The following is a 72,089-nucleotide window of genomic DNA, read 5'->3' as shown; positions in this document are numbered from 1 at the left end:
ATACTGTTCTTGTGGTGGTGAATGAGTCTCACAAGATCTGTTGGTTTGATAAGGGGTCTCCTCTTTGCTTGGTTCTCATTCTCTCTTGCCTGCCGCCATGTGAAATGAGCCTTTCGTCTTCTGCCATGACTATGAGGCCTTCCCAGCACATGGAACTGTGAGTTCATTAAACCTCTTTTTCTGTATAAATTATCCAGTCTCTGGTATGTCTTCATGAGCAGCAGGAGAACAGACTAAAACACCAAGAAACACCCAAAGCTGCATGACATAAGGAGAGAGACTTCTCTGGAATAGCTTTTTCCTTGTGGCTCTCAGAAGGAGCCACCTTTTCAACACCATGATTTTAGACTTCTGCCTTCCAGAACTCTGAGACAGTACACTTATGGTTAAGCCACCCACTGTGCGCTGTTTTGTTAGGGCAGTCCCAGGAAACTACTACAGATACAAATCGTAAACAGAAACAAGAGCCAGGAGAAACCAGAACCTTCAACCCTCTATGCAGTACTCTGTCCTTTCTTTCTGGAGGTTTTCAGAAGGAATTTCAAGGATTCGGCAGGGGGTTGGTAGACCATGCTGGGCCCACTGTGTCCCATTCCTGCCAGATTCCTGCGGGAACTGCACGGTTTACTAGGTTACACTTTCTTTTCTGTTTATGGCTTCTCAGGATGCACACTTGACCCTATGCCCTCTCTTAATCCTGGCAACCCCCCATACTCTGCCTAAATAAATACCAGTGGACATAACTACCGACATGCCAAAGTCCTCAACATCTCATATTCCATGGAAGAGTACATAGACGGGCTCTTTATACTGTCATAGATTATACCAGCCGGGTATCCAAGTGATGTCAACAGGGCCCCAGTGTTTTTTAGACATTTTAATAAAAATTTCTTTTTAAAAAATCAGATTTTGCTATAGAGTCAGGCTTATAATCCCTATGTTCTTTTCTTGACAGTATGTTTTTCCAAAAGAATCCTCAGCCATCCACATAAAAACAGTTTCCATATATGCGAACTGGAAATTTTTATAACTGGTAGAAACAGACTAAAAACTGGACTTTCAAAAAATATAGTTGGCCTTTCCTGTGTACGAGCTCCGCATTCACAGATTCAACCAACTATGGATAGAAAATATAGTATTCCCAGATTGGGCAGCCCAAGGATGCAGAGGGCTCAGTTTTAATTTTCCCAGGTTATACAGGACCAATGTTGGAATTTTAGCATTTCTGGATTTTGGCATCCATCAGGGTTCTAGAACTAATCTCTCACGGAGAACGTGGAACCACTGTATATACCAATGGCAAATAAGCAGTGAAAATTTGCTTAACGCCACTAGTCATTAGGAAAATGCAATTAAAACTGCAATGAGATGCTCTATACAGCTACTAGGACGGCTATAATCAAATCACAGAAGACGGAGTACTGATGAGGATATGTAGAAACATCAGTGGTATAGTTGCTTTGGATAACAATAGGGAAGTTTCTTTTAAATTTAAATATACATTTATCATATGACTCAACTGTCAATTCCTGGATGTTTACCCAAGAGAAATAAAAGCATGTTCATACAGAGACCCATTTGCTAATGTTTATAGCAACTTTATTTGCATGGCCTTAAACTAGAAATAATCCAGAGGCCCATGTATTAGTAAAGGTATAATCAAATGGAACACTAGTTTGCGATAAAAAAATACAATATAGACATATGTAACAGCATGAATAAATCTCCAACGCATTAAGTAAACTCAATAAAAAACAATCAAAGCTACATAGTATATGATTCAATTTTTGTGACATTATTTAATAGCCAAAACTGTAGCCACCCAAATCTGAGTGGGGTAGACAGGGGCTAGGTGTCAGGTTGGGGGCGAGGACTGATTACAAAGGGGCACCAGGTAACATAATACTTTAGGTTGCTGTAACAGAATATCATAGACTGGGTAGTTTATAAACAACCAAAATTTATTTTTCACAGTTTTCGTGACCAGAAGTTCAAATTCACGTTACTGACAGATTCAGTGCCTGGTAATGACTCACTTCCTGATTCAGAGGTGGCTGTCATTCTTTTGTCTCCTCACATTGTAGAAGGACGGGATATCTCCAGGGTCTCTTATAAAAAGCACTAACTCCTTTGATTAAGTCTCTGTTCTTATGATCTAATCACCTTCCAAAGCCTCCAACTCGCAATACCATTATATTGGGTATTAGATTTCAGCATAAAATTTCAGAAGAATATAAAAATTGAATCTATAGAACAAGGGAATTTTTAGGATGAAACGTCTCCATTGAAGTGGTTGTTACACTACTGTAAACATTTGTCAAAATTCATCAAAATGAACACTTAGAAAATGCTGTTATATATCATTATCGTTTGGCTGTGTCCCTCCAAAAGGCATGTGTTGGAACATAATCCAATGAACCACTGTTGGGAGGTGGGGCCCAATGGGAGGTGTTTAGGTCATGAAGGCTGAAGCCTTGTGAACAGATTCATGCTGATTTAAAATAACTTAAAGCTGGGAGTTCAATCTCTTGCTGTCTCACCTTCCACCATGAGATGACACAGAAAGAAGGTCCTCACCAGACACTTGCCTTTGCATCTTGGATTTTCCAGTTTCCAGAACCATGAAGAATCTCTACAAATTGCCCAGTCTCTTATATTCCATTATAGCAGCACAGACTGAATGTAACTATACATGTATTGCATTTGAATGAATATTAGTAAGAAATTAAACATTCACCACAATAAAGGGATCTTTGAATGAGCACTGGGTCCCTCTGAGCAAGGCCATGGACAGATGTTATGTAAGAGAAAGGACTGGATCAGAACTTTGAGAGCAGAAAGCATCAAATATTCTACAGCTTGAGCCTTCTGTAATGGTAGCAGTAGGAACTGAAGATTCCTATGTTTTTGTTATCTTAGATGGTGAATTGGACTCCACTAATGGAGGGGCTTAAGATATCAGCAGCCATTTATTTTGTATAAACAGTTGTGCAAAATGAATGTGCCAATAAACCATAACAAAATAAATTGGGAGAGCTTCAAATCTAATCCACCTTTTAGGAAGTCTATGATGGATAGACTTGACCTACAGAATCTATGCACACTTTTGATAAGCCAATAATTTCCTCTCTATATAGATACCCCTAATTCAGGCTTCAGGGGCTAAAAAGTGTTCCCAGAGTTGCAACAAAATCATCAATACTTGAACAATATAACACACACTACAAGATTCCTTACTTTGAATGTTGAATATGTGTAGATATAGATACTAACAGAAGAAATTAAAGTTTGGCAGCCTTTGAAAGTGTAGTCATTCAAATATGTAAGGCACTGTTTGATGACACAACTAAAAATAAAGTTTTCATATTTCTTTTTTCAGTATTTTACATAATCTAGGGAGATATAAACTTCTGGCTAACAAAAAAATAAATGTTTGCTTAGGAAACAAGACTCCCAGACTTAAAAATCGTTACAAAAATACATATGTGACCAGCTATGTTTGGTTTCTCCGTTGTCTTTTGTTTGCATTCTAATTTTTCCAGCTTGAAGTATCTTGTCCTTACTCATTTTTAGACATCCAATACAGAGGTAATATTTATTTATTCAGTATTTGTCACTTTGAGAGTACTATGTTTTCTCAGATGTGAATCATCAAGTTGTTCTTGAATATTATACATTTCATTTTCAGGGTAGGATAAACTTTGTACCGATTATATTTGAATTTGTTACTTGAAGTGGAAATTGTATGTGATAGCAGAAAGGCTGAGTGCTTTGAAATGAGTAATACTGGATAGTGAAATATTGGTTAAAATTCTGGATCTTCCAGTGATAGCTGCCATCAAGGACACATTTCTTATCATTTTTAGCCTTAAGTCACTCACTTTGAACATGGAAATAATAAACACATTTTACAAAGTTATACTGGTGTGATGAGATCAGCATTCAGTGAAGGGAAGCTGATACGACTGTCAGTCAACGGATTCATCTAGCTATTTACCTACCGTTCTTTTGTTTTCCTCTCTGCAGCCAAAAGATTTAAGTTCAAATTCTGGATTGACAGTTTATTACATCTGTGACTTTTAGCAAATTATGTACTTTGCAGTCTAAAATTTCACATTTATAATGTATGATATTATTATTAAAGAGTCTATAAGAATCCAGTTTAGTGCCTGAAATATAGTAGGTGCTCATTTAATGACAGCTACTATTTCAACTTTTAGACATCACTATTACTACAAAACTGGCTTTGATATTTTACCTTTCTAAAATTTATTTTTTTGCTTCCTAAAATGCAGACTGTCCTACATCCAAACTATATTGGAAATTAAATATTTTAACGGAAAATAAAAATCACACACAGGTCAAGTAAGTTATAGTGGTTTTGAACAAAAGGCATACAATTTCTTTTTAAAAAAATATAAAAAGTACTAAAGCTATGTTCAACACGAATATACTTATATGTGTATTATATACATGCTGGAAATATCAGTTTTTAAGGGACTACATAGCAGCTACATGTTTTGATAATTGACATTATTCAGCAAATTATTCTAATACAGGAAGTATGTCAAATGATGAGTTCAGTATAACATTTTTATCTGCATTGCTTTGTTACTTTTGTGCATTACTATTAAATGCATTGTTATATGTTGCTGTAAGTTGTATTATTGCATATTAAAATCATTCTTAGATAAAATAAAAATCAACAAGGTCATTTGCACAGCTCGAGAAAATGTTTTTATCATACAGAGATTACGCATTTTTCTTTTAGCACTTTTTTTGCATGAAATCAATTGTTTCAGGGTTTTTTTTTTAAAAAAAACACATCTTCCAGGTAAAGTAAATATTTTCACTTTTAGCTACACATGGATATCCTCCATTATTTATGTTGTCATATACTTATCTTAGTAAAAGTTTGCCTAAAAATAACTGCTTATCCAAAGTGTACTTATGTTAAGTGTAGATATATTTTGAGTAAATAAAAAGCAGGTATTGTTTTCAGAGATAATCTTAAAAATGCTTTATCATGAATCTGGAGGTTAAATAGCTGGAAATGAAATCCAGAAGTAAATGATACCACTTGTAAACATACCTCTGACATTAGGAGTATACAGGAAATTATGACAAGTATCTGTTATCATAGATAAGTAAGGGTATCCCATGGGTAACTAAAAATGAGCATATTTAATGGGAGCCAAGTTTTGTATTTTTAAAAGACATGGAGAAATTTATTTTATAAGAAAAATCTGTTTAAAATGGAAAATCTTTGTAAAAAAACTACTCTTTTTAAAATCCTTTGCTAATGGCCTTCTTGAACTTTATCTTAATGTATATAAGAATTCTTCAAAAGTCACATTATATAATTAATTAAGGATACTAGAGAAAATTAGATACTGCAATGTGTCAACAATGTTTAGAACTGATGTTAAATAAGTCTGGGTGCAGTGCCTCACTCCTGTAATCCCAGCACTTTCGTAGGCGGGTCACCTGAGGTCAGGAGTTCAAGACCATCTTGGCCAACATGGTGATACCCCAACTCTACTAAAAATATGCAAATTACCTGGGTGTGGTGGTGGATACCTCTAGTTACAACTACTCTGGGAGGCTGAGGCAGGAGAATTGCTTGAACCTGGGAGGTGGAGGTTACAGTGAGCCGAGATCACGCCACTGCACTCCAGCCTGAGAGACAGAGCAAGACTGTTAAAAAAAAAAAAGAAAAAATATCGCTGCTAAATACGTTTCTGGCTATTACTAATTTCTATTTGTGATGGTCTAGTTTGTGCTTTTCTTTTTAATAAAGACTTGTTTTTTAAAAGAAAGCACAGTGATCTGGATGATGTCTTATGGTAAAGCCTTGGGGTAAACTCCAAAGGGTAAGTATTAGCAGTGTCGATGCCACCTCATTACGGTAACCACAATACCACATTTAAAGTGAAAAAAAAAATCAGACTTTTCTGAAGTGTCTTGCAAATTCAAATCCTTTCTATGATGGCAAATAAAACAGGAATTTGGAGCACCACACTTGCCCCTTCCTCTGCAATAAAGTAAACAAAAGTTTCAAACATGTTTTAGAATGAATTCCTAATTTTATACATCAAATGACCACCCTCTCATCACATTGAATACCTATGGTAAGAAATTAGAATTCTCTCTCTCGTCCTTCCTTGTTAGTGTAGGGTAGAAGGGATTTTTTTTTCTCATCCATCACTAGGTTCATGGCTGAAGCACCTATAACAAAAGGCAGTTTAACAACAGAAAAGCATACATATTTATTTAATGTAAATTTTATGTGACATGTGGACCTTCAGAAATGAAGACCCAAAGAAATGGCGAAATCTATGTATATTTATGCTTAGGTTGGATGGGGAGTAGACAGTCATGAGGAAGCATGATTGAACAGAAGGAGTATGATCTAATGGTAATAAGCTGGGGGAACTTAGCAAGGCCTGTTTGTTCATATTATTTTCTGTGTCCCAGTGTGACATTCCTTGTCTCCAGATATGAGGCACATGAGGCTCTTATCACATACTTCAGAGGAAGATCAGATTCTTTTTTTATTTTTTTTTTGAGACAGAGTCTCGCTCTGTCGCCCAGGCTGGAGGGCAGTGGCGTGATCTCCGCTCACTGCAAGCTCCACCTCCCGGGTTCACACCGTTTTCCTACCTCAGCCTCCCGAGTAGCTGGGACTACAGGTGCCACCACCACACCCGGATAATTTTTTGTATTTTTAGTAGAGACGAGGTTTCACCGTGTTAGCCAGGATGGTCTCAATCTCCTGACCTCGTGATCCACCCACCTCGGCGTCCCAAAGTGCTGGGATTACAGGAGTGAGCCACCGCACCCAGCTGAAGATCAGATTCTTTTACAGCTTGCTTCAGAGAAGAAGGATTGGAGAAGGTCAGAGACCTTTCTCCTTTGTGATTTTCTCAAATGTGAAGGTGCCATCTTCTGGGGTAGCACGTTCTGAACCCAATGCTCTGGGGTAGCGTGTTTCTATTTGTAGAATATCAAGAGAATGGTGTTGCATCTTTCAGAAAACCCAGTCTAGAAAATCTTAGGAATGAAATATACAACCTAATTTTATACATTTTTCTAATTTCTATTTATGGTTAATATTTGAAGAAACATTCCCTCATGCATATAGAGTTTTAATTTAATGTAAGTGGATAATATACATAATAATGCTGGTTGCAAAGATTTTGTGTTCCAGAAGAGTTCAATAATATTTTCCTTAAAGGTTGGCGTGGAAGAAGAAAATTTATTTCCAACATTTTAATCTTTGACTCTGCATTAGCCATTTTCAAGTAGATAAATTAATTTTTTTCACTTGAGTTATTTACTGAAAATTGGTGAACTTAATTGCTGAAAAGCTTTAGCTTTTGCTGTTTTTTTTTCGCTAATCATTGATTCAGTGATTACTATTTCTTTTCTATTTTCTTTATATGTACTGTAATTTCTCAATGGCATTCAAGAAACCCAGGAAAGCACATTGAAAGTGGAATTATTTGAGCTGGACATATACTTGTGCATTAAAAAATTCTCCAAATATGTCTTTAAAACTTAATTAAAAATGTCAACTTAGAAACTTAATGTGCCTGGGGCTTAGTCCAGAGGACAGTGGTATCAGCTGAAACAGGAAGATAATGGAAGGGGATTTGAACTTTATGATAAGGACTCCTGGTCAGTTTAAGAAAGACAATGGCAGGATCAGAATATACGTTACTGCCTGCTGTGTATATGCAGCAATAGTGGTTATACCTGGTTCTTTGTCTCCAAATCAGAGCACAGGCCCAACAAGAACAATCCTCGGTCCACTTATGAAGGAGGCTTATCCACTCAGTTGGAGGTATGGTTTCCCTGCATATTGCTGCCAACTTCCTGTCACTGCCCCAGAGGTTTAGAATTAGCATTAATGACCTTCAAACAGCTTAATTTCCCCAGAGTCATTGAACACAGCTAGTTGGCCCTACTAGGCTGAAAGCCATATGGCATCAATTGTAAATGTTTTGCTACCATTTCCCAACATAACCACCTGCCTGATTTACTGTTTGCTGGATACTCACCTTGAATGTGAATATGTCCACATAATTTTTTTCTTTAAATTAAGAAATGTAGTTTAAAATTATGATTCATTTTATCCTATTAAGATGTTGAAGGGGGATGCTGAAGAAGATTCACATTGTCAGTTTTGTATAAATCCACTTGTTGGAGAAAAGTGTTGAAATGAAATTAACAAAACCATCACATAAATATAAACGTGTAGATTGTTAAAATTACAGTTTTAGGAAATTTGCAACATAAAGTACAAGGTAAATAAATATCTCATTTTGAACTCACATATTTAGTACAAATTATTGCCCAAAATACATCCTAGGGCTTGGGGATATTTAGAAAAGAGAAGACCCCCAGAGCTATAAATCATTAAAAAACCAGATAGCTTAACTTCAAAATGCATTTTATTTTTTTTAGTCTTGGGTTTCAAGATAAAACCTTGAAGAAAACTGTAGAAGCCTTTTCTCTTAGCCATAAAATAGACTCCATATCCCTCCCTTTCCTACCATGTATACTCCCTTCACATTTATCTAATTGTATGCTGTCGTCTATATGCCTTCTTAGAAGTTGCAGGGGCTAATCTTGAGTCTGACAAAGGAAGCTTGGAGACTCAGCTGCAAAATTCCCAAGATTATTTCAAGGTGGCTGGCTAGTCAACAACCCCGCCATTGTTGAGATGCTGCCAGCTCGTGATTCAGGAGGACTGAGACACAAAATAGCCACCAGAGCAAGACACACAGACATTGTACTCAGCACAATTTTGCGCGCCTTCCTTATCAATTTTTCCACACTTAAACTCCTACCCTCACCCCCAAAATTGAAGTGGTTGCTTTGGATGGGAATCCGGCCACATCCCCTTTACTAGTTTTGGTTAGTAAAATCCCTTTCTTTCCACCAGACCTCACTCTTGTGAATTGGACTCTGCAAGTGGTAAGCATTCAGATCTGTATTCAGTTACAACGAAGTGATCTCTCTGCAATGGATACAGAAAAGATAGGTTCAAAGGGAAATATAGGGGAAGAGGGAGGGGGAACTTAAATAGGGGGGATAAATGAATTTGTGATAATTAAAAGCAGACATAGAGAAAATTCTGAAGGGAAACTGGTAATAGTGTATATGGAGACATTGTGCTCCTCAATGGAAATTTTGAGGGTACGATATTGTTTCCATGCATCTCCCTTTCAGCAATTCATCCCAGTGACTTGATGCAATGACATCACCTGTTCTCTTCTGAGGAAACAGTTTTAGACATTCAAAGCCCAGTTGTTCAATGTAGCCGAGATTCTTTAATTTCTGTTTCAGCTAATTAGTAGCAATACAAACTCTTGCCAAACAAGAAATGTGAATTCTTAAAGATTAAATTTTATTTTCTCTCTATCTAGAGGTAGGAAACCAATCTTTCGGGAGGCACAAATTACGATGACAGCCAACATTCATTTATTCATTCCAAAATAAAGCCTTTATGTGTAATGAATTATTTTTCGTAATTCTAGAAAGTGGCGTGTTCCAGCAATTATAATTATAAAGTGTACTGTTTTTGGAGGGTAAAATAGTAAGTCACATCATTAAGGTCAAAATGATGTTTAAAGGAAAACTATAACTATGCCTTTAGTATATTAAAATTAGATAATATTTTATACATCTGTCCCTGCAAAATAAAACACTTTTCATATGTTTTCTTTGGCTCACACACAACTAAATTTGATGAGATAAAATATACAAATATTTGACAGGGTCAATTTCCTTTTCAAGTTGGATTTTAATTAATTCAATAAGCATGTATTGATGACCTACTGTATGCAATACATTTGGCTAAATTTAGCATATCTGATTTTGCTCTATCATCATGGATCGTGATGTTTGTGACGGGGGATGTTTGTGACTGGGAGCTTTTTTTTCCCATTAGCCAAATAAATAAGTAGGTAAATGCTTAAAGATTTTTTTAAAAATCCACGTGGTGTTATTTTGAGAGGTATAGAATTTATCTAAGCTCCAGTTCCTTCCATTGGAAAAATGCATATTTAAATGAGGTAATATGTATAAAGGCAATGGTGGCTGGGCACGGTGGCTTGTGCGTGTAATCCCCGCAATTTGGGAGGCCCAGGTGGGACGATCGCTTTAGCCCGGGAGTTCAAGATCAGCCTGGGCAACAGGGAAAGACCCAGTTTCTACAAAATATTTTTAAATTTAGCTGGGTGCAGTGGCACGTGCCTGTAGTCCCAGCTACTTGGGAGGCTGTAGCAGAAGGATTGCTTAGGCCTGGGAGGTTGAGGTTGCAGTGAGCTGTGATCGCGCTACTGCCCTCCAATCTGAACCACAGAGTGAGACCCTGTCTCTAAAAATAAATAAATACAGAAATAAATAAATAAAGACATACATACATACATACACAAAAAAGGCAAAGAGTAGGCCCTCAATAACATGAGCTAATATCAATCTGTATTTCCATAAATTGGTATCATTCTATGTATCCATAGCCTCCAAACCTGTTATAGTCCAGTCTTCGGCTCCTTTTCCTGTGGCTTTAAAAATTTATATTAGATAAGGAAAAGAATCACACTATATACTTATCCTTAGCTGTTTTATGGTTATTTTCAGATTTACATTTCCTGTGGTTACCAAATTACAAATGGCTACATGTAAAAACATACCTTTCTGGACAGTTTAGTTTCTCAAAGTTCAGAGGAACTCATATGCACTTACATGTAAAAATTATATAAAATATGCATATGTTAACTTCTCATATATACTTGAAAGACACCTAACAAAATTGAGAGTTCGCAATGGCGTTACACACATATTTGAAGTTGCAAATAGAAAAAAACAGATATCCAGAAATCAGGCTGAGTTTATACCCTAGAGATATTTGCAATTCCTCCATAATAAAGTGACAAAATTTGTGACTTTGAAGCTAAAAATTATGTATAACTACATTTTACACAATTTTAGCCATCAACAACTTATATTAACAAATAAATTAAGTTATACATCAAGCCAGAAAAGATAGCAAATTTCTTATGTTCTAGTATGGGAAGAAGAAAGGCATTTTTAGTTTAAAATTTAGTATGCGACACAAAATGGCCAGATGGTGCACATAATCCATTTGTTGCAGGGCTTCTAGTTCTTTCTGTGCATTGGAAGAAAACCAGGTGACAAGTTAGGCAGCAGTTTTTATGTAGGACATTTCCAAATTGCATATAATCAGAGAATAAGGATCTAGAAGATAACTTCCAACTAAAAACAAGCCATTCTGACTCAAAGTCACAAGAATTCAGTCTTAATAATCACAAATGCTTTCTGGTCTCAAGCTTAAATATCTATTCTCTATTTTCTTTGGACTCTCAGTGTCTTAGAATTTTTGCACACATAGTCTTACATTTTCCTCTTCAGAGAATGGGATTGGCAGAAGAAATGAGAGAACTTTTTGCAGCCAGTCATTTTTTCCAAGATCACAGAGCTAGTCAATACACCCTGAGATTCACATAAAACATGAGAATAGCCAGTATGGGGTACCTAGAAATGAGGAGCACTGCAATTATAATACAAACAAAAATTATACCCCATTTTACTAGTTTGAATCATTACCACAATAAACATGGATTCATATGTTAGGCTGTGATAGAACCAAAAGAAGACATTTATGTGATTTTTTTTTTTTTAATGGCATGCATCTGCTCGGGACAGGCTGTGCTTTTTAGAGGAACAAATTTATCCTTCAGTAAAAAATTCTGGAGAAGTGTGATATAAAAGATCAATTAAACTTGATATTTAAAGTCTTTGTACCAAAATAATGAATCTATTCATGAACAATACAAGAATGAGATTTGGCATGAAAGCTATGTCAGTATATCTCATATCAGTGCCTAGCTAGGATGCTAATTCACAAGAAAAAATATTGTCATTCTCCAATGTCAGACGGTTATTTGAAGCCTGTCTGCTTTTTTTGGTAAAGATACTTTAAATAAGGAACCTGGGGAAAGAGTTACAGATATCTACTGGCATGAAGAGGAAGACTGTTTACTGAATAGAATTGAATGGATTTTTTTATGAGTATTGGTATTATTTCAATTTTCAATTAAAAAATAAACTGGTATATGCAAAATCTTCATGCTGTGGGCCATATTGAAAGATAGTAAATAATTGAAATAAAATGCCAAGATATTGGTGGGGACCCGTCTGCACCTACTAGGGTCTTGATGTTACCTGAGCCCCCTTAGGTATTTTAAATATGTGCCAGAAGACATGCTTCCCAGGACATGATTTTTCTATTCCTAAAAATAAGTTACAGGAAAAATAGACAAATGAAGACTAAATGTTTCAAGAGGGAACCCATATAATGGGTTAAATGAGGCATAGGATAGCAGTGTGTGAGGCATTTTGTATTAGAGCTCATTTAAAATACCATCGGTTACATGAGGTTTCAGAAAAAAAGAAAACAGCCTGTGTTCTGCATAAACAACTGTATGCAATGCATTGTAAAATGGGTATGAGGAATTAAGGAAAGAATGCCTTTTCTTCTGGTGTTCATCTTCCTCCTGGTTCCTAGCCAACTACAACAATTTGTTTTATAATCTTGCTTATGGCACCTTCCATGGCAACAGGTGCTTACTCATTTTGACAAATGTCACTTTATTAACAATCGTGATGTATGCAAAGAGGACTAACAATCCCTCTAGTTATGCAAAGGACAGGCACAGTACCCGCTGGGGATCAGAGCCTACCAACTTTGTGACAGCTCACAGTATATTTTCACTATTGAAGCCAATGGAGTATATATTGAATATACACTTTGTTCAAGGATTGGTCCTGCTTTATGCTTGAGGCTTATTTTATTTTCAATGTGTCCTGATTTATTAAACTAGTTTTATGATGGACACACCTAAAGAGCATCTGTCTCCTATACAGGAAATGGCCATGTTATAGTGACAAACTTGGCAATGTAGAAATAAACTTAGAAATGTAGGCAAATATGAGATGATACCTGAACATCATCTCAGCCACACCACAGTTATTGAGATATTGTTTTCTAAGGGTAAGGTCCAAACACTTTATCATATTTTTATATCTTGCATGTAGTAGATAATTTATATACCTACCAATCACACACACACACACACACTTAATGTCATAGCAATCTAATTAGAAATAAAAGTTTCTAAATTTCAAACAATGTGGAGCAAAACTCTAAAATATTGTCTTAAGTTTTACAAATTTTTTAAAAAGGTGATTCACAGGATTTTGGAGGATATTGATCCAATTGAATAAAACATAAAGCCCTGAATACTTCTCCACTCTTCCATTTTTATAGAAACTAAGAAGCAATTTAAGGATTTCTTTTTTAATGTGAAGAAAAATGTTTTGTTAGATTTTCTGCTAAATGCCATTTAAATAATCAATTTGCCAACATTTAGGGAAATTGAGTATGCCACTTCTCTAAAAAGCTTGTCATTTCTCTTTAGGGTAACGTGTAACAGAGATGCATAGGAAAATTCAGGGATGTGCTTTGAAATACTATTAGTAGATAGCAAATGGGGGATAGATGGATAAAAATTTAATCTATATATTACTGGGCAAGAGTTAAAAGGGATAAAGTATCTCTCTATACACATGGGTCTCAAAATTGGCCTCAAAAATGATACTGAGTTAAAAAACACTAAGTGAAACATGGTGAATATCACATTTCCCTGTGTAAATATAAAAATAGAAAAAATATAACAATCATTGTTGATATATATTTAGGAAAGAAAGGATTAATAGTTTAATATTGAGAGTAGATTAGACACACACATATATTAAATATATAAGAATTAGCCTTTCGATTTGTTAATCTTTTTGTTTTAATCTGCTGTATCTCTATTTACTATTTCATTCATTATTATTGTTGGTTTTTATAATTGCATTTCTTCTGCTTGGGTTTCTTATATTTTCCCTAATATCTTAAGTTAACTGTTGAATTTATCGGTTTTCAGACTTTATTGCTTTCTTGTATGTTTTAAATATGCTTTCCTATTTCCAAATCTACAAATTTTTCAAAAAAAAAATGTTTTTCTCTGACTTTGAACTTCGTTGTGCTAAGAGAAGTATATCTGTCTGATAATTCCTTGGAATTGGCTGATATGTGCATTATGTCTTCCCCATGTGGTTCGGCTTTCTCTGAAGTTCCGTGCGTACCTGAGAACACTGTGTATTCCTTGGTATGATGGGTTTGTTGACTTCTTTATATGTTTTGAGGCAAGTTATTAGAGGCATCAAAGTTGAAATGAGTGTATAATTATCATTGTTTTATGATGTTTTCCATTCTATATGATGCTTTGTGCCTTAAAGACTTCACTCTATAATATTAATATAGATACACCAGCTTTCCTTTGACTAATATTTAAGCTGCCTAATTTCTTATCCTTTGTGTATCAGTTTTTCCATGTTTTTATTTTCATGTGTGATTCTTCGATAGTATAATCCTGGATCTTATCTTTTATTGAATTTAACCTTTAACTAGAAAGTTAATTTATTTACATTTATTAGGATTGCTGATATATTTGGATTCATTACCATCCTATTTCTTGTTTTGTATGTTCCTCTTTTGCTTCATCGCTTTTACTTTTTATCACTTTTTCTGCATCTTTTACATGAAGTTTTTATTTAAATTCTATTTCCCTCTTTATTCTTTTAATAGTTACCATGAAATTTTAACAGATTTATTTACTTAAAGTCTACATTAATCATTTTCTCTATTCCTTCTTTATATAACATAGGGACCTTAGAATTATAAAAATCAAATCACCTGCTAGTCTTACTTATTGTCCCATATTTTAATTATATCCTTTCTGTATTCCCAAATTTAATTTTTTTGTTATTTCACACAGACCCTGTGGTTTATCTACATGCTTTCCATGTTCTTCACTCAACATTTCTTCTTGTATCTGCAGCTTTCCTTTTGTAGTTATTTTCCATCTTGCTGACATATCGTCAAAAGTTTGTTGAAGTGTGAATCTATTCACTTTTAGGTTTCCTAAAGGGAGTTTTAGTTTTTCTTTTAGGTTTACTTACATCTTACTTTTGAATTATTTCACACATGACAAAATATGTGAGAGGAGTACAACTATTAATACTTCCTATATACCTTGCGCCCACATCCTTTACTTGTTTATGTTTTACTGAATGCACTTTATCATTCTCTCTCTCTTCATCCTCAGTGTTCATTTTATTACCATGTTGACAGGAAGAGTTGTTCTTGATATTAAGTAAGGATTTTAAATCAACTTATTATCACTGCAAATTTCCAAAAGACAGAAAGAAGGGTAACAGTGTGAATCTCTCTGGCTTCTAGTAGAAATGGAAATATTGCTTAGATTGGAGGAAGGTCATAGAGCACTCAGAAGAAATATGATCGTATTGTCATCATAGAAGCAATACATTTGTCTTTTGTCTCCTTACTTGTTTATATTTTTTCAACTATTTAAATCAAACAATTTGAGGTGAAAGTTCACCACCACTCTCACCTACCAATAACAAGATAGAACAGTGGAAATATTAATTCACAAACATGTGTTTTCATTTTGATGATAGTCAGCTACTAATCTAGATGCTTGATATAAGAGACATTAACTAAGCTCTACCATACCTGTATCAGTAGAATTACTTCCCTATTATACATGAAGATATACAGGCATACCTTGGAGATATTACAGATTCAGTTCCAGACCACTGCAGTAAAGCAAACATTGCAATAAAGTGAGTCATACAAGTTTGTTGGTTTTCCAATGCATAAAAAAGTCATGTTTACATTACAATATAAGCAGCTGAGTGTGCAATAGAAGTATGTCTAAAAAACAATGCACATACTTTAATTTTAAAATACTTTATTGCTAAAATGCTAATGATTATCTGTTCCTTCATCAAGTTGTGATTTTTCACAGGTAAAGGGTTTGGTCCAAGTGTTGGTGGCAGCTGACCAATCAGGGTGGTGGTTTCTTAAAGTTAATGTGGCTGTGGCAATTTCTTCTAACAAGGCAGCAATGAAGTTTGCCACATTGGTTGACTTTTCCTTTCATGAAAGATTTTTTTTTTTTTTTGTAACGTGATGCTGTTTGATAGCTTTTTCCCCACAGTACAACTTCTTTCAAACCCAAATTCTACCACTGCTTTATCAACTAAGTTTCTGTAATATTCTAAATTCTTTGTTGTTATTTGAAGAATGTTCACAGCATCATTACCAGGAGTAGATTCTATCTCAAGGAACGACTTTCTTTGCTCATCTCTAAGAAACAAATCCTAATGCATTAAAATTGTATCTTGAAACTGCAGCAACTCAGTCACATTTTCAGGCTCCAGTTCTAATTCTAGTTGTCTTGCTGATTCCACCACATCCGCATTTACTTCCACTGAAGAGTTAAACCCCTCAAGGTCATCTGTGAGAGTTGGACTCAACTTCTTCTAAACTCCTGTTATTGTTGATATTTTGGACTCCTCCCAGGAATCACAAATGTCCTTAGTGTCATCTAGAGTGGTGAATCCTTTCCTGAAGATTTTCAATTTATTTTACCCAGATTAATCAGAGTAGTCATTATGGCAGCAATAACCTTACCATGTTTAGTTCTTATGTAATAAAACTTGAAAGTTGAAATTACTCTTTGATTCAGAGGCTACAGAATGGATGTTGTGTTAACGAGCTTAGAAACACTAATATCCTTGTTCACCTCCATCGGAACTCTTGGGTGGTCAGGTACATTGTCAATGAACAGCAATATTTTGAAAGGACTCTTTTTTTTCTGAGCAGTAGGTCTCAAGAGCGGGATAAAAATATCCAGTATACCATACTGTTAACAGATATGCTGTCATTCAGACTTTGCTCCATTTATAGAGTACAGGCACAGTAGATTTAGCATAATTCTTGCTATTTTCAGAATCGTTAATCAGTATTGGCTTCAACTTCAATTTACCAGCTGCATTAGCCCCTACCAAGAGTGTCACCCTGTGCACTGAAGCTTTAAAGCCAGGCATTGACTTATTTTCTAGCCATGAACGTCCTAGACAGCATCTTCTTTCAATATAAGTCTGTTTCATCTACACTGAAAATCTCTTGTTTAGTGTAACAAACTTCATCTATTATCTTAGCTAGATTTTCCAGATTATGTGCTAAAGCTTCTACATCAGCACATGCTACTACTTCACCTTGCACTTTTTCTTTTATTTTGGGATGGCTTCTTTCCTTAAAAATTATCAACCAACTTCTTCTAGTTTCCAACTTTTCTTCTTCATTTCTCTCAGCCTGAAGAGAATTGAAGATAATTTGGGCCTTGTTGTAGTTGGTTTGATTTTCTATCCAGACTGATAAAACGTTCTCCATATCAGCAACAAGCCTGTTTTACATTCTTCATCGTTCATTTGTTCACTGTAGTAGCACTGTCAATTACCTTCAAGAACTTTTCCTTTGTGTTCATAAGTTGGCTGTTTGTTATAAGAGACCTAGCTTTTAGCCTCTCTCAGCTTTCAACATGCCTTCTTCATTAAGTTTAATCATTTCCAGCTTTTGACTTAAAGTGGGAGATGTATGATGCTTTTCTTCTCACTTGAACACTTACAGGCCATTGCAGGGTTATTACTTGGTCTAATTTTAATATTGTTGTGTCTCAGGGAATAGTGAGGCTTGAGGAGAAGAAGAGAGATGGAAGAACAGCTAGCTGCTGAAGAAGTGGGAACACACATGATATTAATTAAGTTTGCTATCTTATATGTGCAGAGTGTATGGTGTCCCACAATTACAATAGTGACATAAAAGATCATTGATCACAGATAACCATAAGTAATATAATGACAATGATAAAATCTGAAATATTGTGAGAAGTATTGAACTGTGACCCAGAAACCAAAAGTGAGCACATACTGTTGGAAAAAATAGTGTGGATAGAATTGCTCAAGGCAGGCTGGCCACAAACCTTCAATTTGTAAAAAACACAACATCTACAAGAAAAGTGCAATGAAACAAAGTACGCTTGTCATTGCTCCAGGTTACAGAGAAAAAAAGTGGAAGAGATTAGATTCAAATCAAATCTCTCTGATGCCAAAATCCATGATCTTAATCATTAAATACATTGCTTCCAATTTTATGTCTAGATAATATATATTTCATAGGTTTTATATAAAAGTCTATTGTTTAACCTCATCTCATTAGTAATATATATATAATATTCAGAAAGTTTAATTAAACAGTGGTTGCTTAAATGAACTACTGCTTTATTAAGCAAGAAACAAATCTTAATCTGTAATATATATTTAGAAGTAGCATTTATAACATTAAAATAAGCCATGATGGTTTTTCCAAAATAATGAGAAAATGACCCCTTAAATCAATTATACTTTAAAAAGAAAGATGCCTGTTTTGTCTGTCTTTATGAAGGAGATGAAATTTGGCAAGGCAAAAACTATAGATTGTTAAAAGAAGCAAGTTAACTCATGTTTATGTTTTATAACTTATTTTATTTTTTAAAACAACCTTGAGTAGAGTTTTCTTTGTATTTATTTTGTACTATTTTAAGATGTATAGGTCATTTGCAAGTAGTTAGTTTCTGAATTTTCGGTGCAATCCAAATACTTAGTTTAGTATTACCTGTGGTTTACCTGCTAATTTAAAAAAATGACTAACATGCAAATTAAGATTATAACCACGCATTTTCAACTGCAAACTATATGGAGAGAGTATTCGTTATGAAAAAGATAAAAAATAAAAATCACATAGTTTCTATTTTCTTTGCAGTTTAAAAATGAATTGGAAAATGAATTAGTAATAATGTTTAAAATGCATTTAATTGTGTTTTTTAATGTTGCATGGCATAAAATTTTAATAGCTCGGTTAGAAATCTATGTCTGAACTAGATTTCAGAGAAATTGTTTTCCTCTTTCTATTGGTGAAATACAAACTGCTGTGTCTTGATATGACCACTTGATGGAACTCTTTCATTTTGCTTTCAGCAATCTCTAAGCAGTGACAAACTTACCTTTCTTGGCAGGTATAAAAGTGTATATAAGTATGTATGTGTGTATATATACATGTATATGTATGTGTGTGTGTGTATATATATGTATATATATGTGTGCGTATGTATATATGTATATATATATGTGTATATATGTGTATATATATATCTATGCTTAAAGGAATTCGTTATTTGGCACATTTAGTATTCTCTACCGTTTTTTATGTATGTGAATTTTATTTATTTCTATGGAGAACCACAGTGTTAGTAAGTCGACCTGTAGAAAAAGAAATAAAATTCTACTTCTTAAATAAACTCTTGTTCTCATTTCCCTCCAAGAATTTTTTGCAAAAAATTAATTTTAAATAATTCTAAATATTTAAATATAATAATATCCAAGATGTTATTTGCTTTATAATCAAACTGAAACTGTATTTCTGGAATGCCTTCAAAATTCATAGTCAGAAGCATTCACAAGGTCTTGGGAATTAGAGGGTGTTAGGTAGCTGTGGGAACTTCCTAACAGTTATCCTTATTAAGAAAGATAGTTTGAGAAGGGGAGAGATTGATTTTGAAGTGAAGCTTTCAATAAAGTCATATAGAACAATTAGGAAAAACTAGAAGTGAAGGATGGGGTGAAAATCACCTTCTCTTCATTGAAAACATTGACGCTATAGGTCATCCAAGAGCTGTGGATTAGGTATCAATCATCTATTTGTGACCTTTCATTTAAACTTTCTGAAGTTTTGCATAAAATAGGGATAATCGTAAATCTCTCACGAGGCTCAGATACAATAAAACTCACTGTAGTAATACATTTGTAAACTCTAAAAACATCGTGGAACTAGTAGTTGTTGGAATGATCACATTGTTGTAAAGAAAGCCCACATTAAGCATGTCAGCATATCTCGGAGAAAAAGGCCGTCTTCGGTAACTCTACCTTACAAAATATTTTCCATGCTCTGTAGTGTCTGGCTCCTAGTCAGAAGAATCTCAAGGAAGTAAGGCCTCTTTTTTGTTTGCCGTTTATTCTAAGTGATCTCTGCCACTTTAGTGGCATCTAGTCCTATGCTAATGGTGGCCAAATCATTTTTCCAGTCCAGAATCTCTACATGAACTCCACCATCCTATTAGACACTTTCTCCCCAATATTCTGGAAACTTAAATTTCTCTGTCTTAAACCAAACTCACTGTGTTTATTCTGCAAAACTGTTGCATACACTTGGCTGACAGAGTTTTTGGTTTTTAAATTGATGACCGTGATTAATTTCTCTTTTGGCTCCCCAGTACCCAGCCTACAGTAGTCAGTGACCGATTAACCATTGAATGAATGAAGTATTTTGAAGCTCAAGACACAGATTTGACCTAATGGTGATAATTTCAAACATTAATTTGTTTTATTGTGACTCTGTTAGAGATTGGCTTATACAATATTACTTTCCTAGTGATTCTTGTTTTTATCTATTTTTGGTCTACACAAGGCATTGAAAATATAAGGCACTGAATGTGCCCTCATTTTCAGAGTTTAAAAGAAACTTCATTGCTGCACTAATGATAAACATTTAATCAACCCATTTTTAGGAATAAGTTATAAAACACTATTAATGCTTTTTCTCTATATACACTTTTTCTTCTTGAATTACTGGAGTGAGGAAATTCACTTAAGAGTAATGTCTTTCAATAAGAGCAGCTGTAAGGGAAAAGCATATTTTCACTGCCAAGAAAAACTATCAGATAAAATACATTCATTGTACAAAAAAATTACAAACGATTTCTGTAGACATGCAATATGGTATGTACTATTGAATGTGTTGGGGATAAAGTAATAAACAAAAGTACATGTCCTTACATTCTTTGAGCTTGTGTGGGAAACCCAATATAAACAAATGTGCTATTTATATTTCGGTTTAAATTATTTTATTTCAGGTTGCAACAGAACTATACAAAATGTGAAGTAGGGAAGGTGATGAAGTAACAGAGGCTGCTATTTTCTAATGGGTTGTCAGAGAAGATCTGTCTAAGGGGAGACTTTATATAGATATCTGAGTGAAATGATGGGCCAAGGCATTTCGGGAAGACATTTTGGATTGCCTCGAGAGGTCTCAAGAACCTTCCAGGGCTCTCCAGAACCCCTCTTCAGGGATCTCTGACAAGATACTGATTACAGAGATGTCTGAGGACTGAGCTGGGACAATCCAACATTTGTAGTACTGATGCAAAGAAAGCCCACCAAAAGAGATTTAGATCATTTCTATAGTTCTATAAAAATGTTTTTATGACTCCCAATTTTCATTTAGTTAGCGTATTTTTTCTTCTTCATGTCACCTTTACCCTTTGGTTGACTGTAAAGGAATCCATACACTTACGCAATGTATTCTGTAACAGCATAAGCTGTTTTCAATGATGGGAGCATCAATTTATAGGTAAGTATAACTCAATTAAAGCACATAAGTTCAGGTACTAAAATCAATACAAAGAGCATATTCTGGTACCTCCCAGTCGCCCGCCTCCGGTTTACATATGCTTAACATTTCTGGTGGACAGAATCTTGCTGCTTGTTTGGGATTCTTGACATCACAATATTCATCGTAGAGTAGGCATGCAATGCTTTTAATTTAAATCAATAAGTTAATTTCAAGGGGCAGGGAAGTGAGCAAAAGGGGGCTTATGACCCTTTTTCCTAAAGAGCAACCAATGGTCAGCCACCATTGATTGCTACACAAGGCCACTCCTGAGATCCCAGTTCTAATATCATAAATAATCAAGTACATGAAAATAATAGAAAATGAAACCCATCCTTTTCTGACAACAGTGTCTTGCTTCTGGAGATAAAACTAATGATTTTCCCAGAAAATTTTTAAGCAACATTTGGAGGAAAAGCTAAAGAGAGATTTGAATATTATTCCTTTAGGACAGGATTGCCTGGTAACTTACAGGGCACCTATTTAAATGTGAACTTCAGATAAGCCTCTAAGTATTTAAGATGTTCTTATACTAAAAAGTTATTTGTTTTTTACATGAAATTGAAATATAAGTAGAAATCCTATATTTTTATTTGCTAAATCTGACAATCCTATGTTAGGAATACTTTAGACAGATGAGGGTAAGATACTTTCTCTGGAAACATCAAGCAAGCTATTTTTGTTAGTCCATCAATCAAAGCCAAGGAGCCAATAGGATAGATTAGTATGGCTAAATGTCTTAGGCTATTGGCAAAAATGTGTGGGTGTAGTATTTTTCAGGACAAAATAAAAGAAAGGAAGTTAGCTTTTAGATGGATGAAATGTTCTTTCTTAGCTATGATTTTATTAAAAATATACTGAGATGAGAAAATCAATCCTTTCTCAGATGAGAAGAAATCCAAACATAAGCGCAATAAAACGTGTGAAAGCAATAAAATACATGCTATAGAATTCAACCATATTCCAATATATACTGATAGAGCAAATATGAGAGAGGATAATAATACATGAAGCTAAACTATGCCCTCTTCCATGAAAAATCATAGGCTCAAATTGTCTATGGAGGGGCTAGGCCACTCATAATGACAAAAGATGAAGACATTAATAAGAGTTATATAACATTTTTGTAGTTATATTAAGCTTCTAAGTGAGGGTAAAAAGTAGCAGAAATATTCCCAACCGTGTGATAAAAACAATAAAAAATTACTACAATTGACAGAACTCCAGGATCATAAGAGACTTGTTAGATTCTAAAGGAAGTTGCTAATGAATAAGGAAAGCTGTTAAACAGGCATTGAAAGTCTCCAAAGAACTAGGGCATGCATTAAAGAAATCCTCAGGAAAATGCAATATAGTAAAATTCAGAAAAAAATGTTTAACTGTGGTGTGGTATAAAATTCCAGTGGTGTGAATTTCAGAATCAAGAATAGACCTGAGAAAGAAGAGGAGGAGGAGGAGGAGGGGGACCTTTCTAGCAAAGATCATTACCTGTCAAAACCATGAAGTCTCTTAATAAAATAAGCTACTGACTAGATTTTAAATTTGCATTGGAAATGCCATGATTATTAAAAATTTTTACATAAAAAAAGGCCTGGGTTATTTGAATGTGTTCTCTAACTCTGGTTGTGTGCTTGGAAATAAAGCCCTATCACTGGCGTTCCAACTCTGCTGTGATCCTATTTTGGGGGTTAGTTCCTGGCAGTGCTGCTATGAGCATATTTGCCAAATTGTCTAAAGACCACTTTTCTTGTTATGCAAATATCAGTTTAGTCGTCCAACTTGTGTATACAGTTCTGGAACAAGAAGCATCTGGAAAAAAAGAACATATTATGACAGTTAGCTAAAAGTGGGGGATGGTGATATTCTTTGGAGGAAAAGAATTCTATCAAGGACCTAATGTATTTAATTCTGTTCGTTAAAAACAAATTTCCAATGGTTTCAAGCCAGAAATTAATTAAAATAAAAATGGGAGTTAACATGAAATATTAACAAAACTTTATCATTTCTATTTGTTTTTGTTAACTGTGCTTAATAAGTGTTCAGAAAAAACATGGCATTATATTAATGTCTCCTAAATATTTGAAAATCTGTAATTTAGCACTTCTTACATTTCTTTATTATTATTATTATACTTTAAGTTCTAGGGTACATGTGCACAATGTGCAGGTTTGTATACATGTGCCATGTTGGTGTGCTGCACCCATTAACTCCTCATTTACGTTAGGTATTTCTCCTAATGCTATCCCTCCCCCAACCCCCCACCCCATGACAGGCTCTGGTGTGTGATATTCCCAACCCAGTGTTCAAATGTTCTCATTGTTCAATTCCCACCTGTGAGTGAGAACATGCAGTGTTTGGTCTTCTGTCCTTGCGGTAGTTTGCTCAGAATGATGGTTTCCAGCTTCATCCATGTCCCTACAAAGGACATGAACTCATCCTTTTTTACAGTTGCATAGTATTCCATGGTGTATATGTGCCACATTTTCTTAATCTAATCTATCATTGATGGACACTTGGGTTGGTTGCAAGTCTTTGCTATTGTGAATAGTGCCACAATAAACATATGTGTTCATGTCTTTATAGTAGCATGATTTATAATCCTTTGGGTATATACCCAGTAATAGAATTGCTGGGTCAAATGGTATTTCTAGTTTGAGATCCTTGAGGAATCACCACACTGTCTTCCACAATGGTTGAACTACTTTACAGTCCCACCAACAGTGTAAAATCCTTCCTATTACTCCACATCATCTCCAGCACCTGTTGTTTCCTGACTTTTTAAATGATGGCCATTCTAACTGGTGTGAGATGGTTTCTCATTGTGGTTTTGATTTGCATTTCTCTGATGACCAGTGATGATGAGCCTTTTTTCATGTGTGTGTTGGCTGAATAAAGGTCTTCCTTTGAAAAGTGTCTGTTCATATCCTTTGCCCACGTTTTGATGGGGCTGTTCGATTTTTTCTTGTAAATTTGTTAAAGTCTTCGTTGATTCTGGATATTAGCCCTTTGTCAGATGGGTAGATTGCAAAAATTTCCTCCCATTCTGTAGGTTGCCTGTTCACTCTGATGGTAGTTTCTTTTGCTGTGCAGAAGCTCTTTAGTTTAATTAGATCCCATTTGTCTATCTTGGCTTTTGTTGCCACTGCTTTTGGTGTTTTAGTCATGAAGTCCTTGCCCATGCCTATGTCCTGAATGGTATTGCCTAGGTTTTCTTCTGGGTTTTTACGGTTTTACATATAACATTTAAGTCTTTAATCCATCTTGAATTAATTTTTGTATAAGGTGTCAGGAAGGGATCCAGTTTCAGCTTTCTACATATGGCTAGCCAGTTTTCCCAGCACCATTTATTAAATAGGAAATCATTTCCCCATTTCTTGTTTTAGTCAGGTTTGTGAAAGATAAGATGGTTTTAGATGTGTGGTGGTATTTCTGAGGCCTCTGTTCTGTTCCATTCATCTATGTATCTGTTTTGGTACCAGTACCATGCTGTTTTGGTTACTGTAGCCTTGTAGTATAGTTGGAAGTCAGGTAGCATGATGCCTCCAGCTTTGTTGTTTTTGCTTAGGATTGGCTTGGCAATACAGGCTCTTTTTTGGTTCCATGTGAACTTTAAAGTAGTTTTTTTCCAATTCTGTGAAGAAAGTCATTGGTAGCTTGATGGGGATGGCATTGAATCTATAAATTACCTTGGGGAGTATGGCCATTTTCACAATAGTGATTCTTCCTATCCATGAGCATGGAATGTTCTTCCATTTGTTTGTATCCTCTTTTATTTCATTGAGCAGTGGTTTGTAGTTCTCCTTGAAGAGGTCTTTCACATCCCTTGTGAATTGGATTCTTATGTATTTTATTCTCTTTGTAGCAATTGTGAATGGGAGTTCACTCATGATTTAGCTCTCTGTCTGTTACTGGTGTATAGGAATGCTTGTGATTTTTGCACATTGATTTTGTATCCTGAGACTTTGCTGAAGTTACTTATCAGCTTAAGGAGATTTTGGGCTGAGATGATGGGGTTTTCTAAATATAAATCATGTCATCTGCAAACAGGGACAATTTGACTTTCTCTTTTCCTAATTGAATATTTATTTCTCTTTATTTCTTTATTTCTTTCACTTGCCTGATTGCCCTGGCCAGAACTTCCAGCACTATGTTGAATAGGAGTGGTGAGAGAGGCCATCCCTGTCTTGTGCCGGTTTTCAAAGGGCATGATTCCAGTTGTTGCACATTCAGTAAGATATTGGCTGTGCGTTTGTCATAAATAGCTCTTATTATTTTGAGATACGTCCCATCAATACCAAATTTATTGAGAGTGTTTAGCACGAAGCGCTGTTGAATTTTGTCAAGGGCCTTTTCTAAATCTATTGAGATAATCATGTGGTTTTTGTCTTTGGTTCTGTTTATGTGATGGATTATATCTATTGATTTGCGTATGTTAAACCAGCATTGCATCCCAGGGATGAAGCCAAATTGATCTTGGTGGATAAGCTTTTTGATGTGCTGCTGGATTCGGTTTGCCAGTATTTTACTGAGGATTTTCGCAGCGATGTTCATCAGGGATATTGGTCTCAAATTCTCTTTTTTTGTTGTGTCTCTGACAGGCTTTGGTATCAGGATGAAGCTGGCCTCATAAAATGAGTTAGGGAGGATTCCCTCTTTTCCTATTGTTTGGAATAGTTTCAGAAGGAATGTTACCAATTCCTCTTTGTACCTCTAGTAGAATTCAGCTGTGAATCCTGGACTTTTTTTGGTTGGTAGGCTATTAATTATTGCCTCAATTTCAGAGTCTGTTTTTGGTCTATTCAGGGATTCAGCATCTTTCTGGTTTAGTCTTGGGAGGGTGTATGTGTCCAGGAATTTATCCATTTCTTCTAGATTTTCTAATTTATTTGCATAGAGGCATTTATAGTATTCTCTGATGGTAGTTTGTATTTCTGTGGGATCGGTGGTGATATCCCCTTTATCATTTTTTATTGCGTCTATTTGATTCTTCTCTCTTTTCTTCTTTATTTGTCTTGCTAGCGGTCTATCAATTTTGTTGATCTTTTAAAAAAAACCAGCTCCTGGATTCATTGGTTTTTTTGAAGGGTGTTTTGTGTCTCTATTTCCTTCAGTTCTGCTCTGATCTTAGTTATTTCCTGACTTCTGCTAGCTTTGGGATGTGTTTGCTCTTGCTTCTCTTGTTCTTTTAATAGTCATGTTAGGGTGTTGATTTTAGATCTTTCCTGCTTTCTCTTGTGGGCATTTAGTGCTATAAATTTCCCTCTACATACTGCTTTGAATGTCTCCCAGAGATTCTGGTATGTTGTGTCTTTTTTCTCATTGGTTTCAAAGAACATCTTTATTTCTGCCTTCATTTCGTTATGTACCCAGTAGTCATTCAGGAGCAGGTTGTTCAGTTTCCATGTAGTTGTGCAGTTTTGAGTGAGTTTCTTAATCCTGAGTTCTAATTTGATTGCACTGTGGTCTGAGAGATAGTTTGTTGTGATGTGTGTTCTTTTACATTTGCTGAGGAGAAGCACTTCTTACATTTCTGATGTGAAAACTGTTTAAACACTATGGCATCCTAGTTTAAAAATTACATATTGAGTGGTCCAAACAGACCGTAAAGTTTTCAGAAAGCAATATTCATATCACGTAGATTGAAGTTAGTTTCGACTGGATATTATACGATACTGCTTATTTAGGCAAGATAGTGTTTTCTTTTAATATTGCAATGTGTGATGTACTAAAGAACTTTAATGTTGAAGCTTTAAAAAGACAGAAATAAGAGAAACCCAAACACATTCTGACTGGCTGTAAAAGTAAGAATAAATAGTACTTGCAAAGCATCATAAAATGGATATAACAGCAAAAAAAAAAAAAAAATGGGTGGAAATGTTATCGTTGATTTTTCTTTGTTTCCTCAAGGAGGAAAAATAACACTTTTATCATGGTTGGGACATAACTTCTAAAGAAAAACAAGTTTAGAGCTTTCTATGTATTTTCTATTTCTTTCTTTAGACAATGTTACCACGTGGTCTGGTCTAATGCAGCTGTGACACATACACATACACACACATCACCGACCAGGATATGCTGTGCTATTGCTTTTGCTTCTTCGTGTGAATATTGAAAGGCCACAGGGTCACCTTCAGCTCCTTGGACACTGGCTTCCTGTGTGTCCTGCTGTGCATATAGGGCCTGCTACCGTGGTGTTTCCTCTGAGTCCCACACGCTGTGCCATTTTTGTACGAATTGAGCCAGATATTTTCTACATGGCATCATGGTCTGCCACTGGAATTTTACACTGAAAAGTTAGCAATAAGCATTTTACTACTCATTATTATTTATATGTTGCTATGTAATAAAGCACCGCAAAGCTTAATGACTTCAAATCACAGCCATTTTATTGGGTATGATGCCATGAGACAGCAATATGGGCAGGATGAAGAAGAGAGAACTCGTCCATGATTGACATGGTTTTGGCTGGGACAGCTCAGCTGGACATAGTGGAACCCATTGGCCTCATTTGCACGTGGGGCCTGGTACTTGCTGTTGGCTGGAATGCCATGGGTCTCTTCCATGTAGATTGTGTTTCTGCCTGTGGCCTGTCACTCTCCCGTCTCTCTGTGTGGTTACCCTCCTTAATAGGAGATTCCGGAATTCTTTATTTGGAGCTGAGTTCCGAAAGGGAAAGTAGAAACTGAAGACCTGAGCTCAAAAGTCCTAGAACATAACTTCTGTGACATTTCATTGATCAAAGCAAGCCACGTGGGCAACCCAGATTCAGGAGTTAAAGAAACAGACTTCACCTCTTGACAGGAGGGTGGCAAACACCTTAGAAAACGCGCATAGGCATGACCATTGGTGGGCAGTTTTCATCACTGTAGCACACTGCTTTTATGGGAGATGTGCAGTGGCCTTTGAAATGAACAGCTGTACCCAATATCATTTTGCTTTGAATAAGGCAGGAGCATGGATTCTAATTTTTCTCCCAAGTATTCCCTGAAGGAAAAAAATTTATATATCCATTTGTGGTTATAATGTTAAATTAGTTTTAAAAGTTTACAATTTTGATATAATCTCTTCCTCCTCAAGTAGCTTAGCTGGTTAATTCAGAAGGACTAAATGCATCTATTTCTATTTTTCTCCCTGTTTGAAAATAGACAAGTCACCTGTACTAATTTTCTATGATAAGACGTGGAGACTAGGTTATATATCTTTGCAGATAAGCACGCTCAGAACTGAAAGAATAAAGTTGAAAGTATGTTGTTTCAGTAGGGAACAGTGGGAAATAATTAATAACCCACATTAGTTCTGTGTGTTGGAATGTTGTTGTGGGGGTAGGAGAAGTAATTATTTTGCAGTTAATTTAATACAAGTCTACTTCCTGATGCTTCCGCTACAGTAACTTCTTTTTGTCTTACCACCTCGAATCCATGTGTTTTGTGATGTGCCATTATCTTGCTTTAAGCTCTTCAGTTTCTTCCAGTGGCTGGTAGAAAACAGTGAAAATTCCTTAGTGTGACATTTATGAGCCTTGCCTGGTTCCAGCTGTCACTCATCATGCCCCACCTCACGGCCTGTGCCCCAGCCAATCAAACTGCCTGTAATTTTCTCAGATGGCAGTCTGGGTCAGACCTGCAAGGCTGCTCGTTCAGTGCTCTCTGTTGTAGCTTCCTTTGGTCCCGGACTTCTTTTACTCTCCCACCTCCCAGAAAACTTGGTCCAAGAACAATGCTTCTCTCTTTAACCTTAGCCAATACTGAATCTTAAGTGAATCTTCTTTATAATCGCCTCCTCTTATGTAGAAGTGACTGTTTTATCCCATGTGTGCTAATTTCCAGACCTTCATAAGTTTTATCTTTGAAGCTATAGTATACTCCTGCATTTAATTACTTACTTATCTTTTTCTATGGCTGGACTGCGGTAAATATATCTTTATTTTTTTTTTTTCTAAATCCTCTCTTCCTAGGACAATGTCTGGCGCATGTTTGGTATTGAAGAAATGAGGCTTGCTGAATTAATGCACATATGCCAAAATCCCTTTTGATAGTGAGTCTTCCTAGTAAATATTCTAGACATGTTCTAAGACAGATGCATAAGTATTATCTCAGCATGGACTTTCCCTGTATGATTCAGAACAGATTACTCAAATATGATTCTTTGTTGTTTTTTTTTTTTTTTAATTGAGACTGGAACCATGATGAGAAGGTGAATGTGATCAGTCTGAGGATGTGCTCGGCTAGATTTCTGCAGGGTAAATTTTCTCCTCTATGCCATAAAATAACCAGCAGACTGTTTAAGAGCCACCAGGAACTCCAGTTTTTCTTTCAGAAGTCTGTTAAGACATAATGTTTGATGTGCTTGCTTTCCAAGGCATACATTAGTTGAGTGCAATTATATAAAGGAATGTTGTACCCACAAGCCATATTGCACTGAGTATGTTCTGCAGAAATGTACCTTGATATGCCACATAACACCCATACACATTTGCGGGCCTGCACTCATTATCGATTGAAAACAATCTGATCGAAAAGTGACAGTCTCGATTGCGATTTTCATTTGATCTTACAAGTTATTTCCAAGGGCCACGGTGTTGGCACATTTTTAACTCCTGTGTCTCCTTCACCCTCTAAAACAGACTTAGCCCCACCTTTTCATGGAAAAGCACAAGACCCTCAAATCATTGTGTTGTCCTAACGGCTTTCAAAGAATTACTTCCTTCGAAGTTATTTTCCTCTTTTTTTAACTTACGTTTCTAAAGCTAGAGTCAGGATAGTTGATTCTGGTGCTGAAAAAAATCAGTTAATAACCATTTTTATAAACTTCTACACATTTCTTTGGTGTAGGGTAGGTGTCGTGGAATATTGTGCATTTGGAGGTTAGAAAGAAACTGTTTCACTTCTTTTTTTTTTGAGGCAGGATCTCACTCTTGCCCAGGGTGGAGTGCAGTGGTGCGATCCCGGCTCACTGCAACCACCGCCTCCCGGGTTCAAGTGATTCTCCTGCCTCAGGCTCCCAAGTAGCTGGGATTACAGGCACCCGCCACCACGCCCAGTTAATTTTTGTATTTTTAGTAGAAATGGGGTTTCACCATGTTGGCCAGGCTGGTCTCAAACTCCTGACCTCAGGTGATCTGCCTGCCTCGGCCTCCCAAAGTGCTGGTATTACAGGTGTGAGCCAACGCGCCTGGCTGGTTCACATTTTAAATATGCAACTTTTTAACCAAATGATTTGGGGCAAGTTTCTCCTGTTTTTCTTTTTTTTTTTTGAAATAGAGTTTCATTCTTGTTGCCCAGGCTGGAGTTCAATGGCGCAATCTCAGCTCACCACAACCTCTGCCTCCCAGGGTCAAGCGACTCTCCTGCCTCAGCTTCCCTAGTAGCTGGGATTACAGGCATGCGCCACCATGCCCAGCTAATTTCATGATTTTAGTAGAGACGGGGTTTCTCCATGTTGGTGAGGCTGGTCTCAGACTCCCGCCCTCAGGTGATCCGCCAGCCTCGGCCTCCCAAAGTGCTGGGATTACAGGTGTGAGCCAACGCGCCTGGCTGGTTCACATTTTAAATATGCAACTTTTTAACCAAATGATTTGGGGCAAGTTTCTCCTGTTTTTCTTTTTTTTTTTTGAAATAGAGTTTCATTCTTGTTGCCCAGGCTGGAGTTCAATGGCGCAATCTCAGCTCACCACAACCTCTGCCTCCCAGGGTCAAGCGACTCTCCTGCCTCAGCTTCCCTAGTAGCTGGGATTACAGGCATGCGCCACCATGCCCAGCTAATTTCATGTTTTTAGTAGAGACGGGGTTTCTCCATGTTGGTGAGGCTGGTCTCAGACTCCCGCCCTCAGGTGATCTGCCAGCCTCGGCCTCCCAAAGTGCTGGGATTACAGGCATGAGCCACCGTGCCCAGCCATTTCTCCCCTTTTTCACATGTTTTCTCAGCTATAAAATATTTATCCCTGTAGATCTCTGTTCACCTCGAAAGTCAAGATAAAACTTTCCATTTGCTTCCCAGTATATATTTGGACATTTTGCCATAGTGAACTTACCCATGCCTGTTTTTAAGTGTGTTCATTTGTATTACTTTGGAAAAGCAAATATCTTGCCATCCTCTTTGTTGTCTTCAGATTTCTACTCCCTATTTTTCATTGAGATTTTCTTCTGCCCTCAAGTAGTACATGCTCATCCATCTCCATTGCATATCAATAGGCCTTTGAAAATAATCCTAGCTATAAATCCTGACTATTAAATAATTCAGAATTATTTACTCATCTGCATCATCCTGATTTATATTCCTATGTTTCCCACACTGTGTTCAGTGGTAGAAACACATGCTAAATTATGCATGTACATTTTCTTTTTTCTTTTTTTTTTTTAGACAGAGTATCACTCTGTTGCCCAGGCTGGAGTGCACTGGCACGATCTTGGCTCACTGCAACCTCTGCCTCCTGGCTTCAAGCGATTCTGCTGCCTCAGCCTCCCAAGTAGCTGGGATTACAGGTGTCCACCACCATGCCTGGCTAATTTTTGTATTTTTACTAGAGACGGGGTTTCACCTGTGGGCTGGGCTGGTCTCAAACTCCTGACCTCGTGATCTGCCCTCCTCGGACTCCCAAAGTGCTGGGATTCACATGTTCATTTTCCAGTCACTATTTACGCATTCTTCAATCATACTGCTTTTCTCAGCGTATACATACATAAAATGTTTTCTGTGCATCAAGCCTTATTCTAGGCACTGGGGATAGACTAAAAACAAACAAAATAGGATAATCTGTTCCCCTGCCCCCTTGAAACTCACGGTCAAACAGAAGAAAAATATATGAAACAAAAGAATAAAGTAAATAATTTTGTCATTTGAATAAACACAAAGATAGAGTGATATTATAGAACAAAATCCTTAACTACTTTTGGACAATGAGTAAGAGTTTTTAAAGAAATGCCATTTAAACAGATACTTTAAAAATAAAGAAAGATTCACCGAATGACAGGGATCAAGGAGGACGTATGAATAAGTAAAATTAACCTAGAGAGGAACTTAAGGAAGAAACGTAGATCAGAATGTGCAGAGCTTTGAAAGAGTCATTTTAAGAATGTTCTTACCTTTTCTGAAGGGTACTGGGAAGATACCGAAAAGTTTCAGCAGAAGGGTAACTTGACCTCATTTGTATTTTTAAAGAAATCATTCTAGTTTCTGTTTGTGGAGCAAGAAAAAAGAAAGATTGTTTGGGAAAGAACAGGAAGTGGGGGAAGATGGTGAGTAGAATTCTACAAGTAGGTTTTGCAAATATATGTGTAGAGCTAGAAGAAATATCTGGTACAGATATAAATTTGGGTCCCTTCAGTCTATCATTATTAAAGGAAAGAATGGGAGTAGGTGAGATTGCATTGAGTGTATATTGCATGAAGAGTGGGGAAAAGAAATTATGAGAAACTTCAACACTTTAAAATTAAGTAGAAAAGTAGGACCTGGTAAGGAACAATCAAGATGCAAGAATGATAGAGGTGTGAGGAACATCCTCAGAATGAGGTTACATTGTATGATGGGTGCTGTGATCACAGCCCTCTTTAAGGGTGGTCTCAACTGCCTGCAACCAATGACTGATCAATAGACGGATATGAAGGCACAGTCTACCCGTTCCAACTAGAACTTGGCCTTTATACAACTCTGAAGTGTTATTTTACCAGTGTCCCCATAGGCTGAAGCTGCGTCCAGCCCACTTTCTCTCCTTGTCCTACCATGCTTCTCTCTACTTTCCTAGGTATTGATCCCAAGAGAATTCCATAAAAGACATCCTTCTTGTTAGTATCCATCTGACATTCTCCTTCCCTGGGAACACAACTGGTAGCACATGGAAAACTGCATGTGTGTGTGTGTGTATGTGTGTGTGTGTGTGTATCTGTGTGTGTATGTGTGTGTATGTATGTGTGTGTGTATGTGTATGTATGTGTGTGTATGTGTGTTTATGTATGTGTGTGTATGTGTGTGTGTATGTGTGTGTGTATGTGTGTGTATGTGTGTGTATGTATGTGTGTGTGTGTGTGTATGTGTGTTTATGTGTGTGTGTGTATGTGTGTGTTAAAAGAGTGTGCTAGATTGTGTCTAGTAATCTTGCACAGTCAATAAATAATGTCTGCAATAGGAACAAAGTAGTGATTCGCCCTTTTGTTTCAGTAGTGAATGCAGCTAAATTGGTCAAGTCATGCCAGCAGCAATGGAATTGGACCGTGTAGAGGAATAAGAGAGGGAGACTTAGGATGGGTAATGTTGACAATCTTCCTGAAGAGCTTAGGAGGAAACACAAAATCAGGACAGTGGTAACACATGTAAAATTTGTTTCAGGTGGAAGAAATGACATTGACTTTGGAATGTTCCTCCACAGGTGGCGGAGGGGCCATAGGAAAGACTGGCGTTAGGTTGACTAGAGGAGGATGCAGCACAGTTTCCTGTCTTGGCTTTTGTTTGTTTCAGGGAAGAAAGAGACAAAGATTAAGGACAGCAGAGGGAAATACAGGTTGTGTTTGTGGTGAAAGATTAAAATAGTCATTCTGAAGGGTGATGGGTTGAATTGAGAAAATAAACGTGGTCTCTTTTTTTTTAGGCAGCATCAGGAGTTCAGTTGAGAGTAATGACAATGAATTTATACGGCACAAATGTAGGCAATCACATGTTCTACTTGTTTTCTTGTTTAATATAAATGGCCATGCATTTTGGGTTGGTTGGTAAATGGTGTTTGTGATGAAAACATCTGTTTCCCTTTTTTTTTACTCTCTTAAGAAAAATACCATTTAAAGAAAATTTAAATTACCTTGCATTTGAAAAGAACACATCAATAAGCTTATATAAACATTTTCTCTGTTGGGGAATACTTCCTAATGAATCGCATCCTTTGTCTATAGGGTAAAAGGAAAGAACATTATCTGACTAATAAGGAAGAAGGAGCTCTTTGTGAATCTATAATAATAAGCATAGATATTTGTCAGGCTAAACTTACCTGGTTGAGCCTCTATAATTAGAATATGACTGATGAAGAGAAGAAATATTTGTATATAATGTAATGAAAGGCTTTGTAAAGTTTATTTGCATAGGGGATGTAGGTGGAAGGCTGGCTCAAATTAATCAGTATTATCTGCGGAAGTGATGGCATTCCACTTCGGAGAATAAACGACATGACATCCTGTGGTTCCTTTGAATTCTGGACATTACATGAAAGGGGACATATTATTGCTCTCTTAAATAATATCCGACTTGTAATTAAAAATGAATGTAGGGTTTAATGACTTCTTTTGTCTTCTTTTTTGTGCAGAGAAAACTTCTAAAGCTCATTTTTAACATTTGCTATTCAATTTATAGATTTATAAGCCTAGTTCTTCTCTAGGTCTCTTTCATTACTGAGATTATTTTATTTTTAAAATGGGAAATTGCAGCAATTATTTTAAGGGCTTATGAATTTTTTTAATCTTGTTTACAAATGTAAGACATTTTCAAATATTTTTAAATTTATTTATAAACCTTTATAACTTATTTTTTGAGTGCTTCAAATTTAGGACAGTAAATTTTTTCTGCATATCTAAATAACTTTTATAAATCTAATTAATAAAAATAGTGACCCTAAAATGCATCTAGTTGTTCCAAAATAATATATAAATACTAAAATATCAATTTAAAATACCATGTCAAAATCAAGCAAATAATTACATATTTTAAGTTTGAAATTATGAAACCATCATTCCAATTCACTAGGAATTCCAAATGTAATATATTTTATTTCACTTAAGTTCTTTAGTGTCTGCATCTACAAACAAAATTTCCCCGATAATTTTATTTTTGTAAGAACAATCAATATGGTGAATCCAAACGCTTTGCCAAATGTTCCAATATTGTTTATATTAGTAAGAAATTTAAAATCAAATATCTGTTTCAAGTACTCAACTGCATATTAGATATTGTACCTTTAAAACTCACTCTCTGCTGGGCATGGGGGCTCATGCCTGTAATCCCAGCACTTTGGAAGGCAAAGGAGGGCAGATCACCTGGGGTCAGGAGTTCAAGACCAGCCTGGCCAACCTGGAGAAACCTTGTCTCTACTAAAAATACAAAAATTAGCCGGGCGTGGTGGGGTGCATCTGTAGTGCCAGTTACTCAGGAGGCTGAGGCAGGAGAATTGCTTGAACTGGGAGGGGAGGTTGCAGTGAGCTGAGATCCCACCACTGCCCTCCAGCCTGGGCGACAGAGTGAGACTCTCTCTCAAAAAACAAAACGAAGCTTTCTCTCATAAGCGAAGTTCTCTTAAACATTACACGTATGTAGATTTCCAACACAGATTGGATCCTTTCCAATGCCAAACTATCTTTACTAGGATTTCAAATTTTTAAAGTATTTCTATGCTTAATTGGAAACCCTGCCGAGGCTAAGGAGACGTGTACACATCATGAAAGCAACGACTATCTGGTAACTGAAGATACTCACAGTACCAAACACTTAATTCTAAATCTTATGCTGTGGGAGATCATGTCATCCTGCGCGACTATGATTTATTATGACCGGAAACCTTTGCCAGGATTTTGATCTTTTTAGATTCTATTTTTTTTTCTGAGCTACTAATAAAAACTTATGTAGAGCTTTTATGTTGGTGACCCTCAGACCTCAAGGAGGAAGTTATACCACCCATTCCCTGGAGTTACTTGGAACAGATTTTCTAATTCTCCTGTCTAATCACAGAACTCTGCCCTCCCACCTACATTGGTCATTTGTCTGTATGTCGAATGCATTATTTTAGCTCTTAAGAAACATATGTGTATTTTCCAACTAAACCGTAAAACTTCGTGGGAATACCAATGAATGCCTTTTCCATCTAACTTTAAAGAACTTTGAACTTCATAGAATTTTCTATTTTTTCGTGTTCTTAATACCACAAAACACAGGTATTAATATCATATGTATTGGCATTTGGATATCTCTTATAGCTTTATCTGACATGGGTTTGAAAATTATAAGGTCATTCTATTGGCATTTATTTAATTATTGCTTATGACATTTTATGTTGATTGAGCCCTACATTTTTGGCTTTTGGAAATAAAGACTGCTGTGATTTTGTCTGTAATGGTGCAAACACATTGTCATTCATTGACATATGAATGTACTTCAAGTTTAAAAGATGTCCTGTTTCTCTTGATCATCAGAAATCTCAGAGCTGACAGCACCAGGCATGTGTGTTTGTGTGTGTGTGACAGTGAGAGAGGGAGAGAGAGAGCGAGAGAGAGAGAGATTAAAAAACACCCCAGAACATAGTAAAGTGACAGAAACAAATTAAAGATGAATTAAATTTCATCCAAACTTTAAATATGGTCATTTTGCACCTTTGAGAAAGTTGGGTAGCTTATTCTAGGAAGACCATACTGTAGAAAGGATGGAATACCTGATTAGTACATTAACGTAATTTTGAAGACATGAAATGAATAAAGTACTTGATTCTAATGCATGATATGCAGGTGTATGTAAGAACTTTGCTAATAGTTGTCTTTTTGAAACAGTAATAGATGTTTCCACGTGTGCACAGGTATGTGCGAATATCAGAGATTAAAATAGAAATGGAACCAAAAAGCTGTGCCATCATTGAAAATGTATTTGTTTAAAGACTACGTGACACTTAGGAGGCATTTTAATGCAATATTTTATGTATGCAATTATTTACATATGTTTAAGTGTTTTTTATTTGACTTCCATAAAGTTTAGATTTGTCGCAATCTTATTTTTACCCTTGAGGGAAGAGAGAGACCCTCTCATATTGTTTTATACTGTTTTACACTCAGTACCTGTTTTAAGAAAAAAACAAGGAAGTGAAATCAAAGACAGGCAGCCCAGCGCCAGACCCAAAACCAGGCCTGGGCCTGCCTGGCCTAAACCTAGTAGCTAAAAATCAACTCATGACTTAGAACCCGATGTTACCCATAGATTTCAGGCATTGTATGGAAGAACATTGTGAAACTCCCTGCCCTGTTCCGTTTCACTCTGACCACCGGTGCATGCAGCCCCTGCCACGTACCCCTTGCTTGCTCAAATCAATCACGACCCTTTCTTGTGAAATCCTTAGTGTTGTGAGCCCTTAAAAGGGACAGAAATTGTGCACTTGGGGAGCTCGGGTTTTGAGGCAGTAGCTTGCTGATGCTCCCAACTGAATAAAGCCCTTCCTTCTACAACTCGGCGTCTGAGGGGTTTTGTCTGCGGCTCATCCTGCTACACACTTAGTAGTGTCTGAATCTTGGAAAGGAAGGGGAGGGAATATCCAGATACCTTAAACGGGGTTCTCGGACTTCTAATAAACAGTTAAAATCTTACACACACGGTATTTAAAGCATACAGATGATTCTACATTTGTCCTAACAGATCATAGTGCCATGAATATTTGTCCATTAACGAACATCCCTTACGTGTAAGAACATTTTGCCACTGCGCTTTGAGTTATCTCCTTTTCACCTACTGTCCCCTGGAATAGTCTCTCCCTTTCGTTTCTCAGGGGTCTTCTTGAGCCTGAAGCTTTTATTGGGCCTCACTTTTTGCTGCTTTGTTCCTTCGCCAGTTCTGGGCCTTTTTGCTGTGTCGACTACAGGTTGAAAAAAGGAGAAAGCGCAACCCCAAGCTACTGACCTATGAGTAACAAGGTCACCGAATTCCCCTTAATCCTGCTGGTCTGATCCCCCACTCTGTGAAGACCACGGCTGGGGAAGACCTAACCTTCACTCCAGCTCGCCTGAATTTGTCAGTCTTTGATGATGGAAGCCTGAAATGCAGACCTTATACCCTAACCAATTCTTCCTCGGCCAAAAAAAAAAAAAAAACAACCAAAAACCAAACAAAACAAAACAAAAAAACACGGCCACCTCTTTATGACCAACCATAGTTTTGGTTTAAGCCTTCAAGACGCACTTATCTACTTCATCCACAATTACATTGTAGTATCACGCTAAGCCTGGAGTTAATATCAAGGAGCAAATGGCCTCTGGCCTTTTGGAATCCACATGATCTTGGAACTCTGTGGAGATTGTCTTCGGATCACTTTGCCCTGCTGTTGTCCCCCCACCCCGTGCATTTTGTCTTTTCTATCTCCTTCCCTATTGTCGTGTAAAGTTACATCACGATGTTGAGTGGTGTGTTTTACACCCCGATGTCCCATAAACAAATACTTTTAATACCCTTTTGTTGGTCTAATTTGTAAGTGACCATTTTATACGCCACAGTAAGTACCTGTAAAGTTGGAGACAAAGAAAAGAGAATTGTGTTGTTCTCGTTCTAAGAAAGGGCAGCATTAAACTCCTCCGTAACCTCTTTTCTGTATTTCCGTTTTAACAAGGGTAAAGTTATCACAAAGTAGGTGAATGTAAGCATTCTTCCCTCAAACATCTGTGTTCTTCAGCCTGTCCCACTTCACCCTTTCCAAAGAAGGGCAGGTTTTTAAATAGAAGAGAAGCAATGTTGAATAAAGAGTATATCATGACGCTCCATAATTCATATAACCTCCAGACAAGCTCTCAGGTTTATTGGTCAGAAAACACATGGTGACATTCACTACTTTTTTGTTATCATTTTAAAGATTTCTGTGAGAGTGTGGGGCTCAGTCAAACTTTGTAGGGAGAAATAAGCCACAGTCACAGAGATTCATTCATTCATTCAACACATAGCTTTGTTTCTATTATGCCCCAGTGTCCTAGGCTCTGGGGATTAGACAGTGACCAAAACTGACAGGTATTTAGCCTCATGGAGCTTAAAGCATATTGAAGGGAACAGACAAAACTCACATAGGAATGTGCGATGTGCATAAATAAAATACTTTCGGTAAGTGCCATGACTAAAATACACCGAGGGCTGACATACAGTTGCATGTTGCGTAAGAGAGACTTGCGTTAGGTAAGGTGTCTAGGTTAGCTGTCTCTGAGGAAATTGCATTTCAGCTGAGACCTAAAAGATTACAATGAGGTCGGAGAGTGTCCTAGGCAGAGATAAATAGAATGTGTAAATGACTTTACGTTGAAAAATTCCTAAGCTGTTTGAAAAACTGATAGCGGCCAAGTTGCAGGTGAAATGGATGAGAGCAAGTCAAGCTATTACCATTTTATTACAAACCACACATAGGGTCTTTAAATGTTCCAGAATTTTGATTTTTTTTATTACCTGGGAGAGAATGTAATTTTATTTTCATCAAATCTTGTTCTTATAAACTCCGTTTACATTTTGCTTTCATCTGAGTAAGCTGACCATATAGTGCCCTCGTGTGGCGTAGTGCTGTATTACACGATTAATACTGTAGACTCTTTGAGGCATGATTTTAGCAAAATTCTTTTACACCTTTTTCAGTTAATCTAAGTCACCTCTAGCTGCTCTCACTCAGACTCAAACATAGAATCTTATTTATTTGTATTTTTGTGTTTTACTACTTTCTCACATTCCACTGTGGAATGGACACGCGCTGGGAGCACAGAATCCAGTGACCTCAGGATCCAGGCAGACTGAGAACAAAAATGAGGGAGGCCAGACTAGACCTGAAACAAAGACTCCGAGAGATTTGGAGAAGCAGGTTATAGGAAAGACTTTCAATTTTATGTATTTACTTTATAAATAAGTAATGCCAAAATAAATAGCCTTGGGGATCATTGTATTTTTCAGTCTCTGTCCCCAGATTTCTACGTTTAGCAAATGTACATGGTTAATTTCTCAGTCAACACCACAAATGCTTTGTATCCTTTTGTACATTTTGACTATTTTAGAACTGATTATTTTGTGCATCAAGTTGTCTATTTCTGTTTCCAAGTTCAGCATTTTGCCACAGGTTTATTTTGGAAAGTATTTCAGGAATCTTTGTTGCTCAAAACCAAGCACTGTAGCTGGAGCTGGTTTCTTTCCTCCTCTCCCTTCCTCTCTCTTCCTTCTTCCTTCCTAAGGCTTGAGCCATTTTTCACTAGAAGAGTTTTATTTTTAATTTTATTTTTATTTATTTTTTTTGACAAATGACTGCCAGTATGCTTTATGGAATGCAGCTGTTGAACTTTATTTCCTGCTTTTCTTTGCATTAAAGTAGTCCCAAAATTGTTTTCTGAGGAACTCTTCACTTTGACTGCCAGCGCTGCTTGTGTACCTTTCAAGTCAGAAATTGAGCGGTCTGTTAAGGCCCATCTTTATCCAGCTCCTGCTTTTCACATGAGGATGTTTGTGCTACATGCAATTTTGTTGACTTTTGGAGTGTAATGCTTTGTTTGCAAATGAAAACATAGAATTACAGCTTTCCCGGTACTTGTCAGGGACTATAATCACGAATTCACTGCAGCTGGATACTTTTCAGACACGTGGATAAGATAAATAATATTTATGAAAGATGGCCTGGAGGAAACGAAGCCATCTATTCTGCATTGTTATCTAAAATCTGTTTCAAGATGAAGTGAGACCATCAAAAATGCCTAACTGGCCGGGTGCGGTGGCTCACCCCTGTAATCCCAGCACTTTGGGAGGCTGAGGCGGGCGGATCATGAGATGAGGAGATCGAGACCATCCTGGCTAACACGGTGAAACCCCGTCTCTACTAAAAACACAAAAAATTAGCCAGGCGTGGTGGCGGCGCCTGTAGTCCCAGCTACTTGGGAGGCTGAGGTGGGAGAATGGTGTGAACCCGGGAGGCGGAGCTTGCAGTGAGCCGAGATTGCACCACTGCACTCCAGCCTGGGCGACAGAGTGAGACTCTGTCTCAAAAAAAAAAAAAAAGAGAAAAGAAAAAGAAGCCTAACTGGACCACATCATACTGGGCCCAACACAGTCGCTTCTTACTGAACTGCTTTAGCCATCATAAAACCTTCTCTTCTTGAGGGGCCGTAGGAAATATTTTCTCTTATTTCATATTGGTGTTCTCCCAAATAACTAGAATATATCATGCACGGTCTTGTTACTGGTTATATTTTCTCCTTTCTGCATGTTAATTAGAAAACTCAAAGTCAAATTTGTGCTCTGCCCTGACTCAGTGCATGATTCGTCAAAGTGTCCATTTGTTCACTGACCACGTTTCTGACACCATCTTGCTTCCCTATTTTTTGTATTTTCTAAAGTTTCTTTCTAAAGAGTTTAAGTATTTTATATTGCTATATTGTATGCATTTGCAAGCAACTTAAATGCATTGGGAACAGAAGTGATAGATAAGTAGCAACCATGGGATCGCTATCGATTCTGTACCTAATTATAAGTACATAATTCCTGGCTTAACCGTCTGTAACCTAAATAAGTAAGAATTAATACACCCTATAATTCCTCGATAGCTGAAACCTCCCCCCAGATAAATTTTATAAGCCATGCTAATCCTATTTCTCAGTGCACAGAGGTTGAACTTGTGGACTAATAATGCATTAATATTCCTCATGAAAAATATAGCTAAATAGGGAGAAAGAGATGAAAAGAACCAAAAATATTCTTTTAAGGATAATATTTGATCCTCTGCATCCATTCATTAAAGCTAATATTCATTCTCCATTTCTCTCTGTCCGTCTGGTTCTATGAAAAGACCTAGCCTGCCCTCAACATGTGTGTGACATTAATAGATGTTAGTGATACAGAGATTGCCCTCAGTGCAGATTGACAGCACTGTGTGGAGGTGAGAAGGAGTCTTGTTTACCACTTAGGATCTGGATCTCTGGTCTGCTTTGTCATGCAACACAATCCTTCTGGGATTTGTAAGTGACGACAAGCCTCAGCGATAATTATATTAAAATGCTTTTAACTTAGTGTAAACATAATTTAATAAGATGTAGATATTCAAAAGGCTAGCCTTGAATTCAGTCTTGAGACCAGAGACAATATGCCTGTGTGCATGGTGTATGTCTGGAAAGCATGTACATTCTTTGACCCCAGTTAATTTCTACGAAGAAGTGTGTTAGTCTCTGATCTAATAATCTCATCTGCAGATTACTACATTTTTATTACGATAAAGAACACCTGGGCTTTTAAAATATAGTAAGGTTATCTTACCTGGAATATTAAATATTATTGAAGTTACAACTTTGGAGAAATTATATTTTTAATGAATATGGTTATATTATACCTGTTCGTTATTAGAGTAGCCCTCAAAGTTGGTGATTTATCAATGCGTTGTTGCTGAATAACAATAGCTTTATTGAATGTCTGCTTGATACTGAGCGTTGTATTAGCGGCTTTTCATATATTATCTCATTTAGTCATCGTAAAACATTTTATGGAATGCATTGTCAACATTTTGAGAATGATAAGTGGAGTAAATTGTTTGCATTCCCTCAGGTGGGCAGGTATTTTATGCTAAAAAAAAAAGAAAATAGTTGCATTCACATCTCTTAACCTATATGCACACTTCCTTTGCACGGTGGGGTTTGGCAAAGCTCTATCTTCTGCTAGTGATAGGGCAATTCTGATTGAAATCATACCATTTTAGATAAAATTAAAAATTAAACTTGTATTTGTATAACTTGAAAATTGTGAATTTTTCCTGCAATGACAGGGAGGCACACATCATGATTGGCACTCAGGTTTATGTTTTAGAGTAGCAAACAGACAGTGATAAGCCAGAAAAATGAGTTTGTACGTAAACTGCAAATATTTTTACTTAATATAGTAAGCAGTAAATAATTAGTCAATGTTTTTGATCATATGAATGACAATTTGAACACGGGAATATTGCAGCCCTTATGCACTGCAGATGAGATTATGGATTGTCACACTGGTTGAAAAAACAATATGAAATTATACAATATGTTTTAAGATGCTCACAACCCCTAAAAAGCTAGCAAGGAAGCTCAGACACATGTGCATAAGGACACACAAGAGCATCCATGGCAGCTCTGTCTACGGTAACGGGGCACTGAAGATTAGCAGGAGAGCAAGTTAACAAATCATAGCATGTTTACAAATGGAATACTACACAGCAGTGTGAATGAGGGACCGGAACTGTAAATGTTAACAAGATTAATCTCAGGAACACAATGTTGAATGAAAATAGCACACCACAGAAAGATACATACTTCTTGAGTATACCTGAATAAAGTTCAAAGCATGCAACACTAAACAACATATTAGAGGCACATATGATGGTACAACTATTAATAAAAATAAAGAGGAATTAAAAACCACACAAGATACAGGATAATGGTAATCTCTTTGGGGGAGAGAGTTGTCAGGTTGAGGGACCCTCAGGGACCCTAAGGGTTTCGGCAACTTCTTTTTTTTTTATTTTTTTTTGAGACGGAGTCCCGCTCTGTCACCCAGGCTGGAGTGTAGTGGCGCGATCTCGGCTCACTTCAAGCTCCGCCTCCCGGGTTCCCGCCATTCTCCTGCCTCAGCCTCTCCGAGTAGCTGGGACTACAGGCGCCGCCACCACGCCCGGCTAATTTTTTGTATTTTTAGTAGAGACGGGGTTTCACCGTGGTCTCGATCTCCTGACCTCGTGATCCGCCCGCCTCGGCCTCCCAAAGTGCTGGGATTACAAGCGTGAGCCACCGTGCCCAGCCTCAGCAACTTCTTATTTTGAGCTGGGTAGCTAGGCGGTGGGTGTAAGGAACACCCTTTTACATTTAATCTCAGTGTCTCACGTTTATCACAAGCATTTTTTGTTTTTGCTTTTGTTTTTTTGAGACAGGGTTTTGCTGTGCTGCCCAGGCTGGAGTGCAATGATGTGACCACAGCTCACTGCTTCAGCCACGACCTCTTGGGCTCAAGCAGTCCTGTCACCTCAGCCTCTGGAGTAGCTGAGACCACAGGCGCATGCCACCACCCCTGGCTAATTTACGTGTATATATATATATTTTGTGTGTGTAGAGACAGAGTTTTCCATATTGCCCAGGCTGATCTCAAACTCCTGGACTCAAGTGATCCATCTCCCTCAGTCTCCCAAAGTGCTGGGATTACAGGCGAGAGCCACAGAGCCTGGCCACAAGCGTTCCTTTAGTGTCTATGTATTCAATATTCCAACAAGGACAAACAATGAGAAAATATTTAGACCTTAAATATTTTCTAAGTAAAGTTATTTATATCACGCTCTTTAGAGAAGCACCTCCTCTTACTTTATTATTTACACATATTCTTCTCTGAATTTAATTCATAAAAGTTATTGTCCAGTGTCCTCTAATTTGTGCCACTTTTTCATCAAACGAGGAAGATATGTGTGTGTCCTCGTACCCTGGGTGGCATGTTGCAAATTTTTCACTCCTGGTAGTGCATAGTCCCTCTCTGGAAATCAGGTCAATTGGTAGAGTCCTCTGTATTTCTGCCTCCTGCCCCAGTGTATTAAAAATGATAAAAAGATAGGCCTCTTCTTCTTCGTGTTGTAATACAACCCAAGCATAGCAAAGCTTTGATTAAATGAGTAGAGAATAGTTGGTAGCTGATGCTTGCTATTCCCCAGTGTGATGGTTAATAACGAGTGTCAACTTGATTGGGTTGAAAGATGCAAATAACTGTTCCTGGGTGTGTCTTTGAGGGTATTGCCAAAGGACATTAGCATTTGAGTCAGTGGACTAAGAGACACAGACCCACCGTCAATCTGAGTGGGCGCTGTCTAAGCAGCTGCCATTGTGGCTAAGATAAAAGCAGGCAGGAGAACGCAGAAGGACCAGACTGGCTAAGTCCTCAGGTCTCCATCTTTCTCCCGTGCTGGGTGCTTTCTGCCCTCGAACATCGGACTCTGAGTTCTTCAGCTTTCAGACTCTTGGATTACACCAGTGATTTGCCAGGGGCTCTCGCGTCTTCGGCCACACACTGAAGGGGACACTGCTGGCTTCCCTGCTTTTGCAGTTTGGGACTCAGACTGGCTTCCTGGGTCCTCAGCTTGCAGATGGCGTATTGGGGGCTTCACCTTAAGATCATGTGAGTCAATTCTCCTAATAAACTCCCTTTCATGCATACATCTATCCTATTAGTCCTGTCGCCCTAGAGAACCCTGACTAATACACCCAGCTAGGAGGTACAGTTAAGTTGTAAATACCACCCACAGGCTGGTTCTTGTGGCCACTGCCTCTTACAGTGTTTATTTCTCCATCGAGTTCGCAACGGCTGTGTGCTTGCTGTGCTCTCCCTCTTCTCTCTCAGTACCTGATGGCCAGAGCTGTTTCCAGATCTTTTGCCTTTATAAATGCCTTCTTCCCTCCTACAGCTGATTCCTTCCAACAGGGCTCAGCAGGTGAAAGGCAGTTCACACAATTCTTCTCTAATGAATACTGCTGTGATGCTTTTTGAAATTACTAACATTCCTATCGTTTTCATTAAACAGTGAAGATAGAAGATTAAAGGCCACTATCCCTGCACAAGAGCTCCTCCTTGTGGCCTGCCCATGTTTTAAATGTGCAAACCTTGGTGATATATTGATATCCTGTGATGAGTTTATCCCACATCAACAATTGAGTTTTCTTCTGTTCTTTCGTATTTTATCACGTGTATAATTATTTTTCTCCAGATGAATCTTGTACTGTTTGTTATATTTACTTGTTCTTATATATATTGCCACATTGCCTAGGCTGGGAAAAAAATTGACGTATGCACTTACTTAGTGCCTCATTTGAAAAAAATGATTTCAGTGATATGAAACTCTAAAGTACATTTTCTTCATGTCTGTTTTCTATATTTTAAAAATGAAGTACTTTCATATGTATTCATGTCACTACAGTCATAAGTTCCCGTCCAAAGTTCCTCTGAAGAACCACCTTATCTTACACATCTCAAGGGAATTTAGCTGATGAAATAATTTGAACTACATTAATCACTGTTTCTGACAGGTAAAATGCTGAAATAAGCTTCTTGTAATGAATGTGAATTTTTTTGGGGGCTTGCAGAATATTGCAGATTAATATCACAGAAAGCATGTCTAGTTCATGCAACAATTATTTTCATGCAAATTTTGTGGGGCTTTACAAATAATACGTATTTGTTACCACTCTTCTTGACAGCAAAGAAAATAAAAATAATAAATATTTGAGAAAAGATCAGGTTCACTTATACTACATATACCACATTATCTTTCATGTCAATAGTTGCCTTGCACTTTAAACCTGTGACAAAACATGACAAATTTTAGAAGGGAAAATATTGTAAGATAAATTAATACCTCTGAAGCCTGTATTCCTATAAATTTAGTTGATAAAGCTCAGCTTATTTAGAGTTTTGAAGAGATATTTTCTCTTCAATGAAGAAATCTCCATAATTGAATGATCTAAATTTCAATGATTAAAAGTACTATTAAAAGAAAATATTTATAGAAAAGCTTTCCTTTAACAATGTTTACGTCCAAAATATGATTTATTTTTTCATGAAATGGGAATATGAATGATCATACATTCTTTTACACACACTTCATAAATTAAAAAGTTCTCAATCTATTTTAAAAACCCATATGTAAACAACAGTGTCATAGGATGTGTTAAGAACTACAGCAGTCAGAAAAAGTTAACAACCCTTGAAATGGCACAGGAAAGGACAGGATGTCTTCCAGGAAGAGGTGCCAATTCTGTTTAAAATTAAGAGACAACGGAGTAATGCAAATACTAACTTTACCCTGCAAATTGCAACATTTATCATCTAGCATCAAATGTGTATGCTGGGACTGACACATGCACGCATAGATGGTTTGTGTTCCATAATAAAGTTAATTGGTGAAATAAAATAATGGGTTTAATTTCTAGCAAAGAAATGCTTGGTTAATCTAAATGAGTAATGTTTGCTTATGGAATTTCCTACCCCAATTATTTCAGATGCTGTCCTTGAGATTCTTTTTGTTAAACTGCATGATACACATTTTGCGTGAAGTATTTTTAAAACTTAGGGTATCTCCTTATTTTCTGATTAAAGTAAAATTTCTCAGTGTTTCTGTAAGGACTTTGGCAAATACTCTTTCTGCTTTATAAAGCAAAATATAAGAACCAGAAATCTTTGTAATCCTTCACTATGTTGATGTCTTTTTACAGCAGATTTCTCAGGAATTATTGTTTGTGGTTCCAAATTGAAATTTTCCCTGCATAATCTAACATTCATATCTTCAGATCTGATGTGATAAACTGACCAATCTCTTTGTAAGTGATATTTTGTAAAACTCATTCTGTGTTTCGGACAAGGGAACACAAAGTTGTCACCTTCAAAATAGCTAATGGTCATATCACATGTTAAATTGACTGGGGAAATTCTAAACATTGAAAGTGTTCAAGTCTGGATTTTTCCTCAGGAAATATAACCTTTGGTTATTTATATTTGAAAGAAGCTAGTTTTATGAATTAAGCTTTAATTCTGAGATAATTATATGTTCATAGGCAGTTATAAGAAATAATACAGAGATATTTTATTGCCACTTGCCTAGCTACCCGCAGTGGTCATGTAGGCCAAACTATAGGACAGTATCGTAACAAAGATGCTGACATTGATATAATCCACTGAACTTATTCAGGGTCAGTTTTACTTTTTACGTTAAAGTACATGATTCATTTAGTTTTTGTTTTTAAAATAAAATATCTGAGGGCCAAGTCTGCTGACTTAGTTCTTTAAATTTTACAACTAATACAAAGTTACTGAGACTTACAGAGCTTTGAGAAGTGCACTGTTATTTCTAGAGTTAAATTTAAATAAAACACTTAAAGTCTGAGACTATTTTCTAGTTGTAAAAAGGTTAAAACTGCATTGTAGATGTTCTTTTCCTTTCATTTCAAAACCTAAACAATGTTCTATTATTTAAAGGTAGTTCATTAATAAGCAAAGATTTGTTACAACTGTGATGAGAATAACATGTATGTATATTTTAGCATTTGAATACATTCTACATGAAAACATTTCTTTATATTTAAACTATTATTTCATACAAATAGAAGTCAAAAGAAATGTTATCAGATGCTATAAAATAACTCTTCCATAATGTAGGATGCACTAGGAAAATAGTGAATACAATATCATGTGCTGTTTTGGCATTAGATTTTCCATACATTAAGATAAATGCGTTCATTAACTTCTTCCACCCACCTTTTTTATTTTGGAGATTGACTTCATATTACTGTGATAAGAGGCAAATTGAAATCCTGGCTTCCTGATGATATATCTTCTTGTATGAACTCTTGTTGATGTAGATTAAGTGGGCTAGCAGATACAGTAGTACTCATAAAATAGTTTTTCAGAGCTTTTTATAGTTTAATAAACATTTGCCTATTTCCCAAAAATATCGTGCAAACATACTAAATTTAAGTCAATAATCCGTACTTTATATATCTATTACCATTGTCTAACAATGTAATTTATCTATTTGAAACTAAATTGACCAAAGACATTAACAAACATATAGGGAAATTTAAGTTTTATGTCTTTATGGAAATATGTTTTAAGTCCTGCCTTTTTGTAATTGAGAGTTATATTTTTACTCGAATATTTAAATGTTATAAGTAATTACAATCATAAGGCAACCCCTATCATGAATGAATCCTGATTTGGTGAGGTGAAATGTCTTAGTTTATGTTTGTATAAATTGTATACAGTATTGTGTAATTTGTATAAAATATTTTATCTGAATTTAGTTCTTTAGTTCAGATTGAAAAACCTCTCCTGCCTAGCCCTACCTCCAATAATTGGAAAATCTACTTACTGACATGTCAAGTCACTTCTCTTGAGGAATAAACTTCTAAAAGTAGTAGTCATAGAGTGAGTTTAGACAGAAATTCAGAAACGTCAACTAAAGTTAACTATACCCCTGTTGTTCACTGTTATCATGACTTTCATTTTTCTATCCGGCCAAAAATACTTCTAGTTTTATTCCCTCCAAGTTTAATGCCTTCTTGTTTACATGCCTATTGCATGTTGTCACTTATAAGTAGGAGCTGAAGAGTAAGGACACATGGACATAAACAGAGATAACAGACACTGGGAATTCCAACAGGATTTGGATTATGTATTATATTATTCACATTAAGTCCTATGAGCCTATCAGTGGAGGTGCATAATAATTATTTCAAAAATAATTTTAAACATGGAAGTTTGAAACGCATTTTTGGCATAGTTTATCAGGGAAAGTTGGAGAGAAGAGCAGAGATTTTCTAGCTGTCCTCTTGGTATGCTTGCTTATGCATTAGCTTGCATAAACTGACACATCCCGTGTCAGCCCTGAAACCCTTAAGCTGGAGTTTGGGGAGGTGAGGAATCTCTGGACATATCCTTGAGTTGATTGATTATCAGTTTGAAAGTGCAGTGTACTAGTCTGTTCTCATGCTGCTAATAAAGACACACCCGAGACTGGGTCATTTATGAAGGAAAGAGGTTTAATGGACTCACAGTTCTACATTGCTGGAGAGGCCTCACAATCATGGCTGAAGGTGAATGAGGAGCAAAGTCACATCTTACATGGCAGCAGGGAAGAGGGCATGTGCTTTATAAAACCATCAGCTCTCATGAGACTTATTCAACATCACGAGAACAGCATGGAAAATAACCACCTCCATGATTCAGTATCTCGCACGGGGTCCCTCCCACAACCTGTGGGGATTCTGGGAGCTACAATTCAAGATGAGATTTGGGTGGGGACACAAAGCCAAACCATATCAGGCAGACCTTACTAATTGTCACCACCATCTTTTTATTGTATTTATCTTATGTCTAATTTTAGATACATAGATTATTTGTTACATGGCTATTCCATGCGTGATGGTAGGGAATGTGCTTCTAGTACACCTGTCACCCAAATGGTGAACATTATACACAATAGGCAGTTTATGAACCCTCATTCCCATCGCCCTCCCCGCTTTTGGAGTTTTCAGTGTCTGTTATCTCCATCTTTATGTCCATGTGTCCCCATTATTTAGCTCCTACTTGTGAGAATATGAAATGATTTGATTTCCTGCTTCTGGGTTTGTTCACTTAGAATAATAGCCTCTAGCTCCATCCACATTGCTGCAAAGGGCATGATTTTATTATTTTTATGACTGTATGGTATTCCATGGTGTATATATACATTTTTTAAATCTAATCAACTGTTGACTACCAGCTTTTATTTTATTTATTTATTTTTTTAATTTCATTTTTTGAGATGGAGTCTCACTCTGTTGCCAGGCTGGAGTGCAGTGGTGCCATCTCGGCTAGCTGCAACCTCCACCTCCTGGGTTCAAGCGATTTTCCTGCTTCAGCCTCCCAAGTAGCTGGGACTACAGGCACCACCACCACACCCGGCTGGACCACCAGCTTTTAAAAACAAACTTGATTGACTAATTTTACTAGTTTTTGTGACTCACGACTCATTCAACACTTTGGAGATTAAAAATACATCCTCTGGTTTTGCATCCATGGATTCAACCAAGTGCTAATTGAAAATATTTGAAAAAATGAAAAACAAAAAAAGATACAAATAACACAAATTAAAAACAATACAGTATAACAACTACATAGCATTCATATTGTATTAAGTATTATAACAACTCTGTAGATAATTTAAAGTATACGGGAGGATGTGCATAGATTATATACACATATTACACCATTTTATGTAAAGGACTTGAGTATCTGCAGATTCTGAGGAGGGTCCGTTCTGGAACAAGCGCCCCACAGGTACCAAGGGATGACTGTATTCAGACTGAAACAAAATATTCTTAAACAGAAGCCATTGGCCCATATAATATAGTTCTAATACTAACCCTGCTTTTAAAACCTTTAAATTACATGATATTTTCTTTAAAAAATGGTGACTTTTTAAAAGGCACGATCATGTTGGTTGTATTTAATTTTAACTACATGTTCTAAAAGGGTCTCCAAAATAAAATAAAAAAAAAATAACCCATTCACTTTTAAAATACTGAGGTTTTGTTGCCTGTTTATAGAGGAGGTTACCAAAAAAAAAGAAAAGAAAAAGGATCTTACATGTATCACTACACTGAAGCAATTGCCTTCAGAATACTTAGCATAGACTTAAATTTGAGTCTTGTAACATTCTGAGGAACATTTATGATGGGAGGGTTGCAGATGTTTATGGCAATTTAAGGAGGTACACATCTTAAACATACATCAGTAGATTATGAATTCAGAAGTGGTGATTGGTAGCACTTTATAATCTGCAAATTGATTTGCTAAAGTCTACCCTATAATAGAGGAAAGTGTAATGTCAGATGTAGCAAATTGCAATTTTGGGGCATATGTTAATAGTATGCAGTTTCAATCCTTCATTAAAACAAAACAAAACAGCTAAAAATTATGGTCTTTTTTAAAAAAAAATAATTATGTTGTGTATGCATGTGTATGTATTTAAAATATGTTATTTACCTAAATATTCTGTCTACTTAATTTTGGAGTTCCCCAAATTTTCTAAAGACCAGTTAGAAACAAAATGAGATCTTAAAATATTTTATCATGAGCATCTGGATTCCGTTCCTTTGTGTGTAATATTTTAAGTTACCATCATCTCTCACCTTCTAGGGCCTTTTATTTATACGTGCTTCAATCTGATACTAGGCGTATGCAGGCTTATTCAAATGTGTGCCACTCACAGCCTGCAGTGCCTATGACATTGAAGGAGTTTCTTAAAGTCATTTAGACTCTCCATCCTTGGGTTTATACGACACATTTGTTACTTCAGTAATTCAGTATGAATGATCCTCAGTACCTCAGGAGGAACAAAGCTCTTATGCTTAGAGATGTTAATATTTAGAAGCTTTGGAAGGTTCGAAATACTTTAAAGGAGACAAGCATTCTCTTAAAAAGCTAGAATATTTCCATATTTCCTTTATAAACATGTTCATGGTTGATAAATAAGTCAGTTTTGGGTCACAAAAAGGGGTTGTGCTGCACACTTCTGCATTTGGAATTATCCTCAGCATAGTAAGCTTTCAGGGTGACACGTAGATGGAACTTTTTTAGAGATATATCACTTTCTCGGGAAAGTATTGTGGAGTAGAACAGATTTATAGAGCTGGAACCGTATTATACAGAGCTGTAGATCACTGCTGCTGACCAGTGAGACCAGCTTTTTTTTCCCTTTTTGCAAATATTCACCAAATGTCCTTTGTTTTATCTTTCCTTGTTGAAGTAACAATTCAATTAGTTTTTTGGTCTGAAAAATAAGATCATTCCCTGTTCTAAATCATTTTTCTTGATTTTTGTTCCTAATCTCATACCATAAACAAATGTTTTTGTTTAGCTGTGTTTGTCAGGAATGACAGATTTAACAGCAAAGCATAAATGTAGATAGGTAGTTAAAAATCCAGTACAGTAAATCACTGCTTTTACCATGTGTTTGTGAAGGGTTATGATTAAAAATGGAACCTGAGTGAGGTAGATAAAAGAAATCCAATAATGTTATTTTAGGAGGATAGTGTTGTAACTTTCAGAATTGTAATCATTATAAAGAGCTTTTGTTTTCCTCTTTTTTAAACTATACATTCACTTCTGGGACACATGTGCAGAATGTGAAGGTTTGTTACGTAGGTCTACACGTGCCATGGTGGATAGCTGCACCCATCAACCCATCACCTCCATTAGGCATTTCTCCTAATGCTCTCCCTCCCATAACTCCCACCCCTGACAGGCCCCAGTGTGTGATGTCCCCTCCCTGTGTCCACGTGTTCTAATTGTTCAACTCCCACTTAGGAGTGAGAACACGCGGTGTTTGGTTTTCTGTAGAGAATATTTTTAAAAGGAAAACAGATACTATAGTTATTACTACTGAATGTATTTAGAAGTTCTAATAAGTTCATATTATGAATGTAATACTGCCTTTTGCCTGAAGCACCTAGTGGGTAATTATAAAACTCATTGCGACCTAATTGATTAAATAGGTAGAGTGACAATTTCCACTTGTTGATGAACGTTACACATGAACTATCACATGTCGAAACAGCAGAAACTCTTTTTTTTTTTTTTGCTATTTGGTTGCAAGATGGTTTCTTTGCCTTTTTCTTTTAATTATTATTATACTTTAGGTTTTAGGGTCCATGTGCACAACGTGCAGGTTTGTTACATATGTATCCATGTGCCGTGTTGGTTTGCTGCACCCATTAACTCGTCATTTAACATTAGGTATATCTCCTAATGCTGTCCCTCTCCCCACCCCACAACAGTCCCCGGAGTGTGATGTTCCCCTTCCTGTGTCCATGTGTTCTCATTGTTCAATTCCCACCTATGAGTGAGAACATGTGGTGTTTGGTTTTTGTCCTTGTGACAGTTTACTGAGAATGATGGTTTCCAGCTTCATCCATGTCCCTACAAAGGACATGAACTCATCCTTTTTTATGGCTGCATAGTATTCCATGGTGTATATGTGCCACATTTTCTTAATCCAGTCTATCACTGATGGACATTTGGGTTGGTTCCAAGTCTTTGCTATTGTGAATAGTGCCTCAGTAAACATATGTGTGCATGTGTCTTTATAGTAGCAACGATTTATAATCCTTTGGGTATATGCCCAGTAATGGGATGGCTGGGTCAAATGGTATTTCTAGTTCTAGATCCCTGAGAAATCGCCACACTGACTTCCACAATGGTTGAACTAGTTTACAGTCCCACCAACAGTGTAAAAGTGTTCCTATTTATCCATTTATCCACATCCTCTCCAGCACCTGTTGTTTCCTGACTTTTTAATGATGGCCATTCTAACTGGTGTGAGATGGTATCTCACTGTGGTTTTGATTTGCATTTCTCTGATGGCCAGTGATGATGAGCATTTTTTCATGTGTTTTTTGGCTGCATAAATGTCTTCTTTTGAGAAGTGTCTTTTCATGTCCTTCACCCACTTTCTGATGGGGTTGTTTGTTTTTTTCTTGTAAATTTGTTTGAGTTCATTGTAGATTCTGGATATTAGCCCTTTGTCAGATGAGTAGGCTGTGAAAATTTTCTCCCTTTCTGTAGGTTGCCTGTTCACTCTGATGGTGGTTTCTTTTGCTGTGCAGAAGCTCTTGAGTTTAATTAGATCCCATTTGTCAATTTTGGCTTTTGTTGCCATTGCTTTTGGTGTTTTAGACATGAAATCCTTGCCCATGCCTATGTCCTGAATGGTATTACCTAGGTTTTCTTCTAGGGTTTGTATGGTTTTAGGTCTAACATGTAAGTCTTTAATCCATCTTGAATTAGTTTTTGTATAAGGTGTAAGGAAGGGATCCAGTTTCAGCTTTCTCCATATGGCTAGCCAGTTTTCCCAGCACCATTTATTAAATAGGGAATCCTTTCCCCATTTCTTGTTTTTGTCAGGTTTGTCAAAGATCAGATGGTTGTAGATGTGTGGTGTTATTTCTGAGGGCTCTGTTCTGTTCCATTGGTCTATATCTCTGTTTTGGTACCAGAGAAATTCTTTTATATATTTTTAAGACATTATCACATCAAGGTATTTTGGTGTGATTTCCAGCAGAATCGGCTAGAAAATGTTTTTTTTTAAAAAAAAGACAATGTGATTTGAGTATTTGATTATCATCACTGACTATAACTATAAATCATTTCCATGCTCTTATAATCCAAAAACTACCTGTGGGAAAATTATTAGCAATCACATCTATGCTGAATGTTCATTCATACATAAATTAAAAAGCATTTTCACACAGAGACCTGATTTTTGTGTACATCAGAAATAGAATAAAACCTAATATGGGTATTGTATTAATAATCCCATGTGGTGAAGGAACGATTAACTATATCTGTAAACATAATCTTGAGAAATATCTTACCTTTTAGTAAATAATAAAACCCATCTGCTGTTGCATCTCTCTGAGGTTTATAAAATTATGCTAGGGTTAGTTATTTTAATCAGCACAGGACATTTTGGCCCCGGATCTGTTGTCTTCTGGGAAAACATTGGCTTCCACAGAAGGTGGTCGTTTCGAAGGCTGGCAGCGATTTCTGCTGGTGACTGTCACCGAGGATTTTCATCCCTAACAATGGGAAGTGTAAATATAATCTGACTGCTGTGGCTAATTTGGGTCCCTTTACAACTGTAAATAACTAGTCCAAGGTTTTTGCTTAAGGTGTCACACCAATGTTACAACTCTTTTGAATTTTTTCAAGTCAGGAATAGACATCTCCTTCTTACTGCTGTGTGAAAGATAATTAATAGATCTTGTCTGTGACTCTTAACTTGGAAAAATGATTTGTTATGGGCAGAGAAATAACAGAGAATAAGAAATCTCAAACTTCGCCATCTCATGATCATCCCTGTTCCCACCTTGGAATTTGATTTAATGTTCTTTCACCTTGGACAGCGGTCAGTGTTTCAACATTAGAAATCCTAGAAGCATGTTCTTGCTATAGTTTCACCCCAAGGACAAGATTATTGCAAAACTCCACTCGATTTGAGGATTTTATTTTCCCTGGTATGATTTGCAGCCACCTGGAAAATGCCATGTTTATTTATGTTATTCTTCTTTATAAAGATTGCGAAAAATCAATGTCAAGGTGAATTCACATGTGCAAATTCTCAGCAACAAGTTAATTTAATGTCAAAGTTTAAAAAAAATGTCGTTATCATTCCTAAAACCAATTTTAGAAGCTGGAATTGTTTTACTGAATAAATTCAGGTAAAGTGCATGCTTCCTTTGAACACCTGCATCCTGCATCTCATGGTCAGCAACCAAGTTAATAATTAGGAAACACATCGCATTTCAGCTGAGTTGTTTGAGCTCTCTGTGTTTAAGTATAGTCTCATTATTCAGATTGTTTTTTTCTTTTTTTGGTAAGATGTATTTTTTACTTTTAAAGGAACCTGTAGTCATTGTTTACTCTGTAACTAAAGGTGGACACAGATATAAAATATTGCTTGCCTGTATTTTCTATATTTGACCAGGAGTTATTAACAGAGTTGTTTGATAGTAGAGACATGTTCTGTTGAAATTTGTGAAAAAAACATATTTTATCTAGATGAACCTGTTTACCAAATACTTTTTGGATATACAGCTGGAAGCACCAGAAATTTCCCTCCTGGAGAAAGTAAAGTCACACTTTTTAATTGTGTTAGTTCTATGCAGCTGCTGTAACAAATTACCTCTAATGGCTTGGTGGCTAAAACCCCAGAAATCCATTATCTTAAATTATGTATCTTAGAAATTCAACAAGGGTCTCAGTGGGCTGAAATCGAGGTATCAGCAGGACTGAATTCCTTTCTGGAGGTTCTACAGGGTCCATTTCCTTTCTTTTTCTATCCGGCAGGGGCCACCCGCATTCCTTTGGTCCCACAGCATCCTCAAAGCCAGCAACACTGCTCTCTCTGTTTCTTTCTTCCATAGTCACATCTCCCTCTGACTCTCGCTCTTCAGCTTCTCTTTCCCATTTTAAAGACCATTCTGATGTCACTGGGCTTGCTGGGATGACTCTAAATAATCTACCTATTTTGAGGCCAATTGGCTAGCAATCTTAACTTTCCCTGTGCCATGTAACCTAACATATTCACAGGTGTACAGAGATTAGAATGCGGACATTCTTGGGGGATATGGCCTAGTTCTGCCCACCACAAAGATGGAGCCAACTCTTAAAACAATCTTTGAAAGGCATAACTGATTTTTGGGTGCAACAGTAAAATTTAAATATTAATAAGATAATCAAAACAGCACGTCTAAAATAATTTGTTTTAAAAGTTAACTTACAAATTTCAATTGAAACATATTTTTTTTTATCAGAAATCCTAGCAGAGTTATATGCTGTCCGACTACTTCACTAATGTGATCCCCAAACAATTACAGGTGTACGAGTCACTGTAGTTTTACGACATTAGCAAAACTTTGTACCAGGTTTTGTCAGTCACAAAACGCGAAATTTCAAATCCAAGTTTCTCCCTCCTTCATTGATAAAAAGTGAAGTCAATACTCAGTCTTACCTGGCATTCTTCTTCTTACTTGGGTTATAGGCCTGTGTTCTAGATGCAAAGGAAATTGGGTTTTTGCTTTCATCTTAGAGAAGAATTTATAAGGTGAAATTTTCCCAGACACAGGCACAGTATTCAAAGAAATGCAGATCAAAAAGCATGAACAGTGTTAGCTATAGGGCTGTCAGAACGGAATCGTTGCTTGACCCTAGCAAATCATAGCTTTGTTCTGTTTTCCCCCAGATAATGGTGAGAAATCACAGAAAACATTTGGGGAGATTTCAAAATTGTTAAAATCATATATGTTGGAGTTAATATAGGAGAAAATTATGCCTACTGATACTAATATTTGTCTATGTCATTTTTAACAATCAGAGTTCATTTAAGTGATTTTCTATTCATAAGTAAGAAATCTATTACTGTAAGTTCTTGATTAAGCTTATTAGATTCATTCATTCTAAAAGCCTGGTTACATTTTGTCACATATCAGCTCATTTAAACAACTGATACTCAAATACTTAACCTATGTTTATGCAAGGTAACACTAACTATAGTCTTTAAAGAGGGAATGAGTCACCATACTTGGCAGCTATGCAAAAGTTTTGCATTGTTAATCATGAGCGTAATGTAATGTGGCAGAGGGCATGGGGCCTTTTGAGTTACTGGGCGAAGTCTAAAAATAGCTGCCATTCACTGAGTCCAGACCGTAGACGTTGCTCTGAGAATTTTTTTATGCTGCCCTCCTCCCCCCCTTTTTTTTTTTTTGAGGCGGAGTCTCACTCTGTCACCCAGGTTGGAGTGCAGTGGCACAATCTTGGCTCACTGCAAACTCCACCTCCCGGGTTCACGCCATTCTCCTGCCTCAGCCTCCAAGTAGCTGGGACTACAGGCGCCAGCACCACGCCCGGCTAATTTTTTTGTATTTTTAGTAGAGACGGGGTTTCACCGTGGTCTCGATCTCCTGACCTCGTGATCCGCTCGCCTCAGCCTCCCAAAGTGCTGGGATTACAAGCGTGAGCCACCGCGCCAGGCCTTTTTTTTTTTTTTTTTTTGAGACAGAGTCTCACTTTGCTGCCCAGGCTGGAGTGCAGTGGTGCAACGGTGGCTGACTGCAGTCTTGACTCCCTTTGGGCTCAAGCAATCCTCCCACCTCAGACCCCCAGGTAGCTGAGACTGCAGGTGTTGCCACCACACATGACCAATTTTATTATTTTTTTTGTAGAGATGAGACCTCACTCTGCGATCCAGGCTTGTCTTGAACTCCTGGCCTCAAGCTATCCTCCCATTTCGACCTCCCAAAGTGCTGGCAATACAGGCATAAGCCACTGTACCCAGCCTGTGTTAACTTTTCTTTCTACCAAACTTTTGAGATAGGTGCTAAGCTTATTCATATACTGAGATGTAACTTGACAAAGGTCACTCAGCAGACTTATGGCAGAGTAAAATCTCTGTACATCTGTTTTGTCTCCTGTGTACATGTGCTTTGTTTAATACCCTACCTTTAAGTGGAATTGGTGTGTGTGAATATAACTAAGCAAATTATACCACAAGAGTGATCCTCTTGGGATTATTTCTTGTTACATAAGCCTCCCTTATAGCAGGCTGGAGAGTTTCCTCTAGCTTTAGAGAAGTAAGCTGCTATGTGTTGAGAGGGCCATATGGCTTGGATCTGAAGGTGGCCTCCAAGAGCTGAAAGCAACTCTCGTTGACAACCAGCAGAGAAACAGGGACGTCAGTCCTCTAACTGCAAGAAGCTGAGTTCTGCCATCAATCAGAATGAGACTGGAAAAAGACCTCCGAGTTTCATGTGAGAATTGCAGACCGGTTGACACCTTGATTTCAGACTTGTGAGACCCAGAGCAGAGGATGCAGTTGAGTCACACACTCAGATTCCTGACCCATGGAAAATGTGAAATAATACACTTGTGTTGTGTTACACTTCTAATTTTGTTGTAATCTGTTATGCAGCAAGAGGAAACTGACATATTATGAAGGTTACACAGCTGATGAGGAGTTAAGTATTTTGCTGAGGAAGCTCAGCTGCAAATCCTCTGGCCTCTCCCATTATAGATGGTTGCCTTCAAATTCGAGGACTCAGCCGTGAACCAGTCCAGGGAACTAGCACAACCCTTGTCCTCTGGGCCAAGCTCCTAGGTAGTTCCACTCTCATTAGAGAATTACGGTTTGGTCCTCTGATGACCAAATTTAAAGACAAATTATTGGTGATTTGAAATTTATCTGAATGCTAATATATGATTAGCTCTAACAATCCTTAAAAAGAAAGAAAGATTTTCTAATAATTACTTTTATTCCTTTAGCAAATATAAGTACATCTGAATCAGGTCTTTTAAACTGATTTTCTTTTAATGAAAATAAAAGTTGGGGGCCTGAAAGAATACATACAATGTAAAAGCACAATAGAGCTAAGATATTTGAGGAAGTGTCTATTCAGGGCAGCTTGAATCTATGCTCCTGGAAATAACATTTTAAAAATAAAAAAGAGAAAGATCTAAATATTTTAAAGGGTGTATGTACCTAATAATACCTATCTTTTCCAATTTTATTTCAAATGTGCCATGCTGCCATAAAATAAAGGTAAGTTTTTTTTCTTTGTTTGTTTGTGTTTGACTTGTATATCTTTATCACAGGAGTATAACAAAGATTATATGTATAGTCATTAATCAATTTGCATTCCAGATTGTTATTATATATATATTTGCATTCCAGATTGTCCATATATAGGGAAATAGATAAGTTGAAACAACTTTCAGAAAGAAATGAAGCAAAAGTGGTTAATAAATATAATAGCATAAAAATTATTGTAAGAAACCGAAAGATTTGTAGCCCGTAAAGATTTCATTAATGTGGTGAGAGACACAGGCTCCGTATCTCTCTGTTGTCAGAGTTAACTTGATTTCCTCACAAAAACGTGCTTTCAACAATCATTGTGGTTGCTTATCCTAGAATTATAGAATATGTTTTTCTTTGCTCAATTGTAAAGTAGTAATTAGTGCTTATTCTCAGGATATTTTAAATAATGTGCGAGAACAATTTACAATCTCAAGGAAGATGACTGCAAAGCGGCTTTTAAAACACTGTGTATATGATTCAAAAATCATTGGTAAAGACATAACAATCGTGTTGTGTTGAATACTTACTTCCAAATCGATGCCAAAGATTGTTGGCCACTAGTTAACCATATTTTGAACTATAAGAAACAAAATCTTTGGCAAATTCTGTCTGTAAAAGCATCAGAAACCTAAAAAGCCTCTACTTAGAAAATGAAATTTCCCTTATAATAACCTTTCCTCCAAAGGGTTATATTTTTGTAATGTTATGGAAGAAATAAAAATTATTTGACAAAGTAAAATTTTAAATGCCTAAAAATACAGCCTGATATGAGTTTTCACATTCATACCAATTTTTAAACTAAATATAAGCATGTGTATATATATATACACTCACATATATGCTGCCATTTGTAGTTTTACTTAGACATGTTGATTCAGTGCAGTGGTTATTCCAAATTTTGTCTGAAATATTTTAGATTAACTATTTAAAGAATAGTCCCTGTATTGAAAAATTGTCTATCCCATGGCAGTGCAGATGATAAGCTTTCTGTACTTCTGTATTATTCCCTGCTCTCAACAGCTGCTCTTAATTGAACCCTAGGTACGATTTAGGATTGTTTTCTTTTGCTTTGTTGTTCTAAGAATTCTCACTTTAAATCCGTCTAAGGTTACAACAGCCTCTTATCATGTAGCTTTCGTACAAATGTGACATGGTCTCATTATATTTCTGCCAATGGATTTTATCGCTTTAATAATCCTTTGCAATATTTATAGAATGTCATGATGAATCATATTATATTTATCATATCACACAATAAATAGCATGACATGCTAATAAATCATTCCAGTTTGGAGAGTGTTGAAATTATTCTTTGTAAGCTTACATCAAAATGATTAGTCAGCATCCAGTCTCTGCATTAAATCTGTAGTCTTACACCAATTTATAACTTAGAATGGATAATGCAAATGAATACTCAAAATTATTTAATTATTTGCTAATATTTTATATAAGTTAACTTCTTTAGTTGTACAAAATACTAAATTACGGAACCAAATATTTTTTATAATGAACCATTTTCTTAAGAATAATACAATAGACATAAGTCTAATAAGACTTTGCAAAAATTGAGATGTTTGTTGAACATTTTTCAAATTAGCAAGAATAAATTTAAGAGAAAACTTTATTTTAAGGATATTAGAATCCACAGAGAAGAAAGGAATAGAGAAATATGATTTAGTCTGCCAATTTTATATGTGAAAAAACATAGGTTCACCTATGTTAAGGAATGCAATCAGTTAGACTGACAAAGAAATGAAATTAGAAATTAGGTTTTCAGACATTTATCTTAGTGGTACTTTATAATAAGTTCTTTTCTGTTCTCTTTAAAATTTCATGTTGAGTTTTAAGAATTTAAGAAATAATATATAAATATTAAAAGATAATTAAGCTGATAGATATAATCAATCAAGTTAGCTTAGATTGCATCAGAATCTTTTGGAATCCGGGTGTTATCTTCTTGGCTGCGTGTTTGAAGCCAGCAATTTCTTTTCAATTGTCTTTTGCCTTAATGTGAATTCTTTATTAGCTCTTTCGAAACAAAGACACTTTCCATGGACAAATACGAGTCTCCAGCTCGATGACTGTAGGGTTCCTGAGGTTGTGTGGCTGACACAGGAAGCCCGAGGCAATAGCTGAGCAAAGTGGTTCAGGTTGTGAATTCTGGAGTCGGCTTTTTTGGTTTGAATCCCAGATTTGACACAAATCAGAAATGTGATCACAGGCCAGTTATCTGATTTTTCTAAGCCCCAGTTCCCTTCTGTTAAAAATGGGGATAATAAAGAATACAACACAGCTCACATCTGTTGTATGATTAATTATTGTATACCAAGATCAAAGGAGGACAATATCTGCATAATAATCAGCAAATAACAGCTATTGTGTATACTAGTAACAGGGACTAAGAGGAATCTTTCTGAACAAATGTTTGGAAAACATGGTAGAGATTGGCAGCCAAATTTAGTCAAATAGTTTACAGAATTCCTGCGATTCACTGCTTTTCTTTACAATAGATACCAGAGCCTTGGAAATGTTTTTTTTAAAAAAAACTATTGTTTACCTAAAGATCCATAAATATATCAGGCTCCGCACAATTAAGTAGAAAAAGAATCTTTTTTATATTATTATTATCCTGTAGCATTTATCTGTACTTGGTGTCATATCAAAAACCTTTGCGAGAGGGCCTGGTTTCTTCCAATTACAAAGTAGGAAATGTATTTATTTTGTAAACTTTCACCAGTGCTCTAGTTACCAGTATTTATTTTTGCCTTCTAGTCTTACGAGAAATCTCACTGAAAACTACAATACCCTCTAGTGTACATGATTGCATATAGTTTAAACATTGTTGTTTTAGGATTTTTATGCAAAGTAGTAAAAATTTGAGGTTAAGCCCTAAAATATCATTTTATTCATTTATCTGGCAAACTTACTGAACATGTAATATGTGATGGATAGTAATTTAGCTGCTGGATATATAGCAGTGAACGACGGGTAAAAATTTGTGTTCTCTTAAAATCTAAAGGGGTAAGACAATTATCAAAGAAAATATTTAAAACTCTTAATATGTCGTGTATTGGTGAGTGCTAAGGAGAAGAAGTACACGTGGAGGGTGGAGGGTTACAAGGTCAGGAAAGACTTCATTAAGCAGGTGAAATGTGAGCAAAGGCACAAATGAAAAGAGAAGGCAAGCCCTGCAGAATAGCCTAGTTGTTAAGAGCACAGACTTTGCAGGTACAGAGGCGTGCAGGTGTCTGGTGTGTTTGAGGGAGGGTAAGGAGTTCTGTCTGACTGGGCTGTAGTCAGCAAAAGGACAGTGAGAGCAGAAGGGGACAGCGGGGTAATGGAGCCAAATTACATAGTTCCTTGTAGGCCTCCGTAACACCTCAGGCTTTTACTTTGAATGAGATGGAAAGCCACTGAGGAGTTTGTAACCAGCCATACCTTATGGTCTGGTTTAATACGAGAAACTGTCACTGTGGGTGCCATGGAGAAGGTGCCCTAAGAGGCCACAGTGTGTTCATAGGAAATGCTAAGCCTTCTACCTGTGTGCCAGACACTGTCACCTCTCACCTAATGCAGGAACATCATTCCCCCAACTTTTCCCTTTCTTCTGCATCATCAATTCTCCTCTTGCTAATTAATAATATTCTTCATATGCAAACATGCTACAATTATTCTTATTTTAAAATACCTTTCCACATTCTACAAATCTCTCAAGATACTGCCTCCGTTCTCTGATCCTCAGAGCAAAACTCCATGCACCCATTATACCCAAATCCTTTCATCTTGGTTTTTAAAGATTCCACCCCAATCTGCCTTCTCCTTTTCTACTGTCCAAAATTTGTTGTTGCCAAGGACAACATTGATCTCCATATTCTTCAACTTTTAGTCCTTTTCACAGAATTTGACACAGGTAATCACTGACTTCTCCTTGAAACATGTTTGTCACCTGGGTTCCAGGTCACAGTATTGTCAGTTCCATTCACCTTGTTACAGCTGCTGCTTCCTGCGTTCCTTCGTTCACCACCATCTTCCTGATTTCTCAGTTACAGCACAGAAGGGATGATTCTGGCATTTATTTACTTTATTTAAATGCATTTTCTTTTTTATCTCAGATGGTGTCATGCTTTAACTCCTATGCGTATACTGCCGATTTTCAAGTGTTTAATCCCCAGCCTTCATTGTGCTGTAGAACTCTAGAATTGTACATTGAGCCACCTAGTTGATATCACTTCTTGAAATCTAATAAGTAACTCAAGGTTATTATTTGCAAAATTGACCCTCTGATTTTCTCCCTAAACCTGGTTCTGCCGCAACTTGGCCAGCTCAATAAATGACAGTTTTATTCTTCGATAATTTAAACCAAACTCTATGAAGTTATCCTTACCTGCTATTTCTAGTTTTCCCAGATTCAATCCATCAGGAAATCCTGCAAGTCTACTTTTAAACTGAATGCCTGTTGAGGTAATTTGCACTGACACTACTTGGTATAAACCACCATCAGCTCTCAATGGAATATTGCCTTAGTTTCCTGTTTGCGTCTAGAGCTGATGAAGCCGGACAGCAGGCTGATGGCTAGTTTTTTTTTTTTCCTGAAAGAAATAAATTATTGTAATTTGGTGGGTCTTAAATAACTGACTTAGAAATTATGTAATCTCATTAAAATTCCTACACTATTTTTTAATGAAAATTAGAAACATCCTAAACTTTGTTTAGTAAAGTCTTGACAAGTTCTTTCTGTGTGAGTTTTAATGGCGAAATCTTGTTCAAGAACAAAGAACACGTTCAGACGTGTTAGGTAAGGGAAGGTCTAAGCTAAACTCAGAGAGAAGAGGCCTATTGCTTTATTTGAATTTGTGATTCTTTGAGATTCTTAATGTCACAAAAACAAGTATAAAAAGAAACCATACAAATACCTCATTAGCCATCTAGTTTTTAATATGCTGTCTAACCAAGGGTTGCATTTCTTGAGTCAAAGGTAGCATTTTATGATTCATAGTTTCTACCATTGCTAAAATTTTAAATTTGGTCTTAACATTTGATTGGTTCTCTTTCATAATTGCAATTTCAGGGCCTATAGTTTGTCTGGGTTGATAATTATTCAGATGAATGATTTATCCATTTAGATAAACATCCACTGGTTCTAATAATTTGCAGTTACTGTTTATGTCAGGTTGCTTAATCATAAATGCTTTCTTGAGACCCCCTCTTTGTCAAAACTGTTCTTTAGATTCCCACAAAACACTTTTGGAGTTAGAATTTTCCCTATCATTTCTAAAGATAAATGGAAGAACTCAGAAATTAATTTGACCTCTTTGCTGCCTTGCCATCCTGCTTAATTACTACAGAGTTAACTATAAAAGCTATTATCTCATCAGTAACTATCTAATTTATAATATCCTATATTGAGTATAAAATGTATGAACTGGTTGGGTTATCTGGCTTTATGTTACATAATTGCCCATTCAAATTTTTATTTCAACCTGGTTTATGTGCTTTGCGACATTTCGGATATATTCGTATTTTTAGGTATTTCTCGTTTTAGTAGAGACTGATGTTCTTAAATACAAGCTTTTACTTTGATTTTTATCAGCATTGTGAGCAATTTGCTCATTTTCTAATCGGACGTTTTCAGGTCATAGAAAAATTAAGGAATGATATTGTCATTTAAATTCACTAAGAGAGTTGGAAACACCAGTAGTGATTTACAAGTTAAGGAAAGTAAACAGACGCTTTAAAAATATATATTTTTTAATGATTATATTATTATTAATTGAAAGCTGATTTTTAGGAATGGAAACAAATGTAGATTTGTGGGTTCTTAATGTCAAGCTAACACCTGTTTCTGGTAGTTTAATTTACTTTGGTTCACTGTCTTCTTCATGTAAGAGTAAAAACTGTTTTGTGGAACACACTTCAGTACCAAGAAAAGCTTGTTAATAGCTGTTCTACAGTATATATTCTCAAATTCGTGTCATGCCACATCTTTTCATATGTTGTAAGTCAGTGGTTCAGGACATTAAAAAATGATGTTTCTCAAAACACTTGTTATTTTCTCACACATACTGTGTTCTAGCATTCTAGAAGTGTTTTGGTAGATTTAAAGATTGGTTTGCTCTGTCACACTATAATCTAACAAAGTTTTCTTTGGCTTTTAAATCTAATCTCTGAGGCTGGATAGTAGGCTTTCTTTCCCCCACAAAAAAACTCTTCGTTGGATTTTTTTTCCTTGAGGCATATCAAATTCTTATTTCCTTTAGGTTATAAATAAATAGAGACTCAAAACATTGTGTCAAAACTTTTTCATATTTTACCCCCTATTTTGTGGAGAAATGTTTCGAAAAGTAGCCAATGCTATATTTCTTAGTTGTATTTTATTTTTATTTTTACTTCATATTATGTTGAATATAAAATAAAACTTGAGAGATGCATTTACCAGTTTATTCAATAAGGCCTTTTCTTTATATATACTCCTAGATAAATTTTAGCAGGAAAGTAAGAAACTTGTACTAAATTAAAGCTTAGTTTTTTTTTTTGTTTTTTTTTTTAAGACCTACAAACTCCTCTTGTATCAGCACACTTCATATTATGGCTTAAGCTGTTATCAGAAATACTATTTCTTAATATCATATATTATTTTTAAAGCGCAAAAATTTAATACAGCTCTATTTATTAAGACCCTCACAGATCAAGAGCTGAGGGTGTTTATAAATGAAACATAAAAGATGACAGACATAGGGCCAGTGGTCTCGAGCAATGTCCATGAAACCCCAGTGCAGGAATGCAGGCAGGCCTCAGAGGTAGTAAAGTTATACTAAGAAGTAGAAAGTTGACAATTGTTTCTCTACCTATTCAGACCTCTGTTTCCTCATTTGTCAAATGAAATCAATAATAGAAAGTACCTCCCAGGACAAACGATGGGATGGATATAAAGCATTCTTACACTTTAGCACATAATAATTTTTCAGTGTTCCACAAGAAACCTTTATTTTGATTTATTTTATTTTGTCCCTATTCTTTCCCCAGTCACTTGAAATGTTGGAATGAAGGTGAGGGGACTGATCTGCTTACTGCTCTTGTGTTGTGGCTGAAATTTGTAGGGGAGGCTGCTCTCCATAATTAAGTCTAGTATCATTGTTTCATACGTGTGCCTTTAATATTTTTAAAACATTTATTTAAAAACTTAAGCCTAACTGATTTGTGAACTTCTCAGAATGAGTATTCTTCTGAAAATGTTAAATTAATAAGAAAATTAAGCACAATATAAGGAAGACATTTATATAAAAACTGAACAATAAGTTAAATTGGAGTGTAGTCAAAGGCACTTGGGATGCTAGAGCTGTTATAAGTGAGCTTTCAATTTATGTCAAGAGTCCTGGTAGATGGAAGATTAAGAGTCTTTGTATCTTACCATCTTATAAAGTAAGTTATACGGGTTCAACTAGAGAGATAAGCAGTGTCCTGACAAACGTGAATACGGGTTCCCTTTTAAAAACGTTTCTAATAAAGGCATTGCGTTGAGCTTGCCTCCAATGTGGCATCTCGGTGGAGACCTGAAGCTGAGGCTCCAGGTCCGTGGAGGTCATTTCTCACTCTTCAGTTCCATCAGATGATGTGCCAGGGGTTAGGAGAAGCTACACCCCGTCTCACATTTCAACTCTGCTGCAATGAGAAGGAAATAAGCCAAGGAAAATGCCTTACTGCGTTAAGGCAGGGGCAAGAGAGAAGAAGAGCACCATGGTTTGCTCATGATTAAAAAATATTCAGCCAGATGGCCCACAAGTAAATGTGGCCCAATTAATTGGTAATGTGTAATCAGATTAGAATCTCTTGCCTTCTTAGAGGAGTAAGAAATGGGCAAAGATATGGACAGAGGTGCCAAACATATCTTCTTTCTTAATTTCTCATCAGGAAAAATGTTGATTATGAGTAAAAAGGAAGGAATTAATTGAAGTTAAACTAATATTAAGTGAGATGGATCAATATGTTAGGTTAAATACTTGTCATTAATCTGGAGGAATTAGTATAAAGTAAAATATAAGACTGTTCATTGTAAAATAGTCAATAAATGAATATAAAGGCACATAGCCCACATATGCTAGTTTTTTAATGAAAAAGGAAAGTTCTGTTTCAGATATGGCCCTTCAAAATATATGTAAAGAAGACACAAAATAAATTGATCAAAAAATGGTAAAGTAACATGTCAGATTACTTTTAAAAATTGTTCGTTTAAGCAAAAGTTAATGAAATGGTGGTAGTTGCATATAAAGAAAGAAATATGTGACAATAGGGTCTTTCATATTCACTAGAAACATACTTGGGGATGAGATTTAACCCATAAGGCATGAATACGAACAGAAATGGAAGACATTCAGACACAAGTGATCATTTGTGAGACATGAGATTGGTCGTATTTATCCTGCTGAGTTCTTTGTTGAAACGACATTGCTTCCCCACATGATATTTCCCACAGCCCGTCTGAACTATGCTGTGTGGAGCCGTGTCACCCAGGCTTTCTGTGCCAGGGCCACCGTGTGATGGCTCATCCAGTATCTACTATCCACTAGCCAGTAACTTCCAAGGCTGAGAGTGGCCAGGGGAGGAAGAAAGATTATGTCATTATTACCAGGAAGGCAAGGTACACTGGTGATATCTACAGCCTGAATGTTTCTACAGGAAGAGTGTTTCAGAAAGGCTCAATCAAAAATATAGTTCAACTCTTTTAGTTGAATGCAAAGAACAGAACGAAGTTTCACAGAATGCTTCTGTGTAGTTTAGATTTGAATATATTCCTTTTTCACTATTACCCTCTTAGCGCTCCGAATGTCCACTTGCATTTTCTACAGAAAGAGTGTTCAGAACTGCGCAATCAAAAGTATGGTTTAATTCTGTTAGCTGAATGCACATATCAGAAATAAGTTTCACACAATGCTTCTGTGTAGTTTTTATTTGAAGATATTATTTTTCCCAACATAGGCCTCTTAGCGCGCAGAATGTCAAATTGCAGTTTCTACAGAAAGAGTGTTTCACAACGGATCAATCAAAAGTAAGGTTCAACACTGTTAGTTGAATGCACAGAACAGAAAGAAGTTTCATACAATGCTTCTGTGTAGTTTATATTTGAACATATTCCTTTTTCCACTGTTACCCACTTAGCACTCCGAATGTCCAGTTGCATTTTCTACAGACAGAGTGTTTCAAAACTGCTCAATCAAAAGTATGGTTTAACTCTGTTAGCTGAATGCTCAGATCAGAAAGGAGTTTCACAGAATGCTTCTGTGTAGTTTATATTTGAATATATCCCTTTTTCCACTACTACGCTCTTAGCGCTCCAAATGTCCAGTTGCATTTTCTACAGAAAGAGTGTTCAGATCTGCTCAATCAAAAGTATGGTTTAACTCTGTTAGCTGAATGCACAGATCAGAAAGAAGTTTCACCAAATGATTCTGTGTAGTTTATATTTGAAGACATTCCTTTTTCCACTATTACCCTCTTAGCGCTCCGAATCTCCACTTGCATTTTCTACAAAAAGAGTGTTTCATAAATGCTCAATCAAAAATATGTTTTATCTCTGTTAACTGAATTTACAGATCAGAAATAAGTTTCACAGAATGCATCTGTGTAGTTTTTATTTGAAGATATTCTTTTTCCCAATGTAGGCCTCTTAGCGCTTAGCATGTCCAATTGCAGTTTCTACAGAAAGAGTGTTTCAGAACGGCTCAATCAAAAGTAAGGTTCAACTCTGTTAGTTGAATGCACATAACAGAAAGAATTTTCACAGAATGCTACTGTGTAGTTTATATTTGAATATATTCCTTTTTCCACTATTACCCTCTTAGCGCTCCGAATGTCCACTTGCATTTTCTACAGAAAGAGTGTTCAGAACTGCGCAATCAAAAGTATGGTTTAACTCTGTTAGCTTAATGAACATATCAGAAATAAGTTTCACACAATGCTTCTGTGTAGTTTTTATTTGAAGATATTATTTTTCCCAATAGAGGCCTCTTAGCGCTCAGAATGTCCAATTGCAGTTTCTACAGAAAGAGTGTTTCAGAAAGGCTCAATCAAAAGTAAGGTTCAACTCTGTTAGTTGAATGCACAGAACAGAAAGAAGTTTCATACAATGCTTCTGTGTAGTTTATATTTGAACATATTCTTTTTTCCACTATTACCCACTTAGCGCTACGAATGTCCAGTTGCATTTTCTACAGACAGAGTGTTTCAAAACTGCTCAATCAAAAGTATGGTTTAACTCTGTTAGCTGAATGCTCAGATCAGAAAGAAGTTTCACAGAATGCTTCTGTGTAGTTTATATTTGAATATATTCCTTTTTCCACTACTACTCTCTTAGCGCTCCAAATGTCCAGTTGCATTTTCTACAGAAAGAGTGTTCAGATCTGCTCAATCAAAAGTATGGTTTAACTCTGTTAGCTGAATGCACAGATCAGAAAGAAGTTTCACAGAATGATTCTGTGTAGTTTATATTTGGAGACATTCCTTTTTCCACTATTACCCTCTTAGCGCTCCGAATCTCCACTTGCATTTTCTACAGAAAGAGTGTTTCAGAACGGCTCAATCAATACTAAGGTTCAAATCTTTTAGTTGAACCAACAGAACAGAAAGAAGTTTCACACAATTCTTCTGTGTAGTTTTTATTTGTAGACATTCTTTTTCCCAATATAGGCCTCTTAGCGCTCAGAATGTCCAATTGCAGTTTCTACAGAAAGAGTGTTTCAGAACGGCTCAATCAAAAGTAAGGTTCAACTCTGTTAGTTGAATGCACAGAACAGAAAGAGGTTTCATACAATGCTTCTGTGTAGTTTATATTTGAACATATTCTTTTTTCCACTATTACCCACTTAGCGCTACGAATGTCCAGTTGCATTTTCTACAGACAGAGTGTTTCAAAACTGCTCAATCAAAAGTATGGTTTAACTCTGTTAGCTGAATGCTCAGATCAGAAAGAAGTTTCACAGAATGCTTCTGTGTAGTTTATATTTGAATATATTCCTTTTTCCACTACTACGCTCTTAGCGCTCCAAATGTCCAGTTGCATTTTCTACAGAAAGAGTGTTCAGATCTGCTCAATCAAAAGTATGGTTTAACTCTCTTAGCTGAATGCACAGATCAGAAAGAAGTTTCACCGAATGATTCTGTGTAGTTTATATTTGAAGACATTCCTTTTTCCACTATTACCCTCTTAGCGCTCCGAATCTCCACTTGCATTTTCTAAAAAAGAGTGTTTCATAACTGCTAAATCAAAAATATGTTTTATCTCTGTTAACTGAATTTACAGATCAGAAATAAGTTTCACAGAATGCATCTGTGTAGTTTTTATTTGAAGATATTCTTTTTCCCAATGTAGGCCTCTTAGCGCTTAGCATGTCCAATTGCAGTTTCTACAGAAAGAGTGTTTCAGAACGGCTCAATCAAAAGTAAGGTTCAACTCTGTTAGTTGAATGCACAGAACAGAAAGAATTTTCACAGAATGCTACTGTGTAGTTTATATTTGAATATATTCCTTTTTCCACTATTACCCTCTTAGCGCTCCGAATGTCCACTTGCATTTTCTACAGAAAGAGTGTTCAGAACTGCGCAATCAAAAGTATGGTTTAACTCTGTTAGCTTAATGAACATATCAGAAATAAGTTTCACACAATGCTTCTGTGTAGTTTTTATTTGAAGATATTATTTTTCCCAATAGAGGCCTCTTAGCGCTCAGAATGTCCAATTGCAGTTTCTACAGAAAGAGTGTTTCAGAAAGGCTCAATCAAAAGTAAGGTTCAACTCTGTTAGTTGAATGCACAGAACAGAAAGAAGTTTCATACAATGCTTCTGTGTAGTTTATATTTGAACATATTCTTTTTTCCACTATTACCCACTTAGCGCTACGAATGTCCAGTTGCATTTTCTACAGACAGAGGGTTTCAAAACTGCTCAATCAAAAGTAGGGTTTAACTCTGTTAGCTGAATGCTCAGATCAGAAAGAAGTTTCACAGAATGCTTCTGTGTAGTTTATATTTGAATATATTCCTTTTTCCACTACTACTCTCTTAGCGCTCCAAATGTCCAGTTGCATTTTCTACAGAAAGAGTGTTCAGATCTGCTCAATCAAAAGTATGGTTTAACTCTGTTAGCTGAATGCACAGATCAGAAAGAAGTTTCACAGAATGATTCTGTGTAGTTTATATTTGGAGACATTCCTTTTTCCACTATTAC

The sequence above is a fragment of the Symphalangus syndactylus genome, chromosome 9, assembly GCF_028878055.3.
Source record: "Symphalangus syndactylus isolate Jambi chromosome 9, NHGRI_mSymSyn1-v2.1_pri, whole genome shotgun sequence".
NCBI classification, from domain to species: domain Eukaryota; kingdom Metazoa; phylum Chordata; class Mammalia; order Primates; family Hylobatidae; genus Symphalangus; species Symphalangus syndactylus.
Note: the sequence above shows the minus strand (reverse complement) of the source record.